The sequence below is a fragment of the Quercus lobata genome, chromosome 2 (assembly GCF_001633185.2).
Source record: "Quercus lobata isolate SW786 chromosome 2, ValleyOak3.0 Primary Assembly, whole genome shotgun sequence".
Classification (NCBI taxonomy): domain Eukaryota; kingdom Viridiplantae; phylum Streptophyta; class Magnoliopsida; order Fagales; family Fagaceae; genus Quercus; species Quercus lobata.
Genome location: NC_044905.1, coordinates 22,722,649 through 22,794,737, shown reverse-complemented (window position 1 = coordinate 22,794,737; position 72,089 = coordinate 22,722,649). Strand labels below are relative to the sequence as shown.

The 72,089-nt window shown below is 35.0% G+C and overlaps 5 protein-coding genes across 14 annotated transcripts; all 5 read right to left on the bottom strand.

Annotated features, from left to right (window-relative positions):
* Positions 1-4,961: 4,961 nt before the first annotated feature.
* On the bottom strand, positions 4,962-7,141 carry LOC115974763. 2 transcript variants are annotated; one of them, XM_031095275.1, is made up of 4 exons: positions 7,054-7,141; positions 6,757-6,797; positions 6,130-6,569; positions 4,962-5,803 (listed from the first exon to the last, which is right to left on the bottom strand). In XM_031095275.1, the coding sequence occupies exons 3-4, from the start codon at positions 6,529-6,531 to the stop codon at positions 5,048-5,050; spliced, it is 1,158 nt and encodes a 385-aa protein (XP_030951135.1). In that variant the 5' UTR covers positions 6,532-6,569; positions 6,757-6,797; positions 7,054-7,141; the 3' UTR covers positions 4,962-5,047. The 2 variants fall into 2 exon arrangements, with proteins under 2 accessions (XP_030951135.1, XP_030951136.1); XM_031095276.1 differs by lacking the exon at positions 7,054-7,141 and having other exon boundaries at positions 6,757-6,813.
* Positions 7,142-26,746: 19,605 nt separating this feature from the next.
* Positions 26,747-32,285, bottom strand: LOC115974996. 2 transcript variants are annotated; one of them, XM_031095620.1, is made up of 4 exons: positions 32,069-32,278; positions 31,137-31,577; positions 30,502-30,804; positions 26,747-29,095 (listed from the first exon to the last, which is right to left on the bottom strand). In XM_031095620.1, exons 2-4 carry the CDS (start codon positions 31,536-31,538, stop codon positions 29,069-29,071), a joined length of 732 nt encoding a protein of 243 aa, XP_030951480.1. In that variant the 5' UTR covers positions 31,539-31,577; positions 32,069-32,278; the 3' UTR covers positions 26,747-29,068. The 2 variants fall into 2 exon arrangements, with proteins under 2 accessions (XP_030951480.1, XP_030951479.1); XM_031095619.1 differs by lacking the exon at positions 26,747-29,095 and having other exon boundaries at positions 29,107-30,804; positions 32,069-32,285.
* A 3,640-nt stretch (positions 32,286-35,925) lies between these two features.
* Positions 35,926-41,986, bottom strand: LOC115974995. Of its 7 annotated transcripts, XR_004088042.1 has the most exons (8): positions 41,712-41,933; positions 40,664-41,102; positions 40,082-40,384; positions 38,560-38,699; positions 37,465-38,371; positions 36,929-37,062; positions 36,559-36,665; positions 35,926-36,461 (listed from the first exon to the last, which is right to left on the bottom strand). XR_004088042.1 is itself a non-coding variant. In XM_031095618.1 (3 exons), the coding sequence occupies exons 2-3, from the start codon at positions 41,063-41,065 to the stop codon at positions 39,551-39,553; spliced, it is 1,236 nt and encodes a 411-aa protein (XP_030951478.1). In that variant the 5' UTR covers positions 41,066-41,102; positions 41,712-41,986; the 3' UTR covers positions 39,347-39,550. The 7 variants fall into 7 exon arrangements, 1 of the variants encoding a protein (XP_030951478.1); XR_004088041.1 differs by having other exon boundaries at positions 37,465-38,699; XR_004088043.1 differs by having other exon boundaries at positions 36,929-37,020; positions 38,206-38,699.
* Positions 41,987-46,874: 4,888 nt separating this feature from the next.
* Positions 46,875-54,081, bottom strand: LOC115974994 (tRNA (cytosine(38)-C(5))-methyltransferase 2). 2 transcript variants are annotated; one of them, XM_031095616.1, is made up of 10 exons: positions 53,858-54,081; positions 53,636-53,746; positions 52,768-52,861; positions 52,572-52,690; positions 52,319-52,441; positions 48,465-48,816; positions 48,270-48,364; positions 47,712-47,777; positions 47,554-47,618; positions 46,875-47,327 (listed from the first exon to the last, which is right to left on the bottom strand). In XM_031095616.1, the coding sequence occupies exons 1-10, from the start codon at positions 53,939-53,941 to the stop codon at positions 47,201-47,203; spliced, it is 1,236 nt and encodes a 411-aa protein (XP_030951476.1). In that variant the 5' UTR covers positions 53,942-54,081; the 3' UTR covers positions 46,875-47,200. The 2 variants fall into 2 exon arrangements, with proteins under 2 accessions (XP_030951476.1, XP_030951477.1); XM_031095617.1 differs by having other exon boundaries at positions 52,572-52,682; positions 53,858-53,953.
* A 9,724-nt stretch (positions 54,082-63,805) lies between these two features.
* On the bottom strand, positions 63,806-68,236 carry LOC115961310 (caffeic acid 3-O-methyltransferase-like). The gene is made up of 4 exons (XM_031080311.1): positions 67,809-68,236; positions 67,044-67,354; positions 64,311-64,375; positions 63,806-64,208 (listed from the first exon to the last, which is right to left on the bottom strand). Exons 1-4 carry the CDS (start codon positions 68,234-68,236, stop codon positions 63,912-63,914), a joined length of 1,101 nt encoding a protein of 366 aa, XP_030936171.1. The 3' UTR covers positions 63,806-63,911.
* Positions 68,237-72,089: the final 3,853 nt, after the last annotated feature.

Genomic DNA, 72,089 nt, shown 5'->3' with positions numbered 1-72,089 from the left:
TTTTTTTGCTGAAATTTCTCCTTTTTTTTGGGTTAAATCACACTTTTTACTATATATTTTTGGAGTCAATTTCAATTTTGATTTTGACTAAATTGCATTAAACATTTTACGCCTTTAAGTTGAAACTAGTTTTGCACTCAAATTAATGTGACAATGAATATACTTGATGTCATATAAACAAGGCAAAATAAATTTCTTAATTACTTTTTTGTGTAGCATTTAAAAGTTAACGTATCATTTTGAAAATCTAATGTAGTAAAATTTGTGATTCCTAGCATTACTTTTTTTCAAATGATTATCTAATTGGTGTGTTACCTTTAACTTTAAGGCATATAATTGCCAAATTCTAGCAATAACAAAAGAAGAACAAAGAGTAAAGCCCAAGTCATGAGAACTAACCAGCAGTGCATCTCCAACATTCTGAAACTCAACCTTGTATTTTGTTGAAAAGGTTAAGCACTCTGGTTCTTTTCCAACCTTTTGATATAAAAAAAGGCATGAATCTGCAATGTTGGTTGGAAGCATGGCTCACAAACAAACTATTAATTTTTTTTTTTTTCATCACCTGCCTTCATTTTCTTCTTTCCCTCGTTCACGTGAGAATTCAGAGTAAATATATAACAGCACTAGCCTGTGACAAAATACATTACAAAAGCAGAAATCAGGAGAAAGTGTACTGATCATGGATAGATAAAGGAAAATATTTAGATATGCTACTACCACATCATGAGTCACTCATGCACCCTCTCTTGGGAACAGGCTCAGATGCTTGGAACTTTTTAGATTAATCTTCATTAAAAAGGCCCCAAGAAAATTCCAACTTGGAGATTTGAGCCACCCCTTTCTAGTCATTTTTGCAAGACAACACTGTTGATCAGCTCAGAGATCTGTAAAACAAAATCACATTCCTATTATCAACTAGTACAAGTTAAGACATCAATCTACATATCCGTGTATTAGTAATCTAGTATTGCAATTAGTGATTTCCACTCATTTGTCTCCAGTATAGATCAACTTAACAAGAAATGTGTCTAAGGGGTCCTCTTCAGCTTACTTTTATAAGGCTAGAGATGCAACTGATTCCATCCCCGCGTCTATCCTGTATAAACATTTTGTAAATATGCCCCCTTCAGGTCAATAAAACCACTTGGATTTTAATAAAGGTACATGATTTAGTACTATGAGCATTAGATTGACATCAAGACTCAAAATTGACTGAATACTCAAATTTGACATCACCATCCATAGGATATACTCATCATTTAAACATCCTAAGGAATTTCAATGTCAGACTTGAAAATTCTTGAGCATCATAATCAACCCACCGCTCCATTAGGTAATCAAATTTCATTCAAACATCTCATCGCTTGGCTTATTTCTTTGTTATTGGTAATTACACACACAGGTGGGTCTTGAACCCAAGACCTCTTCCTCCAAGGTGCTCTTACAAGGGGATTAGGTGCCACTTGAACTAGAGTTCATTAGCATCCCTTTGCAAATTTCTCAACCCAATTTTATTCTAGGACCAATGTGAACTCAAGCCTGAGAGATATTGCAAATTCAATTTTCAGGCCACCATTTACAATAGTCCATCAATCACAAGACAGTAAATCTACAACTAACTTGGGACATTCACAAACCTGTCTGAAAAACTCAGTTCATGTAGTGATTTTTATTTAGCGACATAAATGCATGAAGGAGAGAATTAAGTACAAGGAAGAGCAACTCCTAAGAACCCTTCTTCTAAGTGTAAAGCATTTGCAGGCATTAAGACAAGACTCCTGAAATCAAAGGAAACAACAATGAATAAAAGACCTAGAATTCATCATATTGTAGATGAAATGCCTAGTTCAAAACAAAAGCAGTCATATAAAATGCCAGGATTATCATATTCATCAATGGCATTGTTCTAAAGATACACCACCCTATCTGACATGAAAATATGTGTCATCATATGATCCATAAATCCTTGTATCATTACAACTGCTAGGGTTAAAGGTAAAATTGTTTGACTGAGAAGTAGTGGAATATAATCCTTATGAAAATCTGTTACTGCAATGAACTAACTTTAACTTGAGCACTCAAAGAAAGTTTAATTATAAGACCGGACATTCACAAACATCCACCATATACTGTAAAATCAATCAAATATTCACCCAAAACCCACTTCAGATCCCAATCGTAGAGCTGATAGAAGAACTAAAAAAAGCTTGACCTAAAAACCAAATGAAGGTTGTAGATGGAAATGACTTCATGTCTAAACTCCACATATCAAACTAATTGATTGCTAAAGTGCATCCAACTGAAGAAAAGAAATCGCAGTTGCTTCAATTAAAAACAAAAACAAAAACATAATATGATGAAACACTCTGATCAATATCAAAGCTGAAAAAGGGAAGCAACAATAAATCAAAAATAAAAATAAACATCACAAAGAAAATCCTCCTATCCACATCCATATCTTCTTTCAAATAACTGAAACTTATGTTCACAGAATTGGGATAACAGACATTTACATCATTATAATGAATAATAGTATAGTTATTATTATTTTTATTAAAAATAGTATAGTCATTATGGTTAGAAAGTGGAACATTTTTTATATATTAATTAATTTTATAATATATATATATATATATTATGAATAATTTTTTAGGGAAAAACTGTAGTTGAAAGGGTAGTTGCTTATAAAAGTCAAAAGCCAAAATACCTTGTGGGCCCAGTAGTTGACTTTACTGTCGTTTATAAAAGTTAAAAACCAAAATACCTTGTGGGCCTGATCTCTGCACAAACATCTACAACCTAAATTCTGTAACCTTTGTTCCGCACTCAATTCCTTCCTCCAATTCTTTCTTTTCAACCAGGCCGTTATCAGCAACAAGTTTTCAAGAAATGTTGATCCTTTACAAATATTATCACCTTCTGAGGGTACACCGTACACTGTTCTTCAAAGTGTTTCCAGAATTACAATCAAAACATCACTAAGCATTACAATTCAAAAGTCATAACTAGTGATTATATGACTCATAAGTTCAATTAATTATGATTTTCTTAAGAATCACACATACATTAGTTGCTTTTTTTAAGGGAAAAAAATGGGAAGGTAATCCTAGATAAGTCCTTGTCTTGTCAGCTGAATCAGTAGTCTAATATATGTATGGTACTGCTATTCTATATGCGTGTGCTCATTGTGGACCATTAGTAAAGTTGTTGAGCCTAATTTTTCGGGAAAAAAAAGGAAGTAAGGTCATTAAGCCTAAATTACAGAGTGAAAGAGGCCATGCGTTACTAGTGATAAACAGTAATATGACAACGAAGTACAAAGGGGAAAGTTCCTAGAAGGGAAAGGAATTGGGAAGTAGTCTATTAGAACGGAGCCACTGAAATTCTGTCACAATTCTTTAATAAAATTACAAGGGAGCAAGGGGCATATTCATTAACAATGTAGGACTTCTACAAAAGTAGGTCATCACTTAAGTGATCACATGTATGATAAAATCACTAAAGAGTACATTCACATCTATTAAATATTAAATATGGCAAAAAACTAGGAATTCATACCTCATTACGTTTTCCAACTTTGAAGAAATAATCAGAAATTGATCAAAATTGACAAAAATTTATCCAGGGTTGTAAAAGACAATTTTGTACAAGATATAGATATGCAATATAAAAGAAAATACTTATTACACACACACATAAAAGAAAATTTTACTAATGTGCATTATTTAAACTAGAAGTTTATAAGAAGACCCTCCGCATTAAAATTTTTTCTTGCAGCTATGTCAAAGATTAGTTTTTTGCATTGGCATAATGTGTCCATAATTCCCATCAGGCCTGAAATGAACTATAGTAATGAACCAGATCATATAATGAATTTTTTTTTTTTTTTTTTTGATAAGTCCAGATGATATAGTTGATACCATTAGGTGGTCGTGATTTCTCATGTAACAAATTGGATGCAGTTGCCCCAATGTTTAAGCAAAGAGAAACGCACCAAAATCCAGCATCATCTTTAGACCTTTGGAAGCAAGGCATGCAAGCCAAGAATTTTGGCCCTAGAAAAAGCAGGGATTCATCAATAGCATTCTTAAAACAGAACACCCAATGCCATTCAAATGCTGAGGAAATCGAGCTGTAGTCTAATAAAATCCAACAAAATGTTCATAGAAAGGAGCACAAGATAGATTTCTTTTACTCCTTCGCTTACATAACAAATCAACTAGTGTTATAACTTCACCAGAATCAAATTATATTCACAATGAGGGGAAGAGATAAGCACAACTTCTACAGTCCATAAAAAAGATCTCAATAGCCAGGATTCGAACTCCACTCATGTCAACCAGTAAAAAAATGTAGAGCTTCCATGTTCTTATAAAAACCAGACAAGCAGCATGATAACAGACAGGCATAATGGTCTAACATTTTATGCAAACATACAGGCATAGTGAGAAAGAAACATGTCATCCCCATGTCCAGAACATAAGATAAAGAAGCTTAGCTTTTCAAAGCTCTTTGTTTCCTTTTCTTTTTTCTTTTTTCAAAGTCGGGAGCTGCAGATAGAGAAGTCCATAAGAACTTTCTCAAACAATATGGCAGCCAAACTTTCAAATGATTGAAAAAGAAATTCAAGTGTTTTGCTGGAATATAATTACATATCATAAAAGCATCCCAGAGAACAAATAAATAAAATTAAAAAATTAAAAAAAAAAAAAAAAGTGGGAAATAAAGCACTGCAATGAGCCAAAAAATATTCATTCCTGTACAAGAGTAATTGGTACATAATTTCCAGATTGAAAAACCAAAACCAATACTACAATATGTAACCATTCTTCCTGCTTTTAACAAAGATGTGACTTCATCAAACTACAGAATATCCTATTCTAATCTCCTATCAACCTACCCCCCCCACCCCAACCCTAAACAATAAAAAATAAAAAAAAAAACACAATATCCCTTGATAAAAAATTTAACTAAGATGAAGACCATACCCAGCTGATTTTAGATTTCTTATCTCCATCAAATGTTCATCATTCGAAATATTGAATCAAACACGAAGATTTGTCAATAGAGCTTCTTGCTCCCAACTTAAGGGCCCAGAAGCATATATTGCCTCCAGAGTGCTGCGATAATCATGCAACTCTAATCTATTGATGCTTGTTGCTAAATTATCTTTCAGAGAGAGGGGACCTCTTCCTTCCTCATCTCTACAATCATAACAGGAATCTGCATCACTATTAAGGGTATTGGCATCTTGAGGAGGACATGATAAAATGTGACCTGACAACCTATTTGAACTATCAGTAACAACACTACAACTACCAACAGAAGATGCATCACCATCACAATGAATAGGTTCTGAAATTCTTCCATGAAAAATCAAAATACAACCATTCTGATTTACCCTTTCCAAATCAAAATATCCGGTTGTTTGTTTATTAAAGGAATCATGCGTGTATTTTTCACCCAGATTTGCTTGTGGGTAAGCTACAGCATCTACCTTTTTCAGCAAGGGGAATGTAGACTCTGAAATGACTCTTTGACGCTCACCCTCTTTCTCAATTCCTCTCATTTTTCCAGAATATGCTTCAGTATGGGTAGAGCAATAAGGGGACGCTCTCTTCAATGTTCTGGATGAGACAACATGAGCCTTCTGCAAACAAATATTGTCTTGAGCAGCTAAACAAGTATTTCCTGCCTGCATCTTTTTCCTTGTATCGCGTGGCAGAAACTCAGAGGTCATCTGATGAAAGTTCAAGCTAGATGGTTTGTTGGACTTCACAAGCAAAGAATTACAAGAACCCTGTGAACAAAAGCCAACATAAATTAGTCAATGCAAAGGTCAAGATTGGGAATAAAATGGTTCCATGGCTCTTATTCCCAAAGACAAAACGACAGCCATGATAGGCATTGAACTTCTAAATTAAATGTATAACTATTCATTGCCTACTGCACAGAATTAGACATCTGATTATTAACACCAGCTTAGTAAGAAAAAATCAGACTCAAACTCAAATAAACCCAGGAACCAAGTAAAAGAAAGGCAAGACACTTTAAAAATTCTCACTGAATTTTAACTTAATATTAAAAATAATGACAATTTAAAACAAGATCAAAGTAGAAACTTACCTTTCTGATCACAACCCATTTGTCATCTTGCCAAACTTGACGCACCCGGATGTTAGATTTGTGAACTCTGAACTTCTCAGAAGATCCCAATAGCCTAACCAAATGATAATCCCCACCCAAAACCTTCAGAATCATAGCCATTCTCCAAGAACCAACGTTAAACGCTTCTGCAACATCTCCTACTGCCCAATCCTCCACAGTTTCCATGGGAGGAGGGCAAGGCCTAATAGCCTTCCTTGGCACTCTCTCCACAACTACCTCGGCTGTAATTTCGAGAGAACCTTCGTACATAACACTGTAAGTGTGCCCATTACCAGAGATAATCTTAGCACAATGCCACTCCCCTGGAGGCACCTGTTCATTCTTTAGTACCTCCACCTTACTACCCTTTAAGAATCTCATGATTGCTATGCTAACACAGAACTCAAAATCACAAAAACCTGTAAGAACCAATAAATTAAATGTTAGAATCGGATAAAAATCTTTGTATAATCAAAAACTACTATCCAATGATTCTGAACAATACATATAAGGTTTTTTATTTATTTATTTATTTATTATTACAAAAGAGCAACCATTTAAAACAAATGACAGTATCTAATGAAATCACAGGAAATTAGTAATTACCTGGTGATCAAAAAAGGACCCTTGAAAACAAATCCTATGACCTAAAAGAATAAACCAAATTAAACATAAAAAACCACATAATAATCTTAAACCCACCAAATATACAACAAAAGTACTCGATCAGATAACATGAAATATAAATCATAACAAACAGATCAAATGCTACAACAAAATTTAAAACCAAAAAAAAAAAAAAACTTTGATTTCTCAAATCACACACAAAACATCAAACTTCAAAATACGAAAGAAATTATGGGATAGCAAAATTATCGCCTCAGTATAAATCAAGCAACTAACCTTTCTTCCTTTCTCGATCAGTGCCTTTTGGATTTTGATGGCTTTCTTGAAAAAAATCACATCAAATTTGAAAGATATGGGTTTGTTTTGTGATTGAGAAAACATACAGAATTGTTTTATATATCAATCCCTTTTTATTATTACCGTTGTTTTTAAATTGAGGCGGTTAGGTTAGCTTCATCTAATTCCTTTTCCGAGTAGGAAAGAGAGAAAATAAAAAGGAAAAGTGTTTTTTTTTTTAATAAAAAAATGAGGGGTGTTAGTATGCACACCAAGGAAGATCCAAATCATGGCTCCAGTGCAAAGGTGCAATGTACTACCATGCTGCAAAGAGGACATCCTGGGCATTCTGAAGAATATGATAATATGGAAGCTAGAATGGACAGCTTCCAAAAGCCTTTTGAGGAGGATGGGATGAAGTATGGTGGAGTCGGCAACAACGAGTGCTAACCCACCTGAGATTGAGGTATCTTTAAGCCAATTTGTCAAAATGAATATTTTATTATGAAATTGTAGAGGAGCCTTGAATGCTGATTTCAAAAGAAGAATTTTTGAAATGACAATTAACCATCGCCCTTCAATTGTGGTTGTTACGGAGACGAGGGTTGGTGGAGATAGAGCAAGTAAAATTATCGAAGGATTGCCTTTTGATGGGTACATTACTACAGATACTATTGGCTACGCTGGGGATTTGTGGATGCTATGGAAGACGGAGGATGTTGAAGTGTCTCATCTTTCAAGAACAGAGCAGGAAATTCATGCTGCTATTAAGGTGCACTCTTCTAACCTAACCCGGCTTATTTCCACAATTTGTGCTAGTCCTAGGTTAGCTGAAAGACTAATATTATGGAATAATCTAAAAACTGTAGCTCAACTCCATAATCTACCTTGGCTGATGCTGGGGGACTTTAATGAAGTTCTGTGCGGAGAAGATAAGTTTAGGGGAAACCAAGTAAATCTGAATAGAACTCTTGAATTTAAAGATTGTCTAGATGAATGTAATACGCTAGATTTGGGCTTTGTGGGCCCTAAATACACTTGGACGAACCATAGGCCCATCACAAGCCTTATTTGGAAAGAATTGATAGGTGTTTTGTGAACCCGAGGTGGAGACTTCTTTACCCAGAAGCTATAGTTACCCATTTGCCTAGAACCTTTTCGGACCACTGCCCGATACTTGTGGAATTATGTAAACCTAGTGCCAATAATTTTAATAAACCATTTCGATTCCAAATGATGTGGCTTCTCCACCCGGATTTTTATAGAGTAGTGCAACAAGCTTGGTCTGAGGATAGAGCACTACAAAGAGCAGTGTCAGATTTTGTTGATAGAGTTAAAAAATGGAATGTGGAAGTGTTTGGCAACATTTTTGCAAAGAAGAGAAGGGTGCTAGCTAGATTGAATGAAGCGTAGAAAGCCATTGCAGAGAACCCTAATGATTTTCTGTTAAATTTGGAAAATCAGCTTTTGTCAGAATATTTCCTTATTCTAATGCAAAAGGAAGAATTTTGGGCCCTCAAGTCCAGAATTAATGCAACCTTTTTTGGGGACTGCAACACGTCCTTTTTCCATGTCTCCACTGTGGTGAGGCGACATAGAAACAAAATAAGGTGTATTAAGGATGCAGTAGGGAATTGGTTAACTGAGGAAAATGAGGTTAAGGAATATATAAGGAGTGGTTTTAAAAACTTGTACACCACGAAGTTGAGGTGGTCCACTAAATTCTCGGATGTTTCTAATTTCTCTTGCTGCTACTTAACAGACGAGGATAGAGCTAGGATTAATTATGATGTTACGGTGGAGGAAATTAGAGCAAGTCTTTGGGCTCTCAAACCTTTTAAAGCCCCAGGACCCGATGGTCTACATGCGGGATTCTACCAACATTTTTGGATGGAGGTAAAAAATTCTGTTTGTGAGGAGATTAAAGGAATTTTTATGCATGGTGCTGTGCCGAGTTATCTAAATGAGACATTGATATCCTTGATTCCAAAATGCCAAAATCTAGAATCATTGAGCAACTATAGGCCCATCAGCTTATGCAACTTTATTTATAAAGTAATTTCAAAGATCATTGTGGCTCGAATCAAAACCATCTCACTAGCTTGATATCTCCTGTGTAGACTGCTTTTGTGCCTAGCCGAAGAGGAATCGATAATGTTATCATCACCCAAGAGCTCTTCCATACCTTGGACAAAAAAGAAGAAGGGAAGAGTAGGTTTCGTGGCTATCAAGTTGGATTTAGAAAAAGCCTATGATAGGCTAAAATGGAGTTTTGTGCATAAATTTTTAGAAGTTCCATTTCCCACCAAAACTCGCTAAGATTATAATGAGCTGTATTGCGACTACAAGCATATCCATTTTGGTCAATGGGGGTGCTTTACAATTGTTTAAGTCATCAAGGGGTATTAGACAAGGAGACCCCTTATCCCTGTACTTTTTTAGATTATGTATGGAGTATTTGGGCCACCTTATTGAGCAAAAGTGTGTAGATGGAGTTTGGACCCCTTTAAAGGCCTCCAAGGATAATTTAGGCTTTTCCCACCTTTTTGCAGACGATATCATATTGTTTGGAAAGGTTGAACCCGCTACTTGTGAAGCAATATTGGAAGTGCTTGGGAAATTTTGTGCTGAATCAGGCCAAAAAATCAGCTTGGAAAAGTCCCGTGTATATATTTCCCCAAATGTCAGTGAAAGTTTAAAGGAGGAAATCTGTGACAAATTAGGCATTCGAGAAATGCATGATATTGGAAAGTACCTTGGGTTTCCGTTAAGGCACAGAGGGGCTACTAGAAATCCATATAAGTTCATAGTGGAAAAGGTCATGTGTAAACTAGCAGGGTGGAAGGCAAAGTATTTATCCTTTGTCAAACGAACGGTTTTACTTAAGTCTGTGATGTCCGCCATCCCTAATTATGTGATGCAAGGGGTGGCTTTACCAGTCCATATTTGTGATAAATTGGATAAAATTAACGAAGATTTTTTATGGGGCTTCATAAGTGAGAAAAGGAGGATGCACATGGTGGGGTGGAGCAAAATTATAAAGTCCAAGGAATAAGGGGGCTTAGGAATACAAGCGGCTAGGGCAAAAAATATAGCGCTACTCTCTAAATTAAATTGGAGAATGTACCATGAACAAGATGCTTTATGGACCAAGGTATTGCTTAAAAAGTATTGTTCCCTTTCGAGAGCAAGATCGAGGGATCCGGAAAAACTCCCTTCTTCTCCTAATTGGAAAGCCATTAATCTGGGGTTTCCTATCTTCAAGAAAGGTATTTGGTGGGGTATTGGAAATGATCATGGAGTGAGAGTTTGGTTGGACAGTTGGATTAATGGTGAGTCTCTTCAAGGCATGATTGAGGGACCTTTAAGGCAAGAGGATGTTGAGCTGACGGTGGTTGCCTTATGTCGAGATCATGAATGGAGATGGGAACTCCTATCTTTTGAACTACCAGACTTAATCAAGAATAAAGTTAAAGCTATCCCACTTCAATTCTTTGGAAGTAGAAAAGATTCTATCATGTGGAAATATTCCAAAGATGGTGAATTCTCCACTAATTCAGCCTATCAATTAGCCAATCAACCTAATTCAGCAGAAAATCATTTTAAAGAGTAGTGGATTTGGGAATTGGATATGCTACCAAAGATGATAAGCTTTCTCTGGCTATGTGTACATGGTAGCATACCTGTGAAGAGTGTTCTGGCAGCTAGGGGTATTAATTGTGATAAGGTTTGTCCTATGTGCAAACGGCATGAAGAAACCATTGTACATCTACTATGAGATTGTGAGGTTGCGCGTGATTTGTGGTGTAAGTTAGGAGTTCCTCATCCTCATATAAACTCCTTTAATGAGAATTTTGATAATTGGCTTAGAATTAATAGTTTGAGTACTGTTAGGCACAACACACATATCCCTTGGTGCATGGTGTTTTTATATGCGGTTTGGTGTTTGTGGAAAAATAGGAATAATGTGATGTTTGAAAATGGTATACCAAGTCCTAAGTTAGATAAATTTTGCCTTGGTCAAGCTAGGGAATTTCACTTTTGTGTGAGTAAGATCAACCAAGTCTCCTCCAAAACTTCCATTCCAGTCAGATGTAATAAGCCATCAATTGGTTGGCACAAATTAAATACTGATGGTGCTTCTATTGGAAATCCGGGTAAAGCGAGCGGTGGAGGGGTAATTAGGTATTGTCATGGTGTTTGGGTCAAGGGGTACTCAAGATCAATTGGGTATACCACTAGTGTGTTGGCTGAATGGTGGGCATTGCGAGATGGTCTGATCTTGGCCATTCAATTGGGCATAAACCAGCTAGAGGTGGAACTTGATGCTAAGGTGATTGTGGAGCTACTCAATGGTGCTGAATGTCGTAACCGAAGTTTCTCTCCTTTGTTGAATGATTGCAGGTCCCTCATAGCAAGACTAGTGCAGGTCCGGTGGGGCATGTATATAGAGAGGCGAATCAATGCGCTGACTTCTTGGCCAAAAGGGGCTGTTCCATGATGGAAAATTTTGCTGTTTTTGATTTTCCCCCCTCTACTGATCTGAATATTTTGATTGACTCTGATAAAAATGGGTTGTACTATTATAGGCGTGTTGCCAATACTTTGGCCTCTGTGGTCAATTTGTAATGGTTGTTGTTGTTTGTTTAATATAATATATCCATCCTGTTAACCAAAAAAAGATTTCTTCTTTCTTCTTAAATTCCTTGCGATGAATCTATAATCTATAATTTATCAAAAGAAAACACTTTATTATGTCTCTTTTTTAAATAATCTAAAAACCTTATATTAATTGCACTAAGCAAGTAGACATTAATTGTATTTTCAGTCAACTCTAATTAGTTGGTCGAGATCATATTGGGCTACAGCCTACAGGTACTGCACTTTTTCAGCTTATTTTTGCTACTATTCATAGGTCCCACTGCATTTTTTAGTACTATTTAAAGGTCCTACTGTACTATTTCAGCTAATTTTTACCTTTATCTATAGTACTTTCAGCAAAAATGAGTTGTACTATTATAGGCGTGTTGCCAATACCTTGGCCTCTGTGGTCAGTTTGTAATGGTTGTTGTTGTTTGTTTAATATAATATATCCATCCTGTTAACCAAAAAAAAATAAAAAAAGTTTTTTTTTTCCTTCTTTCTTCTTAAATTCCTTGCAATTAATCTATAATCTATAATTTATCAAAAGAAAACAGTTTATTATGTCTCTTTTTAAATAATCTAAAAACCTTATATTAACTGCACTAAGCAAATAGACATTAATTGTATTTTTAGTCAACTCTAATTAGTTGGTCGAGATCATATTGGGCTACAGCAGATACTGCACTTTTTCAGCTTATTTTTGCTACTATTCATAGGTCCCACTGCATTTTTTAGTACTATTTAAGGGTCTCACGGTACTATTTCAGCTAATTTTTACCTTTATCTATAGTACTTTCAACAAAATAGTCAGGTTTAGCCTACCTTTGGATTGCACTGAAATTATTTCAGTGCCTGCATTTGGTGTTTTTCTGTGGATCCCATGCACTGTTCATGGGACCCACAAGTATGGATTTCAGCAAATCTAACTTTTAAACTGGGTCCCACAGCACTATTTACATATTTAAAAATTATTTCGCTACAATGTTTTCAGTTTTCAATTTTCAGCAATAAGCGGTATCCAAACAGACCCTTAGTGTAAGTTATAGATTTTTACTAATTCTAATGAGAGTGATGAGATAAAAATGTAATAAAAATAAATAAAGAAAAAAGAACGACCATAAGAGTATTAGTTGAGAAGAGACTAATATTTTAGAAATGATAATAAAATACGTGCTAAGAGAGGAAAGACAAATATTTTACTAATTCTTTAATTTTTAAAAAAAACTCCTTTTATGCTATTTTTTTTAATGGGATTTTATGTTATATTATTGATTGACTACGATCTACTACAAATTTAGCTCCTCAATTTTTCACATAGTTTAAATTGTGTTAAAGGAAAAATTATATATATATTATTGTTTTAGGGAGAATATGTAATAGCTTATTCTCGTATATAAGTTTAGTGATTATCAAACAATAAATTGTTACAGCTTTGTGTGTATATGTGTATTTTAATAATTTGAGAGTTATAGCTTCATTTAATAGTTCTTATGTAATAAAATGGAAACAAGGTTTTTATGTAATGCTCATTAATTTCTCCAAAAATTAAAAATAATGTTAGCTTCCATATGAAATAATCAAAGATCCATTGCATGTTCTAATGAAAATTATACATTCTTAAATTTTTTTTATTGGGTTGTGTTTTTATACATGTCTTACTATACTATAATTAAGTTATTACAAAATATCTCGTCGTATATAATAACTTAAAGTAAAATACTAAAATGCATTATGTTTCATTAGCATAATAAAAAAAAGAAACTCTTACACAAATTTAAAACACTTTCGAATAACAAATATAAATAGCTTAACTTACAAATTATATATTATACTATATTAATTCTACATTACTAGAAAATAATTACATTATTTTAAAATGGGTTTGGGGATGCATGAGTCTGCGACTATAGTTCTCCTAAAAGGTAAAAGCATTCACATTAGTTTCCTCAAATTTTTAACTAAACTAACACAAAAAACTTCATTTTTTTTTTCTAGTTTTTAGCTATCTAAGTTTTTTTTTTTTACTCATACATCAACATCAATACTACATCACTATTTCAATTAAATATTATTTCTTCGTATTCACATTTTTAACCCAAAAATCCACCACTACCCTTCATAATCGCACCATCACCCATCACAACCGCATAACCCACAACAACCTAGCACAATCCACAAACCCTAACTACCACAATGTTGCCAACACTGGCTTTACCCATAGAACCCAACAACCACCACCCCACAAAAACCCAAAACCTCATGCAACTAACCCATCCATTCCGATCTAAACCCAGCCACCATCGCACCCAGCCAAAACCCAAATCAGACCTAACTATTGTCACCAACCTTCAAACACCCAAATCCACCACCATCAAATCGCAACCAAAACTTAGTACCACTACCACTAATTGATGTTGATCGATTCATGAGAGAGAAAGAGATAGAGAGTTAGGTGATGAGAAAGAAAGCAAGGAGAGAGAAGAGTGAATGAGTTAGCGATGACACAAGAGAGAGAAAAAGAGAATAAAAAAAATTTATTGGTAGTAGCAAGGAATAGTGCCTTGTTAGTTGTAGTGAGGTAAAATTGTATGTCAAAATTTTTTGGTACTATGTTGAGACTAATGTGTGGGTTTTTAGCTATCTTTTTAACCTCAAGCTAGTTCACTGAGACCAATGCAAATACTTTAAAATATCCTCAAGATTGCATATAGTCGTGGAGGAAAATTCTCAAGTTAAGAGATATTACTTGCCCCTTCATCAAATACTTAGTAGGCTCAAATGATACCCTTTTTTATGGCATGATTGGTGGCATCTTGATTGTTTCCTTAACCTGAAGTATGGTCATAGGGTGGTGTATGATGCGGCAATCTCTCTTAGTGCTAAGGTGTCTAGTGTTTTAAATGAGGATAATTGGATTTGGAATCTAGCTCACTCGGAGGATTTGCTAAATATTCAGAGCAAGCTTTGTTTGGTTGAAACTGGTAATGAAGACAAACCAGTTTGGATCTCTAAGAAATTAGGGAATTACTCTTGTGCATGCGCATGGAACTGTATAAGGAAGAGGTATTTTTTTTTGCAAAATAACATCAATTTTCAAACAATTTCATTAGTTAGTAACGTTTCCAAACTATTTAGGAAAGTAACATCTCGAGTTCACTGTAGCAACTCGAGTTTAAGAGACTTAAGTTCCATGTTTTGGCACGTTGATGTGGAATTTTAATCCACGTGGAACTCGAGTCAATGAAACTTCCATGAGACTCAAGTTCCTTAAAAGAAATCCAAATCAGGCACCCAAAAAAAAAAACCAATCTTCCTATCTATCTCTGAACTTTATTCTCTCTAGTTTTTTCTCTAGATCAAAGCCCAAATCAGGCCTCCAAGGCCGAAGCTCATCACCGAAGTGGTTCTCTCTCACTCAGTCTTATTCCCCACTAAAGCTCACCTCCAACTCACTTTGTTTCGTTCCCCACCGAAACTTACCTCCGATCGGGACGAGGTGGTATTGCGTTTATTTGGTTTGGGTTTACAGGTTCCGATCGAGATGAGGTGGTGGCGCTATTGTTGGTTTTGGGTTTGTAGGTTTCGATTGGTATAAGGTGGTGGCGCGTTTGTTGGGTTTGGGTTTGCAGGGTTCTGATTTGCTGTGTATTTTGTTGGGTTTGGTTTTGCTTGTGAGGATGGTGGTGGCGCGATTGTTGGTTTTGCTGGGTTTGGTTTTCCGATTGGCTGTGTATTTTTTGGGTTTACGGGGTTCCGATTGTTGGTTTTGCGTGATTGTTGGTTTTACTAGTGAGGACCTATGAGGAAGGTTTTGATTAGATCAGTATGAGGTGGTAGAGATTTTGCTTGGATGGAATCAATTGGACCTGTAGAAATTCTGTAAGGACCTCAAGTCTCATAAGCTCAAGTTCCATGTGGATTACAAAATTCCATGTCAGCGTGGCCAGAACATGGAACTCGAGTCTCTTATGCTCGAGTTGCTACAGTGAACTCGAGTGTAATAGACTCAAGATATTAGTTTTCTAAATAGTTTGGAAATGTTGCTAACTAACGAAATTGTTTGAAAAATTGTGTTATTTTGCAAAACAAATCCAAGAAATACCCTGAAGTCAAATGTGAAAGCTCATTTGGTTTCCCAAAGCTATTCCAAAGTAGGTATTTATAGGCTCGTTGGTGGTCCACAATAGATTGGTCCACCCAAGATTGTTTGTTGCAGTGAGGTGCTATTTTGGATTCTCAGCGTAGTTTGGGAAAAATGCGAATTGAAAGTAGGGATCACTTATTTTTTGAGTGTTCCTTTTCGATGAGATTATGGAGAACCATAATGTGCTAGTGCTTAATAAAATACCTAAAGTTCCAATAGCCTGGGATTATAAATTGGGGTGAGAATTAGTAGAGAGGTAAGAATATGAAATTTGCTCTTTGTAGATTGACGGTGAAAATGGCCAAATACCACAATTTTGCAAAATTTGTAGCAAAAAAACACTGTTTCGGAACTTATTAGTGATCTACCACTTTTCTGGTACTTGAGCTCTACAAACTCGAATTCCAAATGGTACTTGAGCACAGTATACTCAAGTTCCTAGAAGTCTTGCCACTGTGGCACCGTCTGACATGGCATTTGGGATTAAAAAATTCCACTTGGTACTCGAGTTTCTTGGACTCGAGTATTGTGGTAGTGATGCAGCGTAGGCGTGTAAAAGTAGAATCTATAACACACAAATACTACAACTCTTCCACTAAATATAAGTTTTACAAGAACACTAGGCTAATAGGCAAAATAATAGAGAAAACCTCTCTAGCAAACTTTTATTCAAAAACACACATAACATAAATAACCTCTCTATAAAGATTATTTATAGGAATAGAATTTCTCCTACTCCTTTTAGGAAAAGAAATAATAAACCTACTTCTATTTGAAAAAGGAAAAACAATTTAACTAGGAAAAGAAAAACAATTAAAATCCTAATTCAACTAGGAAAAGGATTTTAATTGAACTTATAAAAGCAAATAAATCCTAATTCCACTAGGAATGATAAAACAACATAAAATATTAAAATATTTTCTTCTCTCTTAACCGATCTACATCAGGTAGTCTGCACCCGAGTCCATTAAACTCAAGTATTAATCTGTATGTGAGACCTCAATTTCTTAAAATCATGCCAATTGATGCTTGAGACCATGAAACTCAAGTACTGTGTTAGCAATACCCAAGTCCATTAAACTCGATTATCATTCTGTATGTGAGGCCCCATTCTTGAGTGCAAAGCAAAATCGTGTAGATTGATACTCGAGTCCATGAAACTCGAGTATCAATCTGTATGGGAGGCCTCATTCAAGCCTTCTTCATTTTGTTTTACCTAGTTGTTTTATTCTATTGCTCTCTCACTATTTCTCTACTGGGGAATGGTAGCTAAATGATGGTACAGTATAACATATGGAGATTATGTTTTGTACTTTGGATAACATTTTGGCACCTTGAAGTACAAATGTACACAAATTGGTATCTAAGCAGTTCCTTGCAACAATGGGACTTCTTGATCCAATGAATAATAGATAGGCTCTTAGAGTAGATTTCGAAACGTCTTTGAAGGTGTTATTGACATCAATTGCCTGTAATACCAAAGTTTCAAGAAATGGAAGATTAACCAGATTGAGGAATGGAAGATTACGCATCTTCAAGTTTGGCAGAAACAAATGTTTTTTTTGCAACACAGTAGTTTAATTTCAAGTTGTCCTTGTATTTAAAGGAGGTAGGGAAAACAAAACAAAAAACTGAGGAAAAAATAGTGATTTTCATGGTGTTCCAGCATTGTATTTGTACTCATTGAAGAACCAAAATATTGACAATTAGTCATGAGTTGAGAGAGTCGTGGCCTAATGTAGTTGGAAATCACATTTTGATGGGATGCAAAATCAGCCATTATTGATTGTTTATAATACACTACATAAGAATATGTCTCTTGGATATTAACTCACTACTCCAAAGTTGTGGGATGCAAAATCAGCCTTTCTCCTCATTAATAATTGCAGATAAATTAAGGCAAATTTCAAGAGTCCAACCAAAAGAATATGCTAGATTTATCCTAAACTATGCCTATGTTAATAATCTTGCACTTCGGAGTCCAGTGTACTCCATTCTTCATGCAATATGCTCAGCCAAAGTAAGAATCTTAACATACTTTTTCTTCCTCAGCTCATGAAGGATAGGCCCAAAAACTCTGGTGCCAATAGGCTGGCCTTGCTTGTCAACAAGTACCACAACATTATCATCAAAATTCACCTCACTGCCATAACAACGACCACGTTGCATGGTAACACGCATAACCACACCATACACAACCTTTCCTTTCTTGACTTTTCCATTTGGATGGGCTTCCTTGACTGATGCAACTATTGTATCTCCCAATCTTGCACATTTCTTCCCCTTCAAAGCTTGTATGCACATCACCTTTTTTGCCCCTGAGTTATCCACAACTTTGAGAATAGTCCTCATATGAATGAAAGTCCTTCGTTGCTGTAAAATTGCAAAGAGAAAGATTAAGTTGATTAAGGTAAGAACAATAGACCTCCAACAATAGATCTTAGCAAAATGGACTTCTTAACCCTTTGTCAAAATCATATGAACTGCTCCACAAAAAGGTGTTATGAGCCTTTGTTCTTTCAAACAAAATGTATAATAGCTTCCAACATTTTAAGGGAGATGGTTAAAGCAATTCTTCCTTTCAAGGCATAGAATGGTGCTAATTGGTCTCTGAACAAGTCAACTTGATAACCAACCTATATTCTATATTCTCTTAAAACTAAGTTGTACATGGTAAATAGATCAAGTATAATAAAAAAGAAACATGGACATACAAAAACACACACAAAGCAGACATTCAGATATGGCCCAGCAATACCTAGCTATTACTAGAAGAAGCCCTAAAACGAACAAAAGTCTAGCATAGGCTTTTATATTTATAAAAGTTCACCTTATCCACACACACACGCACACAAAAATGAATCAGAACATAAAACAATCCAATCTTAAATTGGAGAAAAGAACACTTACTACTAAACTACTGTTGGATCAACAGTCCAAAAATACTAGTTAAAAAGATGTGTAAATCCGTGCTATGGTTTTAAAAACCGGTACGGTCAAAGAACTGGAAAAGAAGGTGATTATCGGTTTTATGGTTCGATCGGGGTCTGACCGGTGGTCGAACCGATGATGTCATAAATATTTAATTAATAATTTTAAAATTATAAAAATAGTTAATAAAATATAATAAGATTATTACATATAATTTATATTAAAAAATATATATAACCTATTTTCAAAAAAATTATGTGAGTTTTAATATCTTACACGTAGAAAATAAAAATAACCAACTATAAATAAACAATAACCAAAAATTATTTTCAAAACATAACATTTAGTTATGCCCTTCTTTTAGGTTTATTTTTTTCCCTCAAAATGGTCTACATATTATGCATTCATTTTAAAGAAAAATTAAGTAAATTTTAAGATTGTTCACTTAAGTAATTATTAAAACCATTGTTTTTTTTTTATATCATAATTATCATAAAGAAATGTAAAAGGGATGGGAAACCTCATTCCACGTGAGTTGCTCATGTTGCCCTGTAAGGAAAAAGTAGAAAAAGTAAAGCTTTAGGCTAAGGAAAATTAAAGTTGTGGCTGTTATTGATTCTCAAAAAACAAGATAAAAATGTGTGGCTCTCATTGTGTTATTGACTATTGTGTGCAGTGTGCACACTGAACAAGTAGCAGAGGCAGAGCACGGCAAAACACAAATTTTACAAACTGTGCAAACCACTGAAACCAGTCTCTCTCTTACAAACTAAGAAGAAGCTCTCATAAGAAAAATGGATCAATTTAATTTCGTGTGTATTGTGGTCCTCCTCTCTCACATCCAAACAAAGATTTTCAACCATCTCTTCTCTCTATCTGTGAAGATATGTGTGTATCTGTGAAGATTTTCAACCATCTCTTCTTTGCCTCTCTCTTTATGAAGATGTGTATTTTCAGGCAAGGTTAGGAATTTTGACTGCTCAAGAGGCTAGCTTTGATGCCATGTTCACCAAAGCCTTCAATCATCACAAGTAGACGCGGATCTAAGGAAAAAAAGAAATAAATCTTTGCTGCAAAATGTTTGGTTTCAGATCTTTTCAGTTTTCACCCATTTTGCAGAACCGTTACAAAACCGGTTCAACCATTTCGATTCTCGGTTTTTCCGGTTGAACCTATGGTTACCGGTTATTTCCGATTTTTCTTTCATTTTCTATTTTTATGAATAACCGGACCGGATTGGTGTCCGGTTCCCGGTTCAACCGGTTCAACCGGCCGGTCCGGTCCGATTTTTAAAACTATTATCCGTGCACATGTATTCATGTAGCCCACAAGTTATTTAGGCAGCTTGTATTGAAAAATAAATCTTCAATCTATTTTAGTAATACACATTAAATAGCAAGAACATCAACCACAACATCAAATTATAGACAACAGGTTAAGCATATATTGAAAAAATAATATATCTTCAACCTATTTCAATAATACACATTAATGGTTAAACGGCAAGAACATCAACCACAGCATCACATTCTAGGTAAATGGTTTTTAATATCATCATTACTGAATCAGGTAGGCATTAAACCTTCACAAGCAAAGAAATCACTATAATAGAAGTAGTAAACTGATTAATTGGTTGTGAGCATAAAAATTTGACACCCTTAATTAGCAATGTACTTGAATGGTAGGGTACTTGGTATGCATAAACTCAGGGGGGACAGCACCAGGGGTGGGCATGAATCTCATCTCATCTCTACCACATACATCTTCGGGGGCAGTGCAGGTAGTCGGTAGGGGAGACGTACGGGTGGTGGGCAACGAAGATGTAGTAGAGGATGTGGATGGGGACCGAGATGTGTCCCCATAGGCAAACGTATGGGATGGACCCGCATCATCGTGTGCCATGGAGCCCATGTCATAACGAATGTCCAAACACATCTCATCTACTATTTGACTTGCCTCCTCCATGGTGTGGTCATGCACGGATGTGTGACGCCAACTAGATGTGGGACGCTGGCCAGATGTGGGACGCTGACCAGATGTATGACGCTGACCAAAAATTGACAGCCTTCATGCCCTTGACATCCACTTGCTTGCCGACCACGCCTTACAGCTGATTCACTTGTGTTACCCGCAGTGCGTGCATCGTCCAAGGTCAATTGACCGCACTCTTCAACAGATTGCAAGGCATTAATATAGTCAGTGTAGATCTCAGACCCTGGTTCGCACTTTGTCATAATCCTCAACTGTGATTCAACCTATCACAAGTATACAAGAGTAATGTTAGTAGATTGAACTAAATTATGCGAAGCGAGGTACATTTATAACTTCACAGTCTTTGTAAACTTACCAAAGTATCTTAATACAAAGTCTCTTTTGTAATATGGCGAAGAGTATGGGGACGAAACCACACAATATACTCGTTATTGTAGCTCATCTCCCTATGAAAGGGCGGTGCATCGGCAATTGTGGCGTGCGTATTCCAGTTAGCAATATGCGTGGCATGTACTTCATCCCAGTTTTTATCTTGCTTGCCTTGGAGTGTTATCTTGTGAAGTTCGGTTGAAGTATCAACATCGACCGGTATGCCTTGCTTCATCCCAAACTATCGGAGAACACGTTCGGGGTGATGGCCTTCAACCACCCAAAAATGTATGAGCGGTATGATAGACCTCCATATGTGTTGGCCTATCGTACAATATGCGGGCAAGGAACCCAAATAATTTTTGTATGGCTCTCAGACAATTTGCAATGATCCAACAGATGCAAACAACCATATTAACAATATAATTAGAAAAAATGTGTAACGAATGTGAACAATACATGGCAACAATGTTTAACTCTGAAATAAAAAATGTTTATTCATTCCAAAGCGAATTGTAAGTACAACAACTACATGCCAAAGCGGTTCCCACTTATAAGGCACGATACCTGATTTGGCTATAGCGAAATAAGCGACACACGATAAGTGCGTAGGACGTGCATTGGATGTTCAATTGTTATCTTAACCCCTTTCCATCTAGCAAACAACACAGACATAACCTTTATATTAGTTACTTACATAATTCCCATGCGAAAAAAGTTAATGCAGAAATGTAAAACGGTAATTATCTAAGATCCTACATACCTGATAGCAAGTGGACTTGGGGGCAGTGCCTGGTGTGGATGCCTCATCACAGGACATGTGTGGAAACCTCGCCCACACCCATAACTGCACCAATAGCAGTGCACCACCAATCTGCTTGGCTTTCTTCTTTGATGCCTTATAGAGGTGTCTATATAGCCAACTTAGTGCTGCACTACCCCAATTATAATTCTTTCTATTGCTGATTGGATTGAAAAATTGTAGATACATAATTAAGAGCCATTCGCCAGACTTGTCCATAAACAGCATACCACCTAACATCCCCAGTATGTAAAACTGAGCATACTGTTGCACAAGCACCTCAGTAGCGTCAACCGAGAGAGGGTTGCTAAACCACTCCTTGAGCCATTTGGATTTTACCCTCAGTCCTTCCATCACTACAGTGTTCTTACTAGCACCGACTTCTCTGTTCGGCAACCTATGCCCTAGTAATTCGACGTAGAGGTCACCCCAATCGTCCAATTTGGTTGTTTTCTCTTATGCCTTACAGATGTGTCTATATAGCCAACTTAGTGCTGCACTACCCCAATTATAATTCTTTCCGTTGCTGATTGGATTGAAAAATTGTAGATACATAATTGAGAGCCGTTCACTAGACTTGTCCATAAACAGCATACCACCCAACATCCCCAGTATGTAAAACCGAGCATACTGCTGCACAAGCACCTCAGTGGTGTTAGCTGGGAAAGGGTTTCTAAACTGCTCCTTGAGCCATTTGGATTTTACCCTCGGCCCTTCCATCACTACAGTGTTCTTACCAGCACCGACTTCTCTGTTCGGCGGCCTATGCCCTAGCAATTCGGTGCAGAGGTCGCCCCAATTGTCCATACGGGTAAATCCCACCACCGGCAAGCCATCTACAGGTACCCCTATTATAACCTCCATGTCTTGTAGGTTGATGGTCATCTTACCATGGGGCAAGTGGAATGAGTGCGTCTGTGGTCGCCATCTCTCCACCAACGCCGTGATCAATGCATGGTCAAGGTCCATATGTGGGACCCAAAGTAGCCCATCTAACCCCGCATCTGTGATATAAGCGGCAATTCGTGGATCTAACCCACCTTCAAGCAGACCTTTCTCTCGGTAACGACAAGTCAGTACACCTGGCACTTCCTGCAAACAGAGTAGCTTAGTATTAATAATAGCATTCACTAAGCACGAAATAATTACGCTTCAAACTTAAATGCCAAAAATCTTTCTACTACATATATTGACTACGATTTTGGACAAGTGCATACCTCACCTGCCAAAGGAGCATCCCAAAGCAAACTTGAATGATGCACAGCTTGCCTCATCAAGACAGTCCCTATAGAGGGTCCCGCTTGATGTGGGTCCATATCTGGCATAAATTAAAGGTGATTAATGGCCCATTAAGTGACTACTGGCCCATTAGGTCAAATGTAAAGCATAAACATTCTAAAATTCTCTTTTTAAGAAGCATGACACATGAGGAAAATTCACATAAATGAGTCCTACTATTTCTTTAATAAATTTATTTTATAACCTTGAATTTCATTCAAGAGAGAGTGGCTATATACCTTACAAGCAGATTCAATGAACTACTAGACGAAGAAAAAAGTGTTATTTGTGTTATAGTTTATTGGCAAATTTAAAAGAAAGAGAATTGCATTAGGGTAAAGTGAAGCCATTTGTTTTGGATGTGTTTATGCCTGGTAGGTAAACAGAGTCATGGCATTACAATGGGCAGGGTGTCTAAACTACAAGCATGATCATTGAAATTGGTATGGCAATTCACAATTAGAAGTTGAAAGTATTATGCATCTTTTAATAGGTATTATGCAATCCAAACACACATCTTTTACTTGAACATCTAAGGGTTATCATGCATTTGGTGACAACAGCAATCGGGGGAAAATTCACTTCAAATACATAAACTTTCTTCTTCTTCTTCTTCGTCTTCTTATTTATTTATTTTTAATTATAAACATATTTGACTGAAAATGGAAATAGTATATATCTAGTGTAGCCTTCATTGATTTCATAAAAAAAATGAATTAAACTTTAGAATGTTAAGTAGATTACAACATATTCAGCTAATAGAAATACTTTCTCAAAAAAAAAAAGCTAATAGAAATAGAATACATTAGCATACAAGATAAAACATTTTCACCCCTAAATAAATAAATGAGAAAGCCACAAGTTTCAGATGGAAGAAATTTCTAAAATGAAAGTGTCTCTACATTATTAAAATCAACCTTCACTTTAATAGTTCAAGCATCCTATTCATTATTCAACAACATCAAGCCCCAAAAAAATTTAGGCTCAACTATGGATCCTCTACACACTAATAGTTGCCACATATATTCTAAGCAACCTACTCAGTCTCACAAATCAAATATGGCCTCAATGAGAACGCTAACTATGTCCTACAATGATTGATTACTCTAATAACACATGAAAATGTTCAAAAAAAAAAAAATTCAAAAATTACACCACAAATACCGACATATACCCACAAATAACCCTAACCCCCCAAATGCTCAAACAAATATTGAGATAAGGAGACATACCTTGTGATTCCAAACTGAAGATGCAGATCGAGAGTGAGAGTACAGAGCATGAGCAATAGGGAGAGTATAGAGTGAGAGCGAGACTAAGAGGGAGACTGAGAGTGAGAGCGAGAGTGAGACTGCGAGGGAGATTGAGAGCGTGTGGGAGACTGAGAGTGAGATGATAGCGAGATTGAGAGAGTGAGAGGGAGATTGAGAAAGTGAGAGTGATAAGAGAGTAAGACTGACTGGGAGAGAGGGAGATTCAGAGAGTTTAAAGTGTGGGCGTTAAAAACAGGGTCCATACTCAAGTTTAATGGACTCGGGTATCTGACTAGCACAGTACTCGAGTCCAAGAAACTCGAGTACCAAGTGGAATTTTTTAATGCCCAAATGCAATGTCAGACGGTGCCACGGTGGCAAAACTAGCACTGTACTCGAGTTTACTGTGCTCGAGTACCATTTGGAACTCGAGTTTGTAAAGCTCGAGTACTAAAAAAGTGGTAGATCACTAATTAGTTCCAAAACAATGCTTTTTTGTTACAAATTTTGCAAAATTGTGGTATTTGGCCATTTTCACCTATTATTTTTTTTTTTTTTAATGAAGGAGTCGGTTAGGGGTAGCTTCGTTTATCTATTCATTTTCTGAGTAGGAAAGAACTGAACAAGAAAATAAAAAGGAAAGGTGCTTTTTTTTGTTTTTGTTTTTTTTTTTTTTTCAATCCCTTGTGATTAATCTATAATCGAAAATATGATTACAAAACAACTTTTTTTGGTGTCCCTTTTTCAAATAATCTAAAATATCCTTGCGTTAATTGCAGTAAGCAAGTAGAGTTTAATTGTATTAATAATTTTTTAATTATTATTTATCTTCCATTCATAAGAAAAATATGCATTTGTATTTTCAGTCAAATTAGTCAATGTCATATTGGGCTAGGGGCACTAGTTTGATTTTAAAGGGATTTTAATTAATTATATGGACTCCATTTTTACATAATATTAAAAAAAAAATAATAATAAAAAGTAGAGTTAAGAACGTAGGGATGGCAATGGGGCAAGGTGAGGTTGGATCATAGGCGTTCTGTCGGGTGTGTCTTCTCTTCAGGGTGATGACAACACATGCAGGCCAGGAGCAAGGTAAGTCGGGTTTGGTGTGGATTGAAGATGTTTACTTATTTTAATAAAAATGAAATATAAAGGGAAAAAACGACCATAAGGGTACGAAGAGAGGATACAAGTATTTCAGAAATAATAATAGAATATGTATAAAAATAAATAAATTATAACAGGGATATGTATAGAAATGATTAAATTATATGAATAAAATAATTTAAATGTATATCACGTAAAAGATGATTATTTGGATGCAGAGGAAAGCTAGTACTCACCAAGGTAGTGTTCTATATGAAGAGATCATTGTCAAAATGATTAGATAGGGAAGTGAAGAGTAGAATAGAAAGTGTCGGCTACTGCAATACTATTCAAAACAGGGTAATATGCTGTCTTTGGGGCACTTTCAGTTTTGTTATCAAGTAGCAGTAGTTAATAGCTTTATTTTGTAATGTGCCTGAGTTTTGAGCACTTTGTGTTCCACTAATTTTTTTGAGCTGACCTAGTTTTGTAGCCTTTTGGTGTTGTAGTATTCTTGGTGCTGTAGTTGTGTAGTGTTGTTCTGTTTGGGTTCGAGTCTTCAACTGATTGTATAGCTGTTCTTTTAATTTGCTTATTCTTCGAAAAAAGAAAAAGAAAAAGAGTGTCGGATTAAAAAATATGGCATTAGAAGGTGAAAACTACTCCAAAATCAATCATATTATTAAGGATTCAAAAGAGCTGATCACAACTCAATATCAGGAATATAACTCGTGGACAAAAGTCAGAATCACATGGCAGTGGCACACAGGCTTACCAAATAAGTTCAATTTAATGACTTCCTCTTGTTAAATTCACTGGAATATCCAACTTTTCATCAATTTCATCCTATATTTATTGAAAACAATAGGTACATGCACCTTCTACCACTACCCATACTTTCTCTCCCTACCTCCTCCAGCTTTTATTTATTCTTTCTGACCAAATTACATCTTTTACTGGTACAAAAGAAATACACTTTCTTCTAAATTACATCTTTTAGTGGTAGGAAAAAAAAAAAAAATATATATATATATATATGTGCTCAAATGTTACAAGCACAACAAATTTCACTATTTATTGAAGTGGCAAATTGTGATTTGTGAAATAGCACTTTTACTAAGACCACTACTAACATCACTTTATTGTACATCAACCACAATCTACCATTTCAACAAATATGAAAAATGTTATAAAATTTCTTATCATTGCATTTATTAATTTTACAAATGAAGGCAGATCAGATCCTGTTGCAAAGCATTGCCAAATTCTAGCACCAACAATAGAACAGAATAAAGCCCAACTCATGATATATATACAATAGCATTAGCCTGTAACAAAATATATTGCAAATGCAGAAAACTGGAAAGAATGTATGGATCGTGGATGGATACAGGAAATACTTGAGATACGCTACTACCACAACATGAATCAACCACACTCTCTTCGGAAGACACTCAAAACACTTCAAACTTTACAGATCATTCTCTATTGAAAGGCCCTAAAAAATTCCCAACTTGGATATTTGAGCCACCCATACCAAGCCATCTTTGCAAGACAACAGATCATTCTTCATTATAAAGGCCCTTACAATATCCCAGCTTGGAGATTTGAGCCACCCATTCCACTTCAACTTTGCAAGACAACGCTGTTGATCAGCTCATAGATCTGTAAAACAAAATCCCATTCACATTATCAACTAATACATGTAAAGTTAATATATTAATCTGCATATCCATGGATTAGTATTGCAATTAGTGATTATCATTCATTTGCTCCAGTATTTACTCAAATTAACATGAAATGTGTCTAGGGGGGCCCTCTTCAGCTTACTTTGACAAGGCTAGAGGTGCAACTGATACCATTTCTACATCTTTCCTGTAACATTGTTTAACTATGTACTCTTTAACTCAATTAAACCACATCCACATCTTCCTTCAAACAAAGGAAACCTACGTCCACAGAATTTGGGATAACAGACATTTGCATCATTATAATGAATAATAGAACAGTAATTATACTTACAAAGTGGAACATTTGTTAATTTATAATTTTGTTTTATAATATATATTTTTATGAATAATTGTTTAGGGAAAAAGTGTAGTTGACTTGAATGTCACTTGTAAAAGTCACAAAACCAAATTACCTTGTGGGCCTGATCTCTGCACAAACATTTACAAACAATGTTCTGCAACCTTTGTTCCCAAAACTCACCAAATTTCCTTCCTGCAATTCTTTCTTTTCAACCAGGCTGCGGTAGGTAACTAATTTACATGAAATGTTGATCATTTTCAACTATTATCATCTTCTTCTAGGAGTACACAACAAATTTATTGGAAGTGTTTCCAGAATTCCATAGTCAACTACATGAGTGTGCGTACAAAATTCAATGAATATGCTTTTCTTGAGAATAACACATATATATTAGATGCTTCTTTAATTTTGGAAGGAGCTCCTAGATAATTACTTGACATGTTTGCACAATCAGTAGTCTAATATATGCATGGTACTGCTACTCTATATGCAAATGCACATTGATGACCATTTGTAAAGTCATTATTCCTAAAATACAGAGTCAAAGATACCGTGTGTCACTAGTCATTTATACACCAAGACTAAGTACAAAGGGAAAATTGCTTGAAGGGTTGGATGTGGGAAGTATAGTAATGGAAGGGAGCCAGTAAAATTCTATCACAATTCTTTAATATAAATTGCAAGGGAGCAAGGGTAATTTTCATTTACAAAGTAGGACTTCTACAAAAGCAAGTCATTACTTTAGTGATTACAAGGATGATAAAATCACCAAAGAGTAGCTTAACATCTATTTGTTTTTAATAGGTAAATTGGAGGACAGGAACTGGTGGGGTTGAACACCAGTGCCCAAGCACCACAATAGCTACTGGACCCACTTGGGATATTCCTCGAACCCCATTATGTTTTCCAACCTTGCAGAAATAATCAGAAATCATGATAAATTGAAAGAAATTTATCCACAGATATAAACAACAAACTTTTATGCAAGATATAGATATGCAATATAAAAGAAAGGAAAAATTTTTCCTCCAAATCCAATATGTAGCCATTGACAAAACCATTCATGTTACTTATAGTCACATGACCTATTTAATGAGTCATGTGACTTATTTAAAAAATTCACATGGATGGTTTTATGAGTCGCCTCGTAATGGGTTGAAGGAGATTACTCTAAACCGGTATTGATGGAAAAAAAAATCTAAAAGAAAACTAGAACAATGTGCATTATTAAAACTAAAAGTTTAAAAGAAGACCACCATATCAAAAATACTCTCCCACTATTTCAGATATTGAGTTTTCCATTGGAACAATATGTGCCCATTAATCCCAGCAGGCCTGAAATGAACTATATCACTGAACCAAATAACATAATTATACAATTAGGTGGTCATGCAATGTCTAATATAGAAAAATTGGATGCAGTTCTTGCCCCATCGTTTAAGGGAGAGAAATGCAGCAAACCCCAGCATCATCTTAAGACCTTTAGAAGCAAAGCCTCCAATTTTGGCCCTGGAAAAAGCAGGGATTCATCAATAGCATTCTTAAAACAGAACTCCCAGTGCCATTCAAATTCTGTGAAAAATCAATCCATAGTCTATTAAATCCAACAAAATGTTTAAACAAAGGAGCACAAGATAGATTTCTTTTACTCCTTCGCATATACAACAAATCAATTAATGTTATAACTTCACCAGAATGATATATATACACAATGACGGGAACAGATAAGCACAACTTCTATAATCCAGAAAGATCTCAATAACCAGGATTACTCAACACATGTCAACCAGTAAACAACTGAAGAGCTTCCATGTTCTTATAAAAACAAAATTAGTCAATCAGCCAAGCAGCATGATAACAGACATGCATAATGGTCTAATATTTTCTAAAATATAGACATGCATGGTGAGAGAGAAACATATCATCTCCATGTCCAGAACATAAGATAAAGAAGTTTAGTTTTTCAAAACCCTTTGTTACCTTTACTTTTTTATTTCCTTATTTTCAAAGTGAAGAGCTGCAGATATATAAGTCCATAAGAACTTTCTCAAATGATATGGCAGCCTAACTTTCTAATGATTAAAAATAAATTCAAGATTTTTATGGAATATAATTACATATCATGAAGCATCCCAGAAAACAAATAAATAAACAAGAAAAAAAAAGGGGGAGGAAAAATAGCATTGCAATGAGCCTGAAGATATTCATTCCTGTATAAGAATATTTGGTACATAATTTCCAGATAGAAACTCCAAGACTAATACTACAAAATGTAACCATTCCTCCTGTTTCTTACAATGATGTGATGCCATTAAAGAAAACTACAGAATATCCTATTCTAATCCCCCCCCCCCCCACCCTAACAAAATAAATCCATTGATTAAAAGTTAACAAAGATGAAGGCCATATCGAGCTGATTTTAGATTCCTTATCTCCATCAAGTGTTCATCATTTGAAATGTTGAGTGAAACACGAAGATTTGTCAATTGAGCTTCTTGTTCCCAACTTAAGGTCCCAGAAGTATATATAGCCTGTAGAGTGCTGCAATAATCATGCAACTCTAATCTACGGATGCTTGTTGCTACATTATCTTTTGGAGAGAGGGAACATTTTCCTTCCTCATCTCCACAATCATAACAGGAATCAGCATCACTACTAAGGATATCAGAATCTTGAGCAGAATGCGTTAAAATGTCACCTGACCTATTTGGACTATTAGTAACAACACTACAACTACCAACAGAAGATGCATCACTATCACAATGAATAGGTTCCGAGATTCTTCCATGAAAACACAAAATAGAACCATTCTGATTTACCCTTTCCAATTCAAAATATTGAGTTGTTTGTTTATTAAAGGAAGCATGCATGTATTTTTCACCCAGATTTACTCGTGGGTAAGCTACAGCATCTACCTTTTTTGGCAAGGGGGATGGAGACTTTGAAATGACTCTTTGACACTCACCCTCATTCTCAATTGCTCTCATTTTTCTAGAATATGCTTCAGTATGAGAGGAGCAATAAGGGGACGCTCTCTTCAATGTTCTAGATGAGACAATATGAGATTCCTGCAAACAAGTATTGTCTTGAGTGGCTAAACATGTATTTCCTGCCTGCATCTTTCTCCTTGTATTGAGCTGTGGAAACTCAGGTGTCATCTGATGACAGTTCAAGCTAGATGGCTTGTTGAACTTCACAAGCTCACAATTCCGAGAACCCTGTGAAGAAAAGCCAACATGAAATTAGTCAACGCAAAGGGATAAATAGTGGATAAATAGATTCCATGCCTCTTGATCCCAAAAACATGATGACAGCTATGATAGGCAGTGGACTTCTAAATTAAAAGTATAAACTATTCATTGCCTATCACTCAATAGAATTAGCCATCTGACTATTAACACCAGATTAGTAAAGACAGAATTGGACTCAAACTCAAATATACCCAGGAACCAAGTAAAAGAAAGGCAAGAAACTTTAAAAATGGTCACAAAATTTTAACTAAAAGTTGACAAAAATGACAATTTAAAACAAGATCAAAGTAGAAACTTACCTTTCTGATCACAACCCATTTGTTATCTTGCCAAATTTGACGCATCCGGATGTTAGATTTGTGAACTCTGAACTTTTCTGAAGATCCCAATAGCCTAACCAAATGATAATCCCCACTCAAAACCTTCAGAATCATAGCCATTCTCCAAGAACCAAAATTAAACACTTCTGCAACATCTCCAACTGTCCAACCCTCCATAGTTTCCGTGGGAGGAGGGCAAGGCCTAATATCCTTCCTCGGCACTCTCTCTATAACTTCCTCACTTCTCATATCGAGAGAACCTTCAAACATAACACTGTAAGTATGCCCATTACCAGAGATAATCTTAGCACAATGCCACGCTCCTGGAGGCAGCTGTTTATTCTTTAGTACCTCTACCTGACTCCCCTTTAAGAATCTCATGATTGCTATATGCTAAAACAGAACTCAAATTCACAAATCCTGTAAGAACCAACAAACTAAATGTTACAATCAGACAGAAAAATATTTGTATAATAAAAAACTATTACTTCCCAAACACAAGTTTGTCCAATGATTCCGAATACTAAACAAAAGATTTTATTCTCATTTGAGAAAAGCAACCATCCAAAACAAAACACTATTTCTAATGAAATCACAGGGAATTAGTAATTCCTTGGCGATCAAGAAAAGACCCCTGATAACAAATCCTATGACCTAAAGGATTAGATCAAATTAAACATGAAAAACCAGAGAACAATCTTAAACCCCACCAAATATACAACAAAAGTTTTCAATCAGATAACATTAAACGTAAATAAAAACAAACAGATCATATGCAACCACAAAATAAATAAATAAATAAATTGATTTCTAACGCATACATAGAAGAAAAAACATCAAACATGAAAGTCCGAATGAAATCAAATTACGGAAAGCAAAATCATCGCCTCAGTAGAAATAGAGAAACTGACCTTCCTTCCTTTTCTGGATTACTGCTTTGATGATGGCTTGCTTGAAAATGCAGATTTGTGTTTCTTCAAATTTAAAAGGTAGGGTTTGTTTTGTAATTGTGAGAATATATTAATAAAATTGTTTTATATATCTCACCCTTTTTCTTGCCGTTGTTTTCAAAATGAGGCGGTTAGGTTTCTATTCCTTTTCCGAGTAGGAGAAAAGGAACATAAAAGAGAGGGCTGTTTTTTTTTTACTTGAAAAACGAGAGGTGCTAGTGTGTGCACACGTTTTTTTTTTTTTTTTTTTTTTTTTTTAAGGTTCCTAGTGATTAATTATTAATCTATATATTATTAAAAAAAACAACTTTTTTGGTGTTTTTTTTTAATAATCTAAAATGTCCTTACATTGTGTCTCAATAAATAAATAAATAAATATATATATAATTACATTAATTGCACTAAGCAAGTAGTCTTTTAATTGTATTTATATTATGGTAACTCTATTTGTGTATTCAGGGCACATTTGCTTTTTGTGGCTTTCCATTTGCGTCAACAAGGCCCAACACGTGTAGTGTAGAGATAATTTTGTTGAGCTCTTTTTTTTATACTATTTTTGGTCTTTTTGCTGATTAGGCAAGTATTACCCAATGAAATTGGGTTCCATGGCATGTAAAAAAAAATCTTGGAATAAGCTGTAATCCTAAAATGATACATCCATATTAGGGGTGTCAATTCGGATTAGCGTGTCGGGTTCGTGTTGTGTCGAGGTAGGGGTATTCGACTAAATGACTCAACCCTAACCCGACCCATTTAATAATCGTGTCATGATCCTTCAACCCTAACCCGACCTGTTAATAAGGCGGGTTGACCTGACCCAACCCATTTGACACACTTAATAAACGAGTCGTGTTGGGTTGACACGAATGTAACACAACCATTTCAACCTGCATAATATTAAATATAACATCTATCTAGAAATAATTTTTTTACATCCTAAAAAGCAATGCATACACTTCAAGTCTTCAACCCACATTCAAAATAATATAGTTCAACAGAAATATCACATCCATCTAGAAATAAGTTATTTACACTTCAAAAGAAGTGCATACACTTCAATCCAAATTCAAAATAACAAAGTTTAACAAAAATAAAATAACATAGTTTAACAAAAATATAATATCCTTGAAACTCGTCAAATGCTAAGTTTCAATTTCCAATTATATTCCTTGTAAATTTTTATAATTACTCACTTTTCTTTCTAAATTTAAAATATATGTTGGATATAAAAGGTATTTGACAAATCTAAAATAAACTAAATATTTATTTGTTATACAAGTTAAACGGGTTGTTTTAAGTGGGTCATTTCGGGTTGACACAATTAAATTGGCGTGTCAAACGTGTCTATTGCGGGTTATGCGGATTGACCCGCTTATGACACGCTTCTTATCGTGTCGCTTTCGGGTCGACCCGTTTATGATCCAAACCCATTAAGACCCAACCCTAACCCGAAAAAACCCGTGTTAGGTTCGTGTCGTGTTCGCGAGTTGGGTCGAATATTGACACCCCTAATCCATATTGATGGGTATTGAAATATTTTATTACTCTAACCAAATCGAAATAATCATCATCACAGTGTTCAAAACTTTGACTCGATCCTACTACCTTCTAAACAAGTTCTTTTTTTAGATCATAATCGTAATTTTTGTTATGCATGGAAAAGCATTAGGGGGGCATTAAATAGTAGAAAACAAGGATAAGATTAGAATTTGGAAGGATAAATGGTTGTCTAATCCCATAGTGTTTAAGTAATCTCTCATATAAGAATCCTTTAAGAGTCCTTTAAGAGAAAAAGAAGGGGGGGGGGGGGGTTCCCTAGACTATTGGATGAAATTTTACTACCTTTTATGAAAAATCTCACTAAGTGAAAAACTTACTGAATCTCTACTGCAAGTATTACCCAATGAAATTGGGCCACATGGCATTGTAAAAAACAAAAACCTGGAGCAAGAGGTAATCCTAAAATGATACATTGATATTAATGTATATCAAAATATTTAATTTTTTTGACCAAATTGAAATGACCTTCTTTACGGTGTTCACAACTTTGATTCAATCCTGCTACCTTCTAAACAAGTCCCTTTTGGAGGCCAAAATCATTATTTTCCTTAGGCATGGAAAAACATTAGAGGTGCATGGAAGGTGATAGAAGAGGGCTACCATTGGATAGTAGAAACAAGGACAAAATTATAATTTGGAAGGATAGGTGGTTGCCTAATCCCACAACATTTAAGAGAACCTCTCCTAGAAGGATCCTTCATCAATAAAAAAATTTTATTACCTTTTGAAGTGGAGGAAATAAGAAAATCCCACTAAGCGGAAGATTGACAGAAGACAAACTCATATGGCATGGGAACGAGAGAGGAGCCTTTTATAATGAAAAGTACATATAAGTTCAAGTATAAATAGTGTATACACTATGGAAACGCATATGGAGCCTCTGCCTATCAAATAAGATCAAAATATTTGGATGGAGAATGTGTTACTACATACCAACCAAAGTAAATTTGACAAAAAGGACGCTCACGGAGGATACATAGTGCGAAAGATGTTTGAGAGATTAAAAGGATATGAGGCATGTACTGAGATGTAAACGACTAAAGGAAATCTATAAGTTGAGCCACATTAAATTCCAAAACAAGCACTGGAACCATAAAGACTTCCTAAGAATAGCAGGGGAAATGAGAGAAAGTCTTTGTGACTGCCTGGAATATATGGAACAATAGGAATATCTAGAGAAGGAAGCTTGCATTATGGTAAAAGAAGGAAAAGGTTGTTCGGAAAAAAATTGTCGTGGAAGAATAACAGGAAGCCGCAACAAAGAAGCTACCACTGAAAGAGTTGTGCAAGATGGAAATCATCACCAACTAGAGTTGTTAAAATCAATGTCGATGGCACGATTTTTGAAGAATAGATGGCAACTGGTATTGGCATTGTGATTAGAAATGAAAATGGGTAGCATTAGAAGGTGACATGGTCAGTTAAGTAGAGGAGTCCGAAGCCATGACAACTACTTATGCTTTGTCCTCCAAAAAAAATGTATCCAACTTAAAAATATGGCATTAGAAGGTGGACTCACTCATGAGAGGAAAACTACTCCAAAATCAAACATATAATTAAGGATGCAAAAGAGCTAATCACAACCGAACATCATGAATATAACTTGTGGAAAAAAACGGGAATCGCATGGCAGCTCAATTTAATGATCTTCCTTTTTTTAATTTCAGTGGATATCCAACTTTTTTTTTGTATGGGCAAGAACAATTTTATTGAAAAGAGACTCTTTCATGAAAAAATAAATGAAGTGGTCTAAATAATTACAATTGAAAAAATATCTACATGTAAATCGACTCTATGAATAATTGAACAGAGTTACAAAATATGAGAACCAATACAAAAGACACTCATAGAGAGAGCTAATGAATGATGCTTGCAACAGAGTTGATGTGCATTCCACATCCTTAAAAGTACATTGATTTCTTTCCCTCCATATCCAACTTTTCATCAACTTTATTATATGTTAATCAAAAACAATAGGTTCATGCACCTTCTTCCATTACCTCTACTCTCTCCCTACCTCCTCCAGCCCTTATTTATTCTTCTTTTTTACTAAATTCCATCTTTTACTGGTATGAAAAAAAAAATACACCGAACTATATATGTTAAATTTTGATTTTGACTAAATTACACATGTTGCACCTCAATTTAGCTAAAACCAATTTTGCATAGCAAATGCTACAGAAACAAACTAATTTCACAACTTATCATATAATTGTGATTTGTGAAACAGCACTTACTAAGACCACCACTAACATCACTTTTATTGTGCACCAATAACAATCTACCATTTCAACAGATGTGAAATTTGTTTCTATTAGATTTATTAATTTTACAAATGGCTATCTAATTGATGCGTTGCTTTTTAAGGCTAATCAGATCCTGCTGCCCAGCACTGCCAAATTCTACCACCAACAAAAAATCAGAATGACGCCCAACTCATGATATGTATAATATGCATTAGCCTGTAACAAAATATATTACAAATGCAGAAAACCGGAAAGAGTGTATAAGATCATGGGTAGATACAAGAAAATACTTGAGATACACTACTACCACTTCATGAATCAATCACACCTCTTGGGAAGTCAACCGCTTCGAACTTTACAGATCATTCTTCATTGAAAGGCCATAAAAAGTCCCAACTCAGAGATTTGAGCCACCCCTACCAAGCCACCTATGCAAGACAATAGATCAATTTTCATTATAAAAGCCCTTACCAAATCCCAACTTGGAGATTTCAGCTACCCCTTCCAAGTCATCTTTGCAAGATAGCACTGTTGATCAGCTCGTAGATCTGTAAAACAAAATCCCCTTCTCATTATCAACTAATACAAGTAAAGTTAAGATATCAATCTGCATCTCCATACATTAGTATTGCAATTAGTGATTACCACTCATTTGCTCCAGTATTGCTCAGAATCAGATTTACATGAAATGTGTCTATGGGGCCCTCTTGTGCTTACTTTGACTAGGCCATTGCTGCATAGCTGCATCTTTCCTGTAACATTGTTTAACTATGTTAACTCAATTAAACCACATCCATATCTTCCTTCAAACGAAGGAAACTTATGTCCTTAGAATTTGGGATAACAGACATTTGCATCATTATAATGAATAATAGAATACTAATTATAGTTACAAAGTGGAACATTTGTTTATTTATTATTTTATTTTATAATATATATATTATTATGAATAATTGTTTAGAGAAAAAGTGTAGTAGACTGACTATAACTTGTAAAACTCACTAAACCAAAATACCTTGTGGACCTGATCCCTGCACAAACATTTACAAACAATGTTCTGCAACCTTTGTTCTTGAAACTCATGTAATTTCCTTCCTGCAATTCTTTCTTTTCAACCAGGCTGCTGTTAGTAACTAATTTTCAAGAAATGTTGATCATTTTCTTCTGAGTGTACACAACAAATTTACTGGAAGTGTTTCCAGAATATCATAGTCAACTACATCATTAAGCATACGCACTAAATTCATTTAATCATGTTTTTCTTGAGAATAACACATATATTAGATGCTTCTTTAATTTTGGAAGGAACTCCTAGATAATTCCTTGAAACATTGCACAATCAGTAGTCTAACATATGTATGGTACTGCTATTCTATATGCAAAGTAAACAGTGAAAGACGCCATGTGTCACTAGTTAATAGCTTGTGGACCTGATCCCTGCACAAACATTTACAAACAATGTTCTGCAACCTTTGTTCATGAAACTCGTGTAATTTCCTTCCTGCAATTCTTTTCAACCAGGCTGCTGTTAGTAACTAATTTTCAAGGAATGTTGATCATTTTCAACAATTATCATCTTCTTCCAAGCGTACACAACAAATTTATTGGAAGTGTTTCCAGAATATCATAGTCAACTACATCATTAAGCATATGTACTAAATTCATTTAATCATGTTTTTCTTGAGAATAACACATATGTTAGATTCTTCTTTAATTTTGGAAGGAACTCCTAGATAATTCCTTAGCACATTGCACAATTAGTAGTCTAACATATGAATGGTACTGCTATTCTATATGCAAAGTACACAGTGAAAGACACCATGTGTCACTAGTCAATAGCAGTCATCCACCATGACGAAGTACAAAGGGAAAATTCCTAGAAGGGAAAGGAAGTAGAAAGTAGAGTAATGGAAGGGAGCCAGTAAAATTCTGTCCCAATTCTTTAATATAAATTGCAAGGGAACAAGCAGTTACAAAGTAGGACTTCTACAAAAGCAAGTCATTACTTAAAGTGATTACATGGATGATAAAATCACTGAAGAGTACCTACACATCTTTTTTTTTCAATAGGTAAATTGAGGAAGGGGAAATGGTAGGGTTTGAACACCAGTGCCCAAGCACCACAAGAGCTACTGGACGCACTTGGGGCATTCCTCAAACCCCATTATGTTTTCCAACTTCAAAGAAATAATCAGAAATTCTGATAAATTGGAAAAACTTATCCATAGATATAAAAGACACACTTTTAAGCAAGACATAGATATGCAATATAAAAGAAAGGAAAAAGTTTACCTCCAAACCCAATATGTGGAGATTGATAAAACCATCCATGTTACTTATAGTCACATGACCCCTTAAATGAGTAATGTGACTTGTTTCATAAATACACATGGAAGGTTTTATGAGTCATCATGTAATGGGTTGAAGGAGATCACTCCAAACAGCTTTTGATGAAAACCTAATTATGGGGAGAAAAAAAAAACTATAACAATGTGCATTTATCAAACTAGAAGTTTAAAAGAAGACCGTCAATATCAAAATTGCTCTCCCACTATTTCAAAGATTGGGTTTTGCATTGGCACAATATGCCATAAATCCCAGCAGGCCAGAAATGAAATATATTACTGAACCAAATATCAATTATACCATTAGGTGGTCATGCATTGTCTAATGTAGAAAATTTGGATGCAGTTCTTGCCCCATCGTTTAAGGGAGAGAAATGCAGCAAACCCCAGCATCATCTTAAGACTTTTAGAAGCAAGGCATGCAAGCCTCCAATTTTGGCCCTGGAAAAAGCAGGTATTCATCAATAGCATTCTTAAAACAGAACTCCCAGTGCCATTCAAATTCTGAGGAAATCAAGCCATAGTCTATCAAATCCAACAAAATGTTTACACAAAGGAGTACAAGATAGATTTATTTTACTCCTTCGCATACACAACAAATCAACTAATGTTATAACTTCACCATAATAAAATTATATATACAATGACGAGAACAGATAAGCACAACTTCCGTAGTCCAGAAAGATCTTTATAACCAGGATTCAAACTCCACACATGTCAACCAGTAAACAAGTGAAGAGCTTCCATGTTTTTATAAAAACAAAATTAGTCAATCAGCCAAGCAGCATGATAGCAGACGGGCATAATGGTCTAACATTTTATGCAAATATAGACATGCATGTTGAGAGAGAAACATGTCATCCCCATTTCCAGAACATAAGATGAAGAAGCTTAGTTTTTTCCCCTTATTTTCAAAGTGAAGAGCAGCAGATAGAGAAGTCCATAAGAACTTTTTGAAAGGATATGAAAACCAAACTTTCTAATTATTAAAAAAAAAATTGAAGATTTTTTCTGGAATATAATTACATATCACAAAGCATCCCCGAAAACAAATATATAAACAAGAAAAAGAAAAAGAGGAGGAAAAATAAACTGCAATGAGCCTGAAAATATTCATTCCTGTATAAGAATATTTGGTACATAATTTCCAGGTTGAAACACTGAGACCAATACTACAAATGTAACCATTCCTCCTGCTTCTTACAATGATGTGATGCCATTAAAGACAACTACCGAATATCCTACTCTAATCCTCCCTTGACCCGCCAAAACAAAAATCCATTGATTACAAGTTAACTAAGATGAAGGCCATATCCAACTGATTTTAGATTCCGTATCTCCATCAAATGTTCATCATTTGAAATGTTGAGAGAAACACGAAGATTTGTCAATTGAGCTTCTTGTTCCCAACTTAAGGGCCCAGAAGCATATATAACCTCTAGAGTGCTGCGATAATCATTCAACTCTAATCTATGGGTGCTTGTTGCTACATTATCTTTCAGAGAGAGGGAATATTTTCCTTCCTCATCTCTGCAATCATAATAGGAATCAGCATCACTACTAAGGGTATTGGCATCTTGGGCAGGGCATGCTAAAATTTCACCTGATAACCTATTTGGACTATTAGTAACAACAATACAACTACCAACAGAAGATGCATCACTATCACACTGAATAGGTTCTGAAATCCCTCCATGAAAACACAAAATAGAACCATTCTGATTTACCCTTTCCAATTCAAAAAATCCAGTTGTTTGTTTGTTAAAGGAAGTATGCATGTATTTTTCACCCAGATTTACTCGTGGGTAAGCTACAGCATCTACCTTTTTCAGCAAGGGGGATGGAGACTCTGAAATGGCTCTTTGTTGCTCGCCCTCATTCTCAATTGCTCTCATTTTTCCAGAATATGCTTCAGTATGAGAGGAGCAATAATGGGATGCTCTCTTCAATGTTCTACATGAGACAAAATGAGACTCCTGCAAACAAGTATTGTCTTGAGCAGCTAAACAAGTATTTCCTGCCTGCATCTTTCTCCTTGTATCAAGCTGTGCAAACTCAGGGGACATCTGATGACAGCTCAAGCTAGATGGCTTGTTGAACTTCACAAGCTCACAATTCTGAGAACCCTGTGAACAAAAGCCAACATCAAATTAGTCAACGCAGAGGAAAACAGATAGATTCTGTGGCTCTTGTTTCCGAAAACACAGTGACAGCTATGATAGGCAATTGAACTTCTAAATTAGAAGTATAAACTAATCATTACCTATCACTCACATAGAATTAGCCATCTGGCTATTAACACTAGATTAGTAAGACAAAATTGGACTCAAACTCAAATATACTCAGGAATAACTTCAAATTAACAATAATGACCATCCAAAAACAAGATCAAAGTAGAAAATTACCTTTCTGATCACAACCCATTTGTCATCTTGCCAGATTTGACGCACCCGGATGTTGGATTTGTGAACTCTGAACTTCTCATAAGATCCCAATAGCCTAACCAAATGATAATTCCCACCCAAAACCTTCAAAATCATAGCCATTCTCCAAGAAACAGCATCAAACACTTCTGCAACATCACCAACTGCCCAACCTTCCATACTTTCCACGGGAGGAGGGCAAGGCCTAATAGCCTTCCTTGGCACTCTCTCCACAACTGCCTCACTTCTCAGTTCTAGAGAACCTTCATACATAACGCTGTAAGTGTGGCCATTACCAGAGATAATCTTAGCACAATGCCACTCTCCTGGAGGCACCTGTTTATTCTTTAGTACCTCCACTTTACTCCCCTTCATGAATCTCATGATTGCTATGCTAACCCAGAATTCAAAATCACAAAACCTGTAAGAACCAATAAATTAAAAGTTAAAATCAGACAAAAACCTCAGTATAATTTAAAAAAAAAAAAAAAACTATAACTTCCTAAACTTGATTTTTATCCAATAATTCTTAATACTGAACAAAAGCTTATCACGGGGAATTACTTGGCGATCAAGAAAAGAACCCTGAAATCAAATGCTACGACCTAAACGAAATCTTTCAAAGGTTTGAAACTAAAAAATGCAAAACCAATCAGAGGCTAAGATCTCCAAAAAGAAACAAAATATAGAATAGTAAAGACAAACAACCAACATGGAATTGAAATCCCAGTTACATATGTATGTAATCTGTTAACTGAAAAGGGCAAACCATCTAAGTCTAACGAAATCAAACCATAGAATAATCCTTAAACCCCTCAAACATACAACAAAAGTACTCAGTCAAATAACATTAAATATAAAATCAAAACAAACAAATCATATGCAAACACAAAATTTCAGATTAAAAAATAAAAAATAAAAACTTCGATTTCTTAAGCATACAGAGAAGACATCAAACTTTAATAACAAAAGAAATTATGAATAGCAAAAAAAAAAAAAATTTTGACTCATTATAGATGAAGAAACTGACCTTCCTCTCTCTATGACTGCGTTTTGGATTTCCGATGGCTTCCTCGAAAATCAAGAGTTGTGTGTGTGTGTTTAAACGTGAGATAGGGTTTGTTTTTGATTGTGAGATCAAATAAATTTGGTTTTACAATTTATATATATCTCTCTCTCTCCGTCGTTGTACGTCTCTCTCCCCCTTCTTGTTTAAGTTTTATCGGGAGTTTTGGATCCTCGCCCTTTCTTTTATTACTTTTAGGAAAACAAAATCTCAACCATAAAAATTACTTTATTCCCACGAAAATATGTGTATATTATCTTCTTCTTTTTCTTTTTTTTTTTAATCTGAATATTATCTTATTTTTAGCTACCTCACTTTTCACATAGATTGAGATTATCAAGTTTGTCAAAATAAAAAATTGGTATCAAACCTCTCTCTCTCAATTAAATTTTTTTTTTTTTTTTCTAAGTTAGATTGTAAACTTATTCCTCAAGGACCTCAACTTTAGGTATTTGTTTCAAAATTGTCATTATACTTAACCAATGCCACCTTCATAAAATGGAGCTTATGACATGACATAAATTTCGTTTAACACATTAATATTTTCACAAAACGTCTAGTGCTTACGTGCACTAGAGTTATAGGGATACAGATACGTGTTAAACACTTGTCACGTGTTCATATTTCAACGAATTTAAATATAGGAAAACTAGACCCAATTCTTGCTCTATTTTCATCTATCATATGTAGCTTAATTGGCATCTCTTCATGCACAAAGTGCTTAAGATAAATAACAATTCTTAATTATTTTTCTCTCTACTCTTCTTTTTCCTCTCCCTCTTTTTTAAAATGCAAATCATTTATTCCACTTTATGCATCACCAATCATGATGTGTTATATGTTTTATCTATACTACTATTTAAGAAGCTACACCTGTTTGAATCCGATTTTTTTTTTTTTTCCAAAATACCCCTATTTCTCTAAGTTTAAGTAGAGATAAAATTAAAGGATAATTTGGTAAAAATACATGTCTAACTTGCACTAAAATATTGCCTGCAAAATAGGAACACTCTCCTACTAACCCAATTTTTCAAAGCAACTACGCGTTTATTTATTTTTAAATACTATTATTATTTTTAAAAAAAACACCCCATGTACTGATAATTATAAAATAAAAAAACACTAAATAGTTTAAAAAAAAAAGCTAACACACATACTGATTAAAAAACTAACACAAGTGCTGATAAAATGTGGGTGTTTAAACACATCTTTTTTCTTTTCTTTTTGGGTAAACTGGAGTTTTACTAAAAGCAACTAAGTAGAGAAAACAGAAGCAACAATGCTGTGATCATACAAAGTTTCAGCCGAATTTAAATTCAAAAGTAAGGACACCTCCGGTGGAGGGTCAAGAAAAACTAAAACTCCAAACTTCTACCGTTATTGAAAAGTACACCCACATTTTAGTCACACACAACTCCAAACTTCTACCTAACAAATTTAAATCTCTCCATTATCATTAAGTAGTTATAATGTTATCAAATTACTTTTGTTATTATGTAAGGAAAGTCAAACGAATACATAGAAAGTTGTGATTGGTGAAATCATGAATTGAAACACAAAACTTGTCTCTCTCAATATAAGACTTCAAAAGAAACTAAGCTATTAGCGGAGGCTATGTAACAATCAATCAGCATGTATATCCTAATTAAGTTGGAATTACCATGGACTTCTGAAATGTTAGGCAATTCACTTTCTTCATTGTATGGTGAAATCTGAAGCTCCCACAATAGTGTTTCTATTGGAAACTTGGTTGGATCATAGGGGTGGTGAGTAGATTCACTTGAAAGTAGGTTTTTAGAATGCTTTTATAGGGGACAAGGTTTAAGCGACAAGATTATTTTGTTATAGTCTTTGGCGATCAACGAAATTATTATTATTACACACATTGAATTATAAACTACCGTAAAAACGCAATTTTAGTTGTGTCCCTTATACAATGTATAACTATCACCACTCTTTATGGCCAATCTAATGCCTCCTGTGGTGTGGAGTATTGGTAATTGCTTTGTAGGCTGCATGCCCAAAGCTCTTTGTTGTGGTGTTGTCTATGTGATTTTAACGAGCAACTATGGGCAAATGAGAAGAAAGGCAGGTGGTTCGACGGTCCACTAAGACAAATACATTTCTTTAGATAGCTTTAGATGATTATTGTGGGCTAAGAGATACAAGGTTCTAAGGGAACCCCCTTTACATGGTGCAACAATTGCCTAGGCGATCATTAATGGTTGAGGGAAATGTGGATAAAGTGTTTGCCTCTTGTAGTTGGATGATGGTGCATCCCTAAGTTACTGTCTTTCATTTGATGTTGTCAGTTTTAGACCACCTACATGCTGTTGTTAATTATAAGTATGCATGGGTTAGTTCAAAAACGAATTTCTACATTTGAGGAACATTGGACACATCGTGAGGAGTGCAAAACAGTGATTATGCAAGGTAAGGAGTTTATTGCCGAAGGGAATGATAGGTATCAACTGTGCACAAATCTCAAACACTAATATAGTTCTTTTTGGTTAAGTGGAGTCCAACAAAAATAATCACTTATACCTCAAAATCACTAGTCAAGTTTTAATTGAAGCTCATAATAATCACTTATAAATTCAAAATCCACATAGCAAAAACACAATATGGGACTCAATATATGCCCAGACAACACAAGTTCAAACAATCTTTTTGCTTAAGTTTCAATTATTAAACACTTCGACAAATATTTAGGTCTCGCATCTTTCATTGGACAAAAAAAAAGTGTTCTCCGACATCAAAGAAAGAGTGCCGATTCGTGCCGGAGAAGTTGAAGTAGCGAAAGGAACAATTGATATCACAAGTAGGGTAGCGGGTATTACTGAAAGTAAAAGCCATAGCCCTGGCCATACCCACATATGCAATATGTTGTTTTCAACTTCCTAAACTTGTGTCAGGAGGTTATCTCTCATGAGTAATGAGCAAGTTTGGTGGGGCCAACTAGATAATGACAGTAAAATATATGCTTTAGCAATCACATCCGAATTTGTAAAAAAAAATACTTATTTTACCCTTTAAAATACCACTTTATATATTTTACTAATTTAGCAATACACTCAACTATACTCATTAAACCCAGACCGAACATTGACTTGGTCTATGAACTAGGTCATTGGATCAATCAGTGGATCATGAATCGTAAGGTTAAATAAAAAAATTTTAAAAATTAAATAAATATATATATATAATTAAGTTTGAAAATTCATAACCTAAATATGTAAATTAAAAAGGAAAAAAAAAAAAAAAAGGCATATGCCTAAATTAAACTCACTGTTATAATTCAAAATCAATGTTTTATAAGCAATGGCATTAAAAATTCTATAAAATTCACAAGGAAAATAAACAAATGTCATAAGATTTCAAACAAAGTTTTTGCTAAATAAAATCTTGTTACATGTCTTAAAATTATATATATTAAATAAATAAAAATGAAAATCTCAAACTCTTGTTTAAATTATCATATTATCGCAAATTTAAATAATAAAAAAGTCAATAAAGTGGATCTATTAATTTAATTTTACCCAATTCACAAACCCGGCCGAGTTAATAAAACCCAACCGGGTCACACAGATTGCTTAGAACCCACTAGGTTACACAGGTTTTGACCAGGTCATGTACTGTTCTAATCCAATTGATCACCCAGCCTGGTCTATGCGCTAGGTCACCAGTCCAACTGGCTGAGCCGAGCTAGGTTTAATAACACTGCATCCAACATTCCAATTCTTATTTTTACATACAACCTAACAAAATAATATAAACTACTCTTCTCTCTCTCTCTCTCTCCACTGTGGGAACAAAAAATATTATTTAATTTTTAGCAACTTGCTACAATAAAATTGGTATCAAACACCGTTACAAGTTGGTATAATTTTTTACATATGACAACTCGGATGTTGCATGTTTTTAAGGGTTTGGCCGTTTGGATTGTAAAATAGCAATTTGAGGGGTTTTACATCCCCAATGCTAATGCTAAGTGGAACTGCTTATGCCTCCCAAAATCAAGAGGAATTGGTTTCCTCAGATATGCAAAAGTAACATTATTGGCAACATAGGGTTGGTATTTGTTGCAAAACATGAATTCCTTACTCTTCCTCTTCTGTGTGATGAAATCAAAGTACTTCCCTGATTGCTATTTTATGGAGGCTAGAGTGACAAAAAATGCATCATATGCTTTGGCAGAGTATTCTAGAAGGCAGCCCAGGTCCTTGAGATGAGGGTGAAACGGCCAGTTAGTAATGGGCAGAAAGTTAGGATTGGGGAGGATAAGTGGCCTCCAACCCCATCCACGTACAAAAGTAGTGTCCTATGGTTTCTCATGGCGGAGGACGTGTGTTGATATTCTCCCAACTAAAACTTATCTCTTGAAGCATAGAGTATTCCCTGATAGAAGATGTGAGATGGGTGGGAAGGGAGGAGACAGTGCTCTACGCGATTTGGCTATGGAGCAGTAGAGGACAGCAAAGCTAGTCTGGAGTGGCAATGAGCTACCCTTAACAAAGCTTGCCCCGGCTCATTCCTACTTCACAGAATTGCTTGGTGCGGTTATGAAATCAATGTTGCTGTCCTTCTGGTACTGGTTTGTTGAAATACTGGCTGTTACCCCACCATGGATTGTACAAGCTTAACTTTGAAGTTTATCAGCAGTCAAGGTTGAGCATGACCAGGTTGGGTGCTATTGTCGTGCATGACTCCGATGGACAAGTAGTTGCGGCCATGGTGTTGCAGTAGCAGTATGGGGAACACATAAATATGGTGCTGGAGTTGCTGAAACATGTGGTCGATTTTGGCGAAAATTGTTTTGAAGGCTCTGAGCACAGGTTCTAAGGGAGTTGCACAGCCAAGCTCCCTATTTATCCATGCAGGGCCATCTGGTGGAAAACATCAAGCAGCCTAAATGGTTTCCATAGTTTGTTTGGGGCCGAAAAGCTCAAAGTAGCTCTGGCTTTAGCAACATACATTTTTTCAATAGTGTTCTTATTTACGTGTGGAGTGTCCTTTATTTTTAGGAACCTGGTGGCCTCTAATTTACCAAACTTGTAGCTGTAATGGAGTTGTGTTCAGTTCTATTGATAAAAAACAAGAAACCAACAAACAAAACACACACACACATAGCTTAACAATACAAAGACTATTGGATTGATAAAATAGTGTCTTGGGAGGTTTTTACGCCTTGAGGAATTTTACTTTTGCATGTCATTAACAGAATCACGTCTTCTAGAGCATTTTTAACGAGTGCATTTAAAACCTGTCGACATTTGTTTACCTTCTCTTACAAAGCTGGCAATATCTTGAATCAGTAATAGGCTTCTGACTTCCCCTCCAAGTCATTGCCATAGAAGGATGGGATAAAAGTTGGGTTGCTACCTAGGTCCTAATAATTTCAAAGTTGTGGCATCATTTGATTATTAAGTTAATCACATCACATATCTAGAAAATTAGTTATGGGTATATGCGTCATTGGATGGAAAAATCTGCATCTGTTGAACTAATGGTTCGGCAAATAGATATTGGAGTAAGGGAGCAACCACTGCTATACTTAAACTGTTACCCAACAATGCATACCTGCAGCAAAAGAAACCGAATCATTACAGATTAACTTAAGACAATCTAAATCATTACCCATTTAACTCAACGCAATCTTCTATAATTAATCTGTTTAGAGGTAATAGCTGATTTTGTAGACAGCAGATGCAGTTCCAGAAGTAAAATAATAGCTAATTCCATTTTTCCACCACCTAAAAAAATAGAAAAGAAATCTGTGATGTGCATATATTATGGATAAACATACCGTTGTCTAAGGCTTATCTGCTGCGGGAAGTGAAAATCTTCCGGAAAAGAATGTAGATTAGCAACCTAATTGTTTGGGGGGTGGGGGACCTCTGTCAGTATTAGGGAAAAAAATAAAATTGGTGAGAGAGAGAGAGAGAGAGAGCAGAATGCACATACCTCCCTAGGAGTAAAAAATCTAAGACACTGCTCCTTCAATGGGGATGACTTGCCTTTCTTCTTTGGCTGCATTTGCACAATTTATACAAGTCATGGCTACAGAAAGACATGGAAAGATCCTATTTGAAGACCCCAGCGAAAAAAAAGGGGTAGCAAAATCAAGAAATATGGCATTTTTTGCACAGACCAAATAGAACAAGATGTAACAAAATTATTCAGAGTTTTGTAAGACAAGGTAAAATTTGACACAAACAGCCTTATGCCAATATCCAACCCAACATTTTAAAACCATAGCGTGATGTTGATGCCTAAATTGACTATTTGGATCAAACTAACTCGGCTGGGTCAAAATGAAAACACTAACAATACCATTAAATATTTAATATCAGAGGTGCTTGAATAATATAAACAGCAAGCTTAATTTTTTATTTTTCTCCTGAAAAAAGCAATTGGGTTTTTTCTTTTTTTTTTAACAAACCATCCAATTAGCTTAACTTGTAGCCCCAGTCGGTTCTAAGCATGTGATTCTGAACCTACCACAGATTAAAGAAATCCTACCTGGACAGTAGCCAAAAGTGAGCCAGTCCCCTTCACATACCGATAATAACTTTTAGTAAAACAACAGCAACGCTTTGAATCAGGATAAACAATATCTAAAGTCTGTCAAGGATATCAAGAGAAAGAGATTCAGTCAATATAAAACATAGTAAATCAGGGACATCAATGATGACAAGCAAAAGAAATTAAGGATACCCATAGCACTTCCCCACCGCTCTATCAAGCTTAATGGAACAAAGTACTGGTCTAAAGAGCTACCAACAAGCTCATTCCCCTTATCATTTTTCTCAAGATCTCCAAAAGCTTCAGTAGAAACATGGGTGGTGTCCAGACAACCAGATTCGGTATCCGATTGGTTGCTATGATTTTTGAATTCAAGAAATTTCTGTACTGGCTCACATGACTGAAGCAATCTATCCCAGTTCTCTTGTGATTGATCATGTTCATTGGCCACTGTGGTATCATCATGCCCAAATAATGGGATTGGAGACCAAAGCAGCTTGTTATTCAGGAAATGATTTTGAAAACAAGAAGGTTTTCTTTTTGCCTGTAAAGTGTAAAGTAGACAAACATGGGTTATACAAATCGATTACAATTCTTAACAAAAAGAGTTGCCAAATTCTGAATAACTTGAGATCTTATATAATAAATAGAAACATAATCTATAAACGTGATTATCTACCCATCAATGTTGAAACCAAAGCTTCTACAGTCAGATTGAAAATTAATAAATATATCAACCCCATCACCAGCCATCTACAACAATATCACCTTTACAGAATAAGTGGAAAGGTGCCTCCAACTCAGTTTTTAAGCAAAAACATTACTTGGCCAAAATGCCAAAGAATATAAGAATCCATTTCATAAACCTCATTAGCATGAACCTACTTTCTGAAAATAGGAAACCCAAGGTCCCTCCTAGAGTGGCCTTCTTTGTATGGACTGCAGCATTGGGTAAAATTTTGACAATTGACAATTTGAGGAAAAAGGTATGGATTACAGATTGGTGTTATATGTGTAAATGTAATGGTGAATCCATTGATCGCCTATTGTTGCATTGCCCTATTGCTTCAGATCTGTGATACATGTTTTTGGGTTTGCTTGGAGTATATTGGGTGATGCCAAAATCTGTTGTTGAATTACTAGCTTGTAGGCGAGGTTAGTTTGGTCGTCATCGGAATGATTGCGTTTGGATGGTTATCCTTATCCCCCATTGTTTGATGTAATACAATTGGATGGAAAGAAATAGCAGAAGTTTTGAAGATACATAAAGAACCATGCTTGAACTCAAGTTATTCTTTTTTAGAACTTTATTAGACTGGCTGTCAGCTTTGAGGGGCCTTTCTTTATTTTATGTTGTTGATTTACAAGATTTATGTAATTTTTGTAACTAATTGTTTACCCCAGTATACTTCCAGTTCTTGCATACCTGGGTGACTTTTTTTTTTAATATTAGCATTTCTTTATTACCTATCAAAAAAATGGGGCAACAGAAAATCAATTACTGGACAATTATTTACCTACCTATTATTTATCTACCTATCTATCGTAAAATTCATTTAGTAAATTGGTCTAAGGTTTGTAGACCAATGAAGAATGGAGGGTTAGGCATTCAGCGTTTGAGAAGGTTTAATTCTGCCTTATTAGAAAAATGGTTGTGGCGATATGGTTTGGAGAATGATTCCCTTTGGAGAAGTGTCATTGAGGCGAAGTATGGGAATGAGTGGGGTGGTTGGTGCACAAAATTTGTGTCTAGGGCATATGGTGTTTGTTTGTGGAAGTTCATTAGAAGTGGCTAGTTGAATTTTTCCAAGTTCCTTCAGTATGATGTGGGTGATGGTACTCGTGTGAAGTTTTGGGATGATGTGTGGTGTAGGGATCGTCCTCTTAAGGAGGCGTTTCTAGATTTACATAATATTAGTAGGACAAGGGATGCTTCGGTCTCTGAGGTTATGCATTACGCAAATGGGAGAATTTCTTGGGACATACAATTTCGTCGTTTAATGAACGATCAAGAGTCACAATCTTTGGATTTGTTTATGGTTTTGATCTATTCCACAAAGATGCGGGGTGTTGGTTCTAACAAACTTTGTTGGAAGCCAGCCAGCAATCAAGGCTTCAAGGTGAGTGGGTATTATCATTCTCTATCCCCCTCTACTATCATTTCCTTCCCTTGGAAAATGGTGTGGCAATCGAAGATTCCTCCTCGGGTAGCTTTTTTCTCTTGGACTGCGGCTTCAAGCAAGATTCTAACTATAGATAATCTTCGAAAGAGGTATTTTGTTGTTCTTGAGTGGTGTTTTATGTGCAAAAGGTGTGGGGAATCCGTAGATCATCTCCTCCTTCACTGTCCTATAGCATTTGAGATGTGGAGTATGATCTTTTGCTTGTTTGGTATTTGTTGGGTGATGCCGTGAAGGGTAGTGGATTTGTTCGATTGTTGGTCATGCAATTTCAGGCAACATCATAATATAGTTATATGGAGGATTGTGCCACACTGTTTGATGTGGTGCATCTAGCAGGAATGGAATTCTAGAAGTTTTGAGGGTCACGAACGGTCCATTCTTGAGTTTGAGTCTTTTTTCTTTTTTACTCTTCTCGAATGGTGTTTTGTTTTACCATCTTTTTCTTGTATTTCCCTTCTTGTGTTGCTTGATCATTGTAATTTGGTTTCTTGATGTTTTTGCCCCTTTCGTACATTTCCTATGTACGGGGCTGTGTTCTTTTAATAAAAATTTTATGTTACTTATCCAAAAAAAAAAAAATGTTTGGAAATCTTAGAAAGGAAATAGCTTACTTCTCCAACTAAAATCAAGTTACCAAAGCTTGACTTCAACTATCCAGGATATGGTTGGCAGATAATTTTTGGATGCCAATGAACTATGGCTCAAATGGCACTTCGCCCCTCAATAGAGAATGAAGAGGAAGTGAGGTCATGGGTTCAAGACCCATTGGTTGCTTGCTTTTGTAACTCCTACAAATCAAAAAAGAAAAAGAATAATTTATATATATATATATATATATATCATTTTTTAGATTCTGTTCTTCCTAGGGCAATTTTGAGTCTTTATGCCCAAAAATTACTGTCCTAGATTTCAGATATTAACATTAGAGTAACCAAACTGAGTTCATTGTAATTTTAAGACAACTATTAGTAAAATCTCAATTTGGCTCAAAACTGACAAGGAAGTGATTGAGTGATGACGATCAGGAGGTGGGCTTGGAAGCAGCCATCCTGGTACTTGATTAGACAAAAAGAAGGGGGGTGGGGGGGGGAGGGGGAGTTTGGTTTTTCATGTTGCCCTATACTTTTGTCATTTTGAATGGGAACAGGTACAGCCCAATTCATCCGATTACTACAGGGGGGAAGCCCCAGCTCTAGCTAAGAAGCACCCTCCATCCACTTCCCCTTTTCTGAAGGGTTTTTTTTTGGGATGAGTAACAAGTTTTATTATGTCAAAAAAAGGTATAGCCCAAGTACACATGAAGTGCACAATAGGTTCTCCCACAGTTAAAGTTTAAACTCTAAAATTTCAATGATCAACCAAGTCTAATAAGTTTGAAAAAGGAACAATCCTGCCACAACTATCCATTCAAGGAAGGATTTGAGAAATACCAACTTCAGATCTATTAGTCTATTCGCATCCCTGAAAGCTTCTAGAATTCATTTCCTGCCAAATGCACCACATTAAACAATGATGAATAGCCTTCCAAATTTCGATGCACTGATGTCAACCAAATCTAACAAAGGCTCATTAACCAGTGTTGGTGACCTGGTCCCATCTAAATGACGTGCTAGGAGGGTTGGCTTGGTGGTCCTACTGTTTAAGTGGCTCACAAAATTCGAACCTATGCACATGCACTTGGTAGCAAAGTTTTGAATTTTGCTTTGGTAAGCGTTTTGCTTTACCTATTGAAATGGAATATTTCGGCACACATCAATCCAAATACACACACATGACAACTTTCTCATTCATTCTCCCTCCCTCTCTCTACTTATAAAAATTAATAGTTAAGTCTTTAACCACAGAGAGAGAAAGAGAGGATACCAGGCAAAAATAACGAGGCCTAGAATATGGGACGCCAAATTGCAAAGGACTCAAAATAAACTCCTGTATAACAAAGTTTGTCTTTTCCAATATCTCAATCAATTTTGTGTGAGTATCAGATTTCTGCAACCAAAAAAAAAAATAGTACAAAATAAGTAAGCAAAAAAATTTATTGAGTAGAAAAGAACAAATATTTGCAACCGAGTGTAGAAATTAAAAATTCACATATTGAGCAGAATTATGAAGAACAAACCTCAAATCCAACAACATTTTCCACAAATAACATACTTGGAGGCTGAGAAGTATGTGGTATAAGTTCAAGAATCTTGAGAAAAGAAAATGCCCTAGCATCACCAGAGTGCTTCTGGAGACCTAATGGTACGATGTCTTGTGAAACTATTGACCAATTAATAAAATAATCTATAAAACAAGAAGCAAAAATGATTCACCTTGTCGAGTGTAGGGTTGGCAAGGAGGAGAAAGAAGCCATGCATGTGCCCCATAGCTGTCGAGATCAGCAGCAGTCAGGCTCTGAATATTTCCCTATGTCAATCAACATATTTGAGACGAGAAATTTTGTCACTTTAGAGAATTCTATGTCTTGACAAACCAATGATAATAAAAAGGAAGCACTTAAAAAGGCAAACTCTAAACTTTTGACAACCAGAAATTAAGAAATCCCCATTTCTGAGCAGCTCAAAGTACAGATATTTTTTTGTTAAGTCCAAGAATAGATTTAAAAAGGTTGTAGCCAGTGCACAAAGTTCCACTTTTTGCAAGTTTTGGAAGAACTCGTGGAAGCCAACCTTACCCCCAATTTTTCTTGGAGAGGCTGATTTCCAGACTCAAACCCATGGCCTATCACTTTTGGTGGAAGGCACTTGCCATCGCACCATGGCCCAACCTCTAAAGCACATATATAAACAACTTGAAAAATGAGTGACAAGAATTAGTAAAATTCATTTTCTTCAATGACTTACAAGCCTGACACCAAATACTCAAAATTGGGTAGTGATAAATATCAACTACTAACCAGGACAAAGTGTAAACAACCAAAATTTTGCATTGAATGTGAAAAAACTCAATTAACCTCAATGAGCATTAGACAGTATAATCAAAATGAATATTGTAGCAAAGAATTTCACTGCACAAGATTATTACAGTTGTACACCACACTTGTCCTTATAAAGCAGTGAAACTAGAATATTGAGTACAATATTAGAGTACCCATTTGATTATACTATCAAGTTATACTTCTGAAAGCAAAAAAAAAAAACAAAAAAACAAAAAGCAGAAGCAGTGTTTTGTGAAGCAAACCTGATAGGGACGGTGACCAAAATTGTGTTGGTAAACATCATTTGCTTTGTCATTTATATCAAAAGCTTCCACTACTTTTGCATTTACACCCGCCTTCATTAGCGAGTACCTCTATAAAATTTTACATCAAAACAAACAAAACAAAACATTAATCTTAATTTCAACAATACATATAAATTTATATTAATATATAAAAGAGAGAAGAAACTTTTAAGGTATTACCATGCCACCAATACCACTGTAGAATTCGAGGACTTTCCATGGCTGCTCGTCTACTTCTTGCTTCTCAGAACCCAGCCCCGCCATGGGATCGTCTTCTCCGCCGAGAGAGAGAGAGAGAGACACACACACACAGGTTGCCTTCTAATCTTGTTAGGCTTTAATTTAGAATTTTATGCCTGTTTTCCCAGATACACCGTTTTTTGAGATTTCTCCTAAAACGAGCTGTCGTTTTCTCCCACTTGATCTTCTCAACAGGCGCCGTAGTATTATAGTGATTGATTAATTTTTATCCCATAAATCTATGGAAACAAAAATTTTCAAATTTTTAAAGGAGAATTATTAGTTTACATTATTATATCAAGATTTATATTATACTATCAAAATTTATACAAATGTGTATAATGTTTTACACGTTTAGTTTACAATGTAGATGTTAGATTAACAGTACAATATAAATTAATAATTGTCCAATTTTAGTTTTTTTTTTTTTTAAAGAATTGTCTAATTTTTAATTAGAATATAGCAATTTTATTATAAAAAAATAGTGCATAATAAAATTTTAACTTATTATGACTGGTCCTATAAAAAAAACTTATTAGGATTGAAATGTAATAAAATAATGTTTTTTTTAAACCATAATAAAATAATGTTTAAACTAATATGAAAGTGATATTATTAAGAGTATTATATATAGCTTATTGGAATTATTTATTTCTCCCAATAATAAGAACTTGAGTTCAAAACCCCCTCCCTACTTATTATAAACAAATGTAAAATACACTTCTATAGTTTGGGGTTCTTTTGATTTGTTCCTTAAAATTTCAAAATTTTGATTCGCTCCCTTAAAGATAGGGGGTCGTTTGATTGGCAAGAATACATGGGGTTCTAATTTCTAATTTTCCTTAGGATTTTACATAAACAGCCAACAATATCAACAAACTAAGGTCTAGAAATTTAACATAAAACTCCCCCCAAAAAAAAGGGATAGTTAAAAAGCAGCATAAAATTAGTGTTCCTTGTTTCTGTCATTCCAAGTTTCTGACATTATGTAGCAATAAATTAATGGTACATGAGTAGAATTTTTGTACGATACAAAAATTTATTAAAAATTACATGTAAAAAAAGAAAAAAAGAAAACATGTTACTAATATGTAATAAAAATTATTATAATAATTAGTGAGTCATCTTGGTAAATTAATTGTCTTACTAATTAATTAGTTACATCTTACATGACAAAAATGTTGGTGTGGGTGTGTGTTCCAAACATTTTTATTATTTATTTATTTTTTAGCCATTGAAAATTTATGAGTAAAATAACTGTTAGACAATTATGATAAAAATAGTTGTTGGACAATAATTGATAATACAGCCGTTGGGTTTTTATGGGTTATTAATAAGCAATAACTATAGACCATTATTGTCATAAATAGCCATAAAGTACCCATCATCACACCCTTTTTTATAATTCATATTTTACCGCTCTATATTTTATATATACACAATTCTAATATATTTCTCTCCTACATATTTTTCTACAATGTATATTTTTCTAAGGAAAGGCAATAGAGAGTTGTTTTTGAACCTTCGTGAGTGGAAGTGCGTCCATCTTGAAGGTTGATGCTATAGTCTAATCCTAGGGGGTGTTTGGCCAAGAGAACCAATCGCACCGTGTTTTACTCCAGGTGGCACGAATCAATCTTTAAGAACAACGTTTTCGTAGCGTGATTCTATATTATTGTAAGATTGTTTTAAACTTCTTTTTATTTTATATCCTTGCTAATTATTGGAGATATTATTTGTTGTATCAAAACTTGTTTATTCACTAAAATATTTCCAACAAAAAATATATTAATTTTAGGTGTAAAAGTAAAACATACATATAGCCACCTGTTGTAGGCATGACATGTAATATGTTTTACAATATTAAAAAACAAAATTTCGATAGATGATCAAAATAAATATATAAAAATTTATTTTGAATTTCTTGAAATATTTTTGTAATAGAACTGTGGGGGGGCCAGTTAATTAGGAAGTATTGTTAAAGCAGTATTAACTGGGCCTATGGTCCTATCCAAGGATGTTAGACCATCCGAGGAGGCCCAAATAAGGTTATGAGGGGAATAAAATGAAGAGAGGAGTAGAGACAATGTGAAATGGGTCCAATAAGTGTCCGAGGACAAAAGTCTTCTCAGCAACATGTGTCCAAGCTAAATCTGAGTGCCATATCATCAGGACTTACTTCGGAGTTACATCACAACTAAGGGTAGGACATCAGACCAGGGATAAGAATAGAAAGGTAAACAAATATCTTCAAAAGCTGCTACCTCCGCTTTGAATGCCTCTCAACTAACTCTCTGGTCACATTAATGTGGAAGTGATGCCTGAATAGTGGTCAAGCAGCCTTACAGCTACTAGGGGTGTCCACGGGTCGGGTTTGTGCCTGACCCGGACCCGACTCGAATTTTTTGGGTGGGTAAAAATCGAAACCGAAACTAACCCGTTTTAATAGTCGAATCATCCGGTTCGGGTCCGTCGGGTTTCGAGTTGGTGTCGGTTCGGTTTCGGGTTTCTCCGTCGGTTCCAATATTTCGCCACCGGTGTCGATATTTGGCTGGATCGGTCTAGATCTGGCCAATATTTGGCTGGATCTGTCGAATCTGGAGTAGATCTTGACAAGATCTCGCCAGATCTGGTGGATTTCAAGTAGATCTTCGTTGGAAAATAAAAAATATCATCGGATCTGGTGGATTTCAAGTAGCTCTTTGTCGGAAAACCTTTCAATCTCACCGGATTTTGTTGATTTTATGATCAAGTCGGGTGGCTCAGGTTTTTGGGGAGGAAACCCGCTGGCCGACCCGAAGGAATCGGGTTCTGTGGGTGGCGACCCGCCGCCGACCGTAGGATTGGTTGATTCGAGTGGTGGCGGTTCGGGTTCAGGCGGGTCCGGCGGGTTGAGCGGGTGAATGGGTTTTGTGGACACCCCTAACAGCTACTAGTTGATGGTTCTAGGAGGTGCTGGATGGGATAGGAAGGAATCCCCCAAATCTAACCTACACGTGTGTAGTAAGGATGACACCAAGATTGTAGTATATAACATGGAAAAATGTACTGAGAAAAAGGGAGGATACAGATTGGAACTCTTGTACAATTTTATTTTCAAGAAAACCATATGATACAAATTACTTAAGCTATTCCGAGGATAGATTTTCTAATCTCATTTGTGTCAAACCGTCTTAAATCATTAAATCTAATCGTTTTTCTTCTGGGATAGATCTAGTTCTTCTATCCATGCTTTATAAATTTATTATTTGGGCCACGGGGGTTTGAGCCCAATCCAGTTTTGGGACCAATCCAATTCCAGTCCCTACAAGAACTATAGTTGGAGTTGAATTTAAATTTTTTTAAACTTAGGCAATTGATTTTTACCCAGAAAAAAATGACAATATTAAATTTAAATTTAAATTTCTTAAATTTTTTTGGTAAAAATTTCAATTGAAATAGAATTTTAATTTTAATTTCATTAGCCTTTGACTTAACTTTGACTTTTTTTTAGAACTCTCACATTTTTACATATTAGCATTATTTAAATAAAAAAACAAAAAATCTAATTTAATTCTAATCCACAATATTAAAAAAAAAAAAAACAATTTGACTAAAAAAAACACAAAACAAAACCTGACTCTTTTGACTTCTTTAATGCTTCCTTTTGTCCCTATCTTAAAAACATTTTGACTAAAAAAAACACAAAATGAAACCCAAATCTTTTAAGTTCTTTTCTACTACCCTTCATCCCTATCTCTCTCTATATCAAAAACCATTTACAAACCAAAACCAAAATAATCTCATCTCCCTCTTCAAATACAGTACACCTATAAATCACAAACACAAGCCAAACCCACAAATCCCAACCACTACCATTACAACACCCTCCTTTGCTGTGAGATACTGAAGGTGTGAGAGAGAGATGAGGTAAGAAGTCAATTTTTTTACTGATTCCTCAGTCCGAAATTTTTGCTGATCTCATTGTCTTCTCTCTTGGTGCTCTGCTCCCTGTACAAGACTCTTTCTCCTCGCAAATTTTCACCTTAGCCCTAAAACCTTCCTAGATTGGTGAGAAAATAATGCTAGTGATGTAATTTTTGTGGTGGTGGGTGTGATTTAGATTTTGCCATGAGAGAATGAAGATGAGAAGTGAGAGAGATCAGTTGCTTTGGGGTGAAAGTATGAGAGATAGAAGAGTTGAAGAGAGAGAGAGAGAGAGAGAGAGAAAGAGAGAGAGAGAGAGAGAGAGAGAGAGAGAGATTGTGAATTGAAAAAGAATATAAAAAAAAATAAAAAATAAAAACCCTTTGTGACAACTCAATCACAGTTGTGTGTTTACAAAGTTATGCAAAAATTCAATCCAAAATTGATGAAAATTTTAAAATTTTGGATAGAAAGTTAAATTGAAACTTAGCTGATAATCTTCCTTCCGCATTTTCTTTCTTCTTCCTTCTTAGGCATTTTCTTTCTTCTTCTGTCATTGGTACCCAAAACCAAAAGTCTAAGTTTTTTTCTTTTCAGTAGAAATGCACTTTTTGCCCCGATTCCCATTTTAGTCCCTACATCTTATTTTTATGATATTTAGTTCCTATTTAGAAAAATGTCATCTTACATCTTATTTTTACGATATTTAGTTCCTATTTAGAAAAATGTCATCCATTTTAGTCCTTTCCGTCAGTGTTCTAAAGGAAAAATCCTAAGTGGCAGACAGAACCATTAAAATAATAATAAAAAATTTTATTTTGACATTAAAAAATGCAACGTTGGCATCTAAATTTTTTTTTAAAGAAAATAATTTATCAATTTTAACTAAATAAAAAAAAATTAAAAACCAAAAATCGCATGATTTGAGATCTATGTGTGTATTGAACAAGAATTACAAGAACATAAACCCAAATTTAAGAACACAAAATTAAAACCAAAAATCAAAAACCCAGAAAATAAAAACACAAAATTAAGCATCAAATCCACATCATATTAAACAAGAACAAGAAACTAAACATGAACACATTAAACATTTGAACAAGAAGACAAACCTAGAAAATTTAAAACCCAAAAAATTAGCATTAGATCCACATCAACACAAAATTAAACATGAACAAATCCGAAAAATCAAACTCCCACACCACCAAAGCATCAAACACAAAACTCAAACCCAGAATTTCTGGCCCTAAACACAAAAACACTAAACTCAAAACCCAAATTTTTGGGCACCAAAGAAAATAGAAGAAAAGAAAGAGTATGATTTTCTTATCTTTCCAAGAACCAACACAAAACTCAACGATCTAAAACCCAACAATCAAGGACCCAATGATCTGAAACCCAACGATCTGAAACTCAACTTAAACCACTAATCCAAAATCTCCAAACCCACCAGATCCACCACCTCTGATCTCTACTTCTATTTCATTGCAAGGAACCCAGGTCAAAGCTTCTCAAGCTTCAATCCTTCGTTGTTGACCACAACAGCCACAAACAACAGTGAGTCCTTTCTGGACTTGGTCTATGGGTTTCACATCAAGTTCTCTGTCGATGATTTCTTCTTGCTCGTGTCCGCTTGAGTTTCAGCTCCTCCTCTTTTTCCCTCTCATCTCTTATGGTTGGGATTGAGCTCAATGAGAGGTTGAAGTGTTGAACCAGAGAGAGCAAAAGGGAGAAGCTAAACCACGAGAGAGAGAGAGAGAGAGAGAGAGAGAGAGAGAGAGAGAGAGAGAGAGAGAGAGAGAGAGAGAGAGAGAGAGAGAGAGAGAGAGAGCGTGTGTGTGTGGAAGTGGTGGGTGGGTTTAATTTATTGGGTTTATTTTAATTTTTTTAGGTTTGTGTATGCTTAATTTTGTGTTTGTTTTCTAAGAAAAAAAAAAGAGAAAATTTCAAATAAAGGAAAATGTTCTTCTTGTTCTTAAATCTGGGTTTGTATTCTTATTGTTTTTGTTCAAGACATACTTAGATCTCAATTCATGTGATTTTTGGTTTTTAATTATGTTTTTAATTTTTTTATTTAGTTAAAATTGATAAATTAATTAATTTTTTTTTTTAATTTAGATGCTGGCGTTGAATTTTTTAATGCCAAAATAAAATTATTATTATTATTTTAATGGTTCCGTCTACCACCTAGGAGTTGCCATTAGGGCATTTGAGGAAAGGACTAAAATAGATGACGTTTTTCATAATAGGGACTAAATGTGGTAATGTAAGGACCAAAATGGGAATCAGGCAAAACATAGGGACAAAAAGTGCACTTCTGCCTTTCTTTTCCCATAGAGTTGTCTACCACCAAACTATGGTAGACACTACCCCTTCCCCATGAAAAAATTGGACATGTGGCCATGTTGCCACCATTCATTTGCTTTGAAATTTTTTAAAACTTTTTTTTTAATTTAGTTGCATTTTTAATTGCATTATTTATTGGATTTGACTGGACTTTTTTTTGAATACCAAGTATATTAACACACACACCCGCAGAATATCTTAAAAAAATTAACAGTGGTGTATATCCAAAAAGGTCTATTTGACCGGACTTTGATTCATAATGGCTAATACTACAAACCCACGTATTGGTCTATTAAATTCATATATTGTTACTGTAAATTTAAGATTTATATCATAAATTAAAGGCAAAAACCACATTTTCGTCCCTTCATCTTCACGCGATTCCCACTTTGGTCTCTAACTTTTATTTCCACCGCTTTTAGTCTCTATCTTGAAAAACACGTCTCGTTTTTGTCCCTGCCATTATATCAGAGACGGAAAATGCACACGTGGCAAACAAAGTGCACTATTGGCACATTAAAAACTGACGTGGCCATTAAAATAATAATAATAAATGTTATTTGGCATTAAAAAATGCCACGTCAACATCTAAATTAAAAAAATTAAAAACAGAAACAAAAACCAAAAATTACATTAATTGAGATCTAAGTGTGTCTTGAACAAGAACAACAAGAACACAAACCCAAATTTAAGAACACAAAATTAAAATCCAAAAATCACAAACCCAGAAACACCAACACAAACCCAGTAACAGATCAACCAAACCAAACACAAAATCAACAAACACAAACCCAACAACTGATTTTTCTTGTCAACCAAACACAAAAACAACAAACACAAACCCAAACATCAATAAGAATACAAACACAAACCCAGCAATCCATCTCCAGAAAACCTGTAATCCATCTTCAGAAAACCCAAAAAACCCAAATCCAAACACAAACCCAAATCCGACCCTCCTCCTTCTCGCGCGGAGCCTCGTCCCTTTGCCTACCCCATTCGTCGCGCTTCTTGATCGCCGCATGAGCCAGCGCCTTCAGCCTATTGAACAAAACCTGCAACTCCGATTTCATACTCTCCGCCGCCTCGCGTGCTTACCTCTCCAAATCGAGCTCGGCGAGAAGCTCTCAAAACCTCTCCACCGATACATCCTTTGTGCTTAGGCTCTTTATCGAAATCAGCACCGGCTTGTCTCCCTCCTCCACGTCCCTGAGCACCGCATTGACTTCTTCATTTCCTCTACCACTCGCCATTTCATAAATACACCCAAAAAAAAAAAAATCACTCTTGCCGATCAATCGCGCAAACCTCCATTTATCAAGCCCTAGAATTCAGAGAGAAGAGAATGAAATATGGGTTTATGGGTTTCTTATTGAATGGGGCTTGCTGGGTTTTTGAGATTTGATTTTGATGAGGGTTTAATCACTTTGATGGATTTTTGGGGTTTGATTTTGGTCTATGGGTTCCTTTTTTTTTTTTTTTTTTTTTTTGTGTAATGAATTTATGGGTTTCTCATTGAATGGGGTTTAATGGATTTTTGGAATTTGATTTTGATGAGGGTTGAATTCGTGTGAAGAATTTGAGTGAGTTGGAGAAATTGTGCAATCTGTGGAGCTTGGCAGAAGTTTTGGTGGATGTTTAGCAGATATTTTGTGGCAGTGGCGATGGTTTTTGTGCAATTTGTGGTTTTTGTTTTTCAATTTTGAGATCTTAAGTTTGGGTTGGTGTTCTTGTTCAAGATACTTTTAGACCTTAATTCATGTGAATTTTGATTTTTATTTCTGTTTTGATTTTTTTTATTTAGTTAAAATTAATAAATTAATTTTTTTAATTTAGATGCTGACGTGGCATTTTTTTAATGCCAAATAACATTTTTTATTATTATTTTAATGGCCACGTCAACTTTTAGTGTGCCAACAGTATACTTCGTTTGCCACGTGTGCATTTTCCGTCTATGATGTAACGATAGGGACAAAAACGAGACGTGTTTTTCAAGATAGGGACTGAAAGCAGAGGAAATAAAAGTTAGGGAGCAAAGTGGAATTGCGTGAAAATGTAGGGATGAAAATGTGGTTTTGGCATTTTAAAAAAAAAAAAAAATTTATTATATAAATCTTATCTAGATACTATAATGTTAAATAATAATTTTTCTTTTTATTGTGATTATTTTTTTAACAGTTAGTAATATTTTGTTGATTTTTGAAACACTATAATGAAAGTTGTGATATAAAAAATACATTTTAAAGATGGCATTTATATTTATTTGAATTATTTTAGTCAATTTTTTATTTATACTAATTTAATATATTTAATTATATTTTAAATAACTATTAAATTAATTATGATGTCATCACTATTCAACCTTGGTTGGACCTCAGTCTGACTTTAAAAATATTGAACTTTTTTCTTCTCTAGTTCTTTGAACAGTCTAGGTTTTAAAACCATGATATACTCGAAATATGTATCATTGAATGGAAATAGCATTGTTTTTTGTTCACTTTATTCTATGATATTAGGAGGTTCTCATGAATTTAATAGTTTTTCTTTTTTCTTAATTAAAAATTATATTCCTATTTTGTAGAATTTATTTTGAAGTTAGATTAAGAGTTCTATATTGAATATATTAAAGTCTAGGTGCCTTATCAGTTACTATTAATTTATAATGATATTTTTCTAATCTATAAGTTTATTTAATGCATTGTAAGAATTAAAAATGTCCTTTATTAAATAATCTTTCTGTTTAAAATAATATTATTTGATTATTGTAAATGCCTATACAATAATCTTTTTGTTTAAAAATATTACTTTTTGTAGGTTCTTGAAGAGCTCAACCTACCTATACAAGTGAAAATTTTGAATGGAAAAATATTTATTTTCCAATCAGAACTAAATGACTATAAACTCTATTATAGAATCTGACAAATCAATTTAAGTTTGATAAAATGACAAAAGTACATATTTATTTATTATAGCAAAATTATTAATTTGGTATTTTACTTCTACATGTTATATTTTATTACATTCACAGGCTTATATTAGCGGTACTACAAATGATTGTGAGAGCAACTTATCAAGCGAACAAAATAGTGATTCTACAAAGTTAAAAAAAATTGATGTTGAAGGCAACATACAACTCACACCAACATCTGCACTCAAGGAGAACAAAATGAGTTATTTAATGACTATTACAAAGCAATAAAAGAAGAAGATACAAAAAGTTACTTAAAATTGCAAAAAAAAAAAAAAAAATACAAAAAATTATGAAAAACATTTTTTGTCTTGCAATTGATTACAAATTGTTATTTTAACATTGCAACATTTATTGGATAATTGAGTATATTAGGTGTTTGGAATCCTAATTTTTATTTAAAATTTTTTAATTGATATTTTTCATTTACTAAGGCAACAAAATGAAAGTTTTTAAGGCTATTTAGCACTGTCAACAATATTGCATATGTGATAACTTAAATTCTTCTTTTATTGTTGGATTTTTTTTTTTTTTTTTTTTAGTCAATAGTTTTTCCATACATCACACGGGTTAGCGACTAACAGTACATAAGTTGAAGAAAATAAAGATAACTTCTGCAACCAACCCGCGCATAAGCACAACAAAACTATGGAATGTATAGCCATTAATATGTATTTTTATGAAATTCACTAAGTACCAACTACTACATGAGATGGAGTTCGTAGAGATAAAATACAAAGCATAATAAGTGCAGCAAAGCTACAGAGGGTAAAATTATTTATGGAACTCCATGACTGCCCAAAGAGCATAAGCACAGAAAACAACTTGAAAGTTTGAAAATCCGGATTCCTTGCACAAAGCCTCAAATTCTTTCTCGGTTCTCTCCTGGCCTTCAAGGTTCAACAACATGCTAACGTCAAGACGAGAGATATATTGAGAAGCCATACTTGACACTGTAGCTTCTGGCATGAGTAGTTCAACAATAACTACCTTCCCATTATCTGGTAGTGCTTTATAGCAGGTCCTCAAAAGTTTCTTGCAGTTTTCATCATTCCAGTCATGGAGTATATTCTACAAGTGAAAAAATGCAGACACAAAAATGATTACTTTTGAAAAAATTTACCCAAAAATTCTTTATCATCATCTACTTGAAACACAATATCCAAATTCTACCTTCATTACAATTGCGTCCCCTTTAGGTACATTGTGAAACATATCTCCTCCCACGTGCTCAATACCTGCATAGAATATGAGTTGTGCTCTTCATTTAGGAAGAATCCTTGTGAACAGGACCAGCTTGATAAAAGCCTAAGACAATAATTTTAAGTGATATATATATATATATAGAGAGAGAGAGTTTTGTATTCAAATCTTGCTAATATCTACGTTTCAATTGATTATATGATTAATTCACTTAAGTTTTCTTGTAATAAAGTTAATCTTAAGTAGGATTTCATAAATTTTAATTTTAAAATGCTTCAATATGTATAAACAATTGTAACAAGAGTTATCAATAAAACTGTGTTACTGATACTTGCATTTGGAAAATATTTAATCTAATCTTTTTATATAATTCACTTCATCAATTAGATTTTTTTTCTTCTAATATTTGTAAAAAAATTTCAAAAACTTATAGATTTTGAAATAAATATAAACCATCAAAATTTTCACCTAGATTTTTTTAATTATAATCAATTTATTGCTAGTAATGAATTTCTCAAGATATCCTTTTGAGATTCAATTCATTCTTCTATTTTTCTTTTTCTTTTTTTTTTCTTTTTAAATTTCTCATATCCTGATTCTTATTTTTCAAGAAATTTATTTTCAAAATAATATTTACAAATAAAAAAGGCACTATATAAAATATAAATTTATAAAATGACTAGAATAAAATAAAATTTAAAAGGTAAAATAATATAACATCACTTATCAAATGCAGTATTAGAATTTTATTTATCAATAGAATCACTCAATAATCTCAACCTTCACAAGATCCATCCACGACTTTCCCTTTGCACAAGCATAATATATTTCTTAACCCTCTAATAATGCTTTTTTGTTATCATTTGATGAGTTTTTACTTTTTAAAACCCATTTCACTCTTAGTAATTACTATCCCTTACTTGGCACCACTAGCATGTTGGGTTTCTTAACCCTCTAAGAAAACTTTTTTTTATCCACTTAAGTTTCTTAATTCTTACCAAAGGTTTTGTAGTTGAATTGACACATTCCCATGCACAAAGTGCTTGGGAGTCTAGGCAGGAAATGGTCCAAGCTGCGGGATTAGTAGCATATTGTAATTATCTAAAAAAACGTTTCTTAATTCTTGAATAATTCTTTTTTTGTTTGTTATCATTTTATGAGATTTTGTTTTTTTGCATCCACTCTTCTTTTTCGTGGAGATAGTTTGTGCATTATCACAATGAACTTTTTTTTTTTTTGGGGAGAAATAAACACACACACACACACAAGGGAGATGAAAAGATGTTCTAACACAAATGCACATCACAACTCCACACAAAAGGCAAGCACGACGCATAGAGTGCTGAATATTCAAACCCCAGATTAAACGAGAACCAAACCCTCATGACATAAAATGAGCATAGTTGAATCAAACCTCGAACAAAGATGGAAATCAGCGATCAACATGGAGTGATTTTCGAGAATAGAGATAAACAAGCACTACCGAATCAAGTTCTGAGTGAGATATTTTGATAAAACACAATATTTTGAGATAAAAATTAGGATTAATTGAGCACGGCCAAATCAAATCCTGAGAAATATTTTGATAAAAACACGATATTTTGAGATAAAAACAAGGATTAAACGAGCATGGTTGAATCAAATCTTGAGAGATATTTTGATAAAAACACGATATTTTGAGATAAAAGCTAGGCTTTTTGGGTATACACCACTGTCAGGTTTAAATCATGTTCTGTGTATCTAAGAGTTAGGCTTTTTTAGATATACACCACTGTCAATTTTTTTATCTTTTTTTTTTTTCCCTTCAACAGTATATTAGAATTCAACATACGCTAGTTGCTGAGCCTCTTTTTTTTTTTTTTTTTTTTTTTTTTTTTTTTGAGAATACTAAGTAATTGGATATACGCCACTGTCAGGTTTAAAACTTATGTTGTGTATCTAAGAGTTAGACCCTTTTAGATATATACACCATTGTCAGTTTCTTTAAGACATTAATTCTTCCCTCTCCCTATGTGTTTGTGTGTGTTAAAACACTTAGTATTCTCAAAAGAAAAAACAATAAGTTAATCTCACATCAAGAAATGAGTGTGAATTAAAGAAGTTTAAAACCTGTACTGTGTATCTAAGAGTTAGACATTTTTGGATGTATACTACTGTCAATTTCTTTAGTTGGTGAGCCTTAACAGTAGTTCCTACCAAACAAAGATACTATATGTTAAATAAGTAGGTGTTTAATGAATTATAAACAAATTTATTAGTGTATATATATATATATATATAAATAGGTAAAGTTTAGAGAAAATCCAATTAGATTCTACAATTAAAGTCCAATTTTGCGCCATGTGTCCTAAATTATTTATTTTTAGAGAATTTTGTTTCTTAATTTTGGAGTCAAATGTGGGACCACATCATAAATATCTATTCAAATGAGTTATTGCGTACAAAAACTAAATAGTCAGGAATTAATGAACACAAAAAAAAAATGACAATTTACATTTTCTACTTAATAATATTCTTACAAGACTTTTTGAAGAGTTAAAAAAAATATAAGAATGACTATTAATAATATTTAAATTATATATATAAGAATTATACTATACATTTTAATGTATATTTTTTAAGTATATCCATATATATGCACGAGGTTACAAGCTAGTATTATTAAGTAGATTAACCCTACTATAAAGAAATTAAGAAATTTACCAGGATAAGATAGTGCACTTTGTATCACATGAGGCAAGTCAAAATTAATGCCTTTAATGGAAGGGTACTTGGAAATGACCATGCTGAGGCACTTCCCAGTTCCGCCCCCAACATCAACCAATGATGTTAGCCCCACAAAGCCTTGGTATACCTCAAGAATTTTCGACAGGGCTATTGTGGAAAGATCAGCCATGCTCTTGTTGAAAAGTATGTTGAAAGCTGGATCCTTGTCCATATATTGGAACAAGGACATTCCATGCACTCTTTGAAATTGATTACCACCTTCAAGAATGGCATGCTTCATACGTAGGCTGCAACGTAGAAACAAAGCAGATAACAGAAGGAAATACAATACACAACTAATATTATTTTGATTCATCATATATGCAACATATGGCAAATTGGTAATATATAATTCTTTTTTCCCAAATATATAATTTACTGCGGATTAACAAATAATATATATTTTTTAATTTACAACAACGTAATATACAAATAGTAACGTTATAAAAACAATATTTTTCACAACTACTCATGAAATTTGTCAAATTTGGATTAACATCACTTTTATTATACATCAATCACAATAATTTATATTATCAATTTTGAAAAATATTATGTCCTGATAATTATTGATATTGGGATTCCTAACCGCATAAATAAGAAGTAACAGCCAGCAAAATCATTCAATTATGACGAAATGTTACTGCCCTTTTTTGCATCATATTTTTGCATTTATACAAAATCAAGGAGACTCGTGTATACCTGGCCTCCCAAAAGGCTCGGTGAGAAATGAAAGCTGAAAGAGAAGCCAGGGAACTTCCATCATCTTTTTCAACAAAGAAGTAAGAGGTTGGTGTGAGTCCATAAAGTCTCTCAACCCTACCATCTTCAAGTGTGTGGATAGAGCATGTCAAAAGGGAGTGACTAACAAGGACTCGCAACATGCGATCCAACCTAGAAGGTGTATCAGAATCAAAGTCCTTTGTTGGAAGCCGAGAAGCAATTTCAGAAGTTGTGATACAAGCAGCAGGGCCTGCTCTAGCAATAATCCCAAACAGGTCAAGCTCAAAGGCTGCATTTAGGACACAAGAAAATATTTGGGCACTGGAGACTAGGATAGCCTGGAGGCATGCCTTATCATCTTCACTAACACTAAGTGTGGGAGTAACTTTGTTTTCTAAGGATTCCATTTTAATTTGCTTCTTTCTCCCTTTTCGTTTTTCCCTCTCCTATAAATAGGCCTTGCATGATATATATCTTGTGGTGTAGATTTAAAACCAATTTTTCTACAGCCATCAGATCAAAGTCGTCCTTGTTGCGCTAATACAGTGGCCTTAGACCACAAACGTGCTTAGAATAATAGTAGAAAATGCTAAGCACGTGGGCCACGGCCCAACAATGTCAAAAATTTACAATTTTCGAGAATTTCAATAGAGTGCGTGCTAGGTGTGTGTTTGTGAAGCGCAAAACATGTCAAAAATTTACAATTTTTGAGAATTTCAATGGAGTGTGTGCTAGGTGTGTGTTTGGGAAGCACATTTTGCGCTTCCCAAACACACGTTTTGCATTTCTGGTGATTTCAGAATTTTTTTTTTTCAGTCGAAAAGTTTGACTTTTCCCATGAACAATACACATCATGCACTGTTTACGAACCCACAAATTTAATTTTTCAGCAATTTTTTCATTAAAAATGAGTCCCACGGTACTATTCACACATTTAAAATTTATTTTGCAACAGTGTTTTTCAGTTTTCAATTTTCAGTTGTATCCAAACGGATCCTAGATTTATGTGGCTAGACTTTAGAGGAGAAAGTCAAATACTGACCTCTATACAATTTTAAGGCCAAGGGAACCTGTTTTGCATGTGTTAGATATCAGAAATTTTTAAACATCAAAACAACTTGAAGATATCAGAAATTATATTTAATTATATTTTAAATAACTATTAAGTTAATTATGATGTCATCACTATTCAACCTTGGTTGGATCTCAGTTTGACCATAAAAACATTGAACTTTTTCCTTCTCCAATTATTTGAACAGTCTACGTTTTAAAACCATGATATACTCAAAATATGTGTCATTGAATGGAAATAGCATTGTTATTTGTTCACTTTATTCTATGACATTAGGAGGTTCTCATGAATTTAATAGTTTTTCTATTTTCTTAATTTGATTAAAAAAGATTATATTCCTATTTTGTAGAATTTATTTTGAAATTAGATTAAGAGCTTTACATTGAACATATTAAAGTCCAGGTGTGTTATCAGTTACTATTAATTTATAATGATATTTTTATGATCTATAAGTTTATTTAATGCATTGTAAAGAATTAAAAATGTCCTTTATTAAATAATCTTTTAGTTTAAAATAATATTATTTGATTATTGTAAATGACTATTGTGGGGCACTAGAATTTGAATAAGGTACTTGTGCCACGTGTCATACCCATGGTCGAGGAGTCCATTATCGCACCGAGGAGGTCACATGCTCGAACAGTAGGGCCACGTCAATGGCACGTTACCAGAGGAGGTCATACTATAGAGAAAGAGTTTTAGGGAGGGGGTTAGCCCTGATATGACTGAAGGGATGGTGGCTACCACCACATTTAATGCATCCCACCAAACCTCCTAGCTGCATTTATGTGGAAAAGACCCCTAAACAGTGCTGTCTTGGCTGCCCCAACTCACAAAGAGTTTGGGAAGGTATTTGATGGGACAAGCACTCAAGTAGTGGCCTGGACGATGAACAAATGGAGGGCCAAGATCATTTAAAGGGAGTTATATAATGTAAGAGACCCTCCAGGGAGAGGGGATCGAAAAATCTGTAGAGAACACACTGTAGCAACAAGAACTGAAATTGTATCCAAATCCAAAAGAAATAAATTCAAGAATCATTCTCCTCGGACTTCGTCGAGGAAGGATTTCCTTGCTTTAAACTTGTCTTTCTTTGCTTTCTAAATATCTTTGATCAATTGTGCGCGTTGCTTGATCCATTAAGGCCTAGTTTTTAAGCTCATTCTCTAAAATTTATTGTATTGGGCTCTTTGGGCTTGAATCCTTCTACCTTTTGGGCTCAGGAACCAAAACCACACCTTTAAAATTGGCGCCGTCTGTGGGAAAGCTTGAGCTTTAGTGAGTTCAAAGTCCAACCATGGTAGGATCAGGGCAAGACTGGGAGGAGTCTATTGGTTCCCAATGCTAGGATCAGTTCCTTAATCTTAAGCGAAGGAGAGACCGCGAGGTTAGTGTGCACACCACACATACTAGCAAGAGCCAATCTTGAGGTGGAAGTTAGATCTTTCATGAGGATAATACAAGAAGCATGCAATTGGAGATTGACCATCTTTGCAGGAGGCTACGCCGCGAGCGACGAAGAAGGACTCCCTCAGATTCTAACCCCTCTTTTGATGATGATGGGGATGGTAGCTACAAGCCCAAGTCCAGGACTCCTCCCAGTGAGTCTTTTTCGTACGATGAGGATCGTCATTGAAAATGGAGGAGTGAGAATCCATCTTGCGAAGGTCCGGGCAATGATGCTATAAGTAGGGCTCTCAACCAAATCTCTAAATCACCATTTACGCGTAGAATTGAAGGGGGAAAGCTTCCTTGGCAATTTGCTCAGCCAACATTCACCATGTATAATGGCAGAATAAACCCTGTGGAGCAGGTCAGCCATTTCAACCAGAGAATGGCCGTTCACTCCCGGAATGAAGCCTTGATGTGCAAAGTGTTCCCATCCAGTTTAGGGCCCATAGCGATGAGATGATTCGACGGTCTGAAAGAAGGTTCTATCAGCTCCTTCAAGGAGCTTAGTAAGGCCTTTAGGGCTCGTTTTGTGACTTGCAGTAGGGTTCCTCGGTCCTTAGATTCCCTGCTGTCCATGACCATGGAAAGGGAGAGACCCTGAAAACATACTCTGATAGGTAATGAGAGATGTTCAACGAGATAGATGGGAACTTCGATGACGTGGCTATAAGGACTTTCAAGGACGGCTTGCATGCCGAGCATGATCTAAGAAAGTCTTTGACCAGAAAACCAGTTAAGAATGTGCGTTAGCTCATGGACCGTATTGATGAGTATATGCGGGTTGAGGAGGACTAGCAATAGGAAAAAGGAAAAGCTAAAGTGGTCCTTAGGATATAAGGGACTTTAGGACGGATAGGTACAATAACAACCGACCTCGGAGAGACTTTACGGGGCATTCTATGTCTACTACTACTCAGGTAGTCAGTACTGTGTTCTAAGAGCCAATACACTAAATCTTGGAAAAGATTAAGAATGAGTCGTATTTTCAGTGGCTGAACAAGATGGGAGGAGACCCCACGAAGCCAAAGTCTTCATTGCCAATTCCACCAGGAGCGAGGGCACACCACTAAAGATTGCAAGGCGTTGTGGAGTCATTTGGATCAGTTGGTTAAAATTAGAAAGTTAAAGCAATTCTTGTATCAGCCCAATGGACAGGGTAGTTAGGCAGGATCGGGGGCTCAGAGAGGCGCTTTTATAAGACCACCTTTAGGTACAATTAGTGTCATCCTTGTTGCTCCAGAGAGAACTGGTTCTTGGCCATCCAGGGTGCTGTCAATAGCTCAGCCATTTATCAGAGACTTAACCCCCTGATTCGAAGAGGAGTAAAGTGGAGGTCTGACCAGCTTTGTGCTCATCCGATGAGGACAAAGTTGGAACCTTACAGCCACACGATGATGCCCTGGTGGTTACTCTTAGGATAGGAGGGTATGATGTGAAAATGGTGCTGCAGATAAGGGCAGCGGTGTAGAGATCATATATCCTAACCTATTTAAGGGATTGAAGTTGAGGCCCAATGACCTAACCTACTATGACTCCCCTTTGATATGGTTTGATGGGAAGATTGTCATCCCAATGGGCCAAATTAGACTGCCTGTTCAGGCAGGGTTAGAAGTCGTGGAAGTGAATTTCATTGTAGTGAATGCCTACTCCTCCTACACTACTATTGTGGCAAGACCTTGGCTTCACGCCTTAGGAGCCGTGTCTTCCACCCTTCACTTGAAAGTGAAGTACCCGTC

Coding starts and splice junctions, on each gene's coding strand:
- LOC115974763 (XM_031095275.1), bottom strand. CDS start 6,531: ATGAGATTCTTAAAGGGTAGTAAGGTGGAGGTACTAAAGAATGAACAG. Junction 5,804..6,129: donor AATGGGTTGTGATCAGAAAG/GTAAGTTTCTAC, acceptor TTTTGTTCACAG/GGTTCTTGTAATTCTTTGCT.
- LOC115974996 (XM_031095619.1), bottom strand. CDS start 31,538: ATGAGATTCTTAAAGGGGAGTCAGGTAGAGGTACTAAAGAATAAACAG. Junction 30,805..31,136: donor AATGGGTTGTGATCAGAAAG/GTAAGTTTCTAC, acceptor TTTTCTTCACAG/GGTTCTCGGAATTGTGAGCT.
- LOC115974995 (XM_031095618.1), bottom strand. CDS start 41,065: ATGAGATTCATGAAGGGGAGTAAAGTGGAGGTACTAAAGAATAAACAG. Junction 40,385..40,663: donor AATGGGTTGTGATCAGAAAG/GTAATTTTCTAC, acceptor TTTTGTTCACAG/GGTTCTCAGAATTGTGAGCT.
- LOC115974994 (XM_031095616.1), bottom strand. CDS start 53,941: ATGGCGGGGCTGGGTTCTGAGAAGCAAGAAGTAGACGAGCAGCCATGG. Junction 48,365..48,464: donor GCGGTGGGGAAGTGCTATGG/GTATCCTTAATT, acceptor GACAGACTTTAG/ATATTGTTTATCCTGATTCA. Junction 47,778..48,269: donor CACTTTTGGCTACTGTCCAG/GTAGGATTTCTT, acceptor GTGCAAATGCAG/CCAAAGAAGAAAGGCAAGTC.
- LOC115961310 (XM_031080311.1), bottom strand. CDS start 68,236: ATGGAATCCTTAGAAAACAAAGTTACTCCCACACTTAGTGTTAGTGAA. Junction 67,355..67,808: donor CGAGCCTTTTGGGAGGCCAG/GTATACACGAGT, acceptor TCTACGTTGCAG/CCTACGTATGAAGCATGCCA. Junction 64,209..64,310: donor GGGACGCAATTGTAATGAAG/GTAGAATTTGGA, acceptor TTTCACTTGTAG/AATATACTCCATGACTGGAA.